Consider the following 71782-nt stretch of genomic DNA (forward strand, 5'->3'; position numbering starts at 1 on the left):
CAGATTCTGAAGAACCCAATGATTCCGTACCCCCTTTAGCCACACCAACGGTTTTTTCTGATATAGGAACGATCACTATTGACAATACTCTTGATAATAATTCCTGTGTTCCTTTTTTGCCCCTGGCAAGGAATATTGTCACGCTCCCCGGGTCCTCTGCTCCGCTCCCCGGGTCCTCACCCCCGCTCCCCGGCTCACCTGCCACGCTCCCCGCTCTCCAGCCTCCGGTGCCCGTCCTTCCCAGGCCCCCTGGTCTCCGATCCCGGCGCCCGACGGCTTCCCAGGCCCTGGCCGGCTCCCCTGCGTCCTCCTCTCAGCTTCCTTCCCTGGCTTCTGGCACCCGGGCGGCGCGCATGCGCATTAGGGCGCGCGCGCGGTCACTGACCCTTTCTTAAAGGGCCAGCGTCCATTAACAGGAAATGAGGCTAAACAGGTACAGGGTATAAAGGGGGTTATTGTCCAAGGGGGCGGGGCCTGATCTTCGTGTTTCCTAAGCTAGGAGTCAGGTCTCCTGGTGTATATGTGTATATACTCACCTATCTCTCTTGTAGAGCCGTGCCTGCCTCGCCATCCAGTCCTGCCGTATCCTGAACCCCGAACGCTGTCCATCTGCCATCCTGACAGTCCGCACCATCTCGGATCCCTGCGGTGACCCGTCATCTCGCTCCAAAGGTTCCGGACCCCGCCTGACATCATCTCGGCTTCCGAACCTGAGCTGCGTCACCCGGACTACCACCCGTGACTCCGTGGTCCCAGGGACTTCTCCGCTATACTCGTGTGCACGGACTGTTCGGCTGTTTATAGTGTTCCAGCTACCGGACTCTCTACTACCATCTAGGAGTTCGGCCCAGTGGATCCACCTCCTGGGTCTGCCCGTCCACCTGGCCGTGACAGTAAGATCAGGCCATGGATCCCGCTGCAGCACTAGCAGCCGTACAGGAGGAACTCCAACGCCAGCGTGAAGTCCAGACCCGCATGCTGCAATTCATGTCTTCTGTGGACGCCCGCCTGAACACGCTACAAACGGCAGTGACGACTTCAACATCCCGGGCTTCCACTAGTCAATCCACGGATCCAGCTCCTGTGGCGACTTCTTCAGATACCACCAGACTTCGGTTGGCTTCACCACCCCGGTACGCCGGAGACCCCAAGACCTGCAGGGGATTCTTAAACCAATGCTCCCTCCATTTCACGCAGCTGCCGCATTTGTTTGCCTCCGACCAAGCCAAGGTCGCCTTCATCATGTCCCATCTAGAGGGTGAGGCACTGGCGTGGATTAACCCCTTGTGGGAGAAGGGGGATCCTGTGACCATGAACATCCAGGACTTCCTGCAGGCATTCCGTGGTACTTTTGATGAGCCCGGACGCGCCTCCGCGTCTGCTTCGTCTCTTCTCCGGTTACGTCAGGGGACTCTGACGGTGGGTCAATACGCGATCCGGTTTCGCACCCTGGCCTCAGAACTCGGGTGGAACAACGAGGCTCTAACCGCCGCCTTCTGGGAAGGACTCTCAGGGCGAATTAAAGACGAGCTGGCGGGTCGTGACGTACCGACCACCCTGGATGCCCTGATTGCCCTAGCGACTCGAGTGGACATTCGCTTTCAGGAGCGATCCAAGGAAGTGTCCCGTGAGAGACGTCCAGTACGGCATTCCTCTCCTCCGCAGAAACCCTCTGTACTTCAGTCATCGACAGCTGGGGCTCCCGTCCACGAGCCCATGCAGATCGACCGAGTGCGTCAGTCTGAACAACGTCGAGCAGAGCGGCTCGCCAAGGGTCTCTGCTTTTACTGCGGTGAGGGCACACACCTGCTACGCTCCTGTCCAGAGAGGCCGGGAAACTCCAAAGCCTAGGGTTGGTAGGAGAGGCCACCCTAGGCGCTGGGACTCTCTCTGACCCGGTTACATGGACAGTGCAAGTGACAACGGGAGAGACGCGGTTCACGGCTGATGCCTACCTCGATTCCGGGGCAGCAGGCAATTTCATCCAGCAGGCCACGGTGGACAAGTACCGGGTGCCTGTTATTCCACTCGACAAGCCCCTAGTGATTGCCTCGGTGGATGGGAGACCCCTCTCTGACACCATCTCCTGGATCACCAGGCCGGTCGAACTGCGTATCGGTGCCCTTCACACCGAGAACATCGCTTTCTACGTTCTCCCACACATGTCCCACCAGATCCTGCTGGGACTGCCATGGTTGCGGACACACGAACCATCAGTTAGCTGGGGCACTGGCGAAATCACCCGATGGGGCTCTTCGTGTCATGAGAGGTGCCTAAAGTCCATACAACCCATCCGACGACCTCCGGTTCCAGAGATCCTACCGGGGCTGCCCTCGGCCTATTGGTCCTTTGCAGATGTCTTTGATAAAAAGGAATCCGAGGTACTGCCGCCACATCGTCCATACGATTGTGCCATCGACCTGCTCCCAGGAACAACACCACCACGAGGACGCATATATCCTTTATCTCCAGCCGAAACAAGGGCCATGTCTGCTTACATCTCAGAGAGCCTGGCAAGGGGGTTCATTCGGAGATCCTCCTCTCCTGCTGGAGCAGGTTTCTTCTTTGTCAAGAAGAAAGAGGGCGACTTACGCCCATGCATAGACTACCGGGGTCTGAATCAAATCACCGTAAAAAACAAGTACCCTCTGCCGCTCATTCCCGAATTGTTTGACCGGCTTAGAGGAGCTCGTGTGTTCACCAAGCTGGATCTTCGGGGTGCTTACAATCTGGTACGCATCCGCTCTGGTGACGAATGGAAAACCGCGTTCAATACGCGCGATGGACATTATGAATACTGCGTGATGCCCTTCGGCCTGTGTAACGCTCCTGCCGTCTTTCAAGAACTGGTGAACGACGTGTTCCGGGACCTTCTCTACATCTGTGTGGTAGTGTATCTAGATGACATCCTTGTCTTCTCTCCGGACCTCCAAACCCACAGAGAAAACGTACAGCTGGTTCTACAAAGACTGAGAGAGAATCGTCTGTACGCAAAGTATGAGAAGTGTGTCTTTGAGCAGTCTTCTCTCCCCTTTCTGGGGTACATCATCTCTGATACTGGACTGCAGATGGATCCCAAGAAGGTCTCCGCCATTCTCAACTGGCCTCCTCCTTCTGGACTGAAGGCAATCCAACGCTTCCTGGGATTCGCCAACTACTACCGCCAGTTTATCCCTCACTTCTCTGCCTTGACTGCTCCTCTCTCCGCTTTGACTAAGAAGGAGGCTAATCCAAAGGACTGGTCACCTGCGGCTGACGCCGCGTTTGGCTCTCTGAAGCGGGCTTTTGCTTCCTCTCCTGTACTCCACCGTCCGGAGTTAAACCGCCAGTTCACCTTGGAGGTGGATGCCTCCTCCTCAGGAGCCGGAGCAGTGCTCATGCAAAAGTCCTCCTCCGGGAAGATGGTGACTTGCGGATTCTTCTCCAAGGGCTTCTCAGCGCCTGAACGCAACTACACCATCGGTGACCGAGAGCTCTTGGCAGTCAAACTGGCTTTGGAGGAATGGCGCTACCTCCTGGAAGGTGCAGTGTACTCCGTGATTATTTACACGGACCACAAGAACTTGGAATACCTACGGTCCGCTCAGCGTCTGAACCCACGGCAAGCCAGGTGGTCCCTATTCTTTGCCAGGTTTGATTTCCAGCTTCACTTACGACCCGCGGACAAGAATGTACGCGCTGATGCCTTGTCCAGGTCTTTCATGCCCATGGAGCAGGAGGAAGAGACTACCCAACCCATCATTTGTCCTAGTAAAATCATTCCGGTGGCCCCTGTCACCCTGGCCCAGATACCGCCCGGGAAGACCTATGTCTCCGAGGTAGACAGGGAAAAAGTGTTACACTGGGGTCATGCCTCGAAAACAGCCGGTCATGCTGGTCAGAAAAAGACATGGGGTGCGATTGTACGTCATTATTGGTGGCCATCCCTTCGCACGGACGTCGCTGCTTTTGTATCCGCCTGTTCCTCTTGTGCCAGGAACAAGACGCCCAAACACCTCCCATATGGCCGTCTTCTGCCTCTGCCGATACCCTCAGTTCCGTGGCAACACATAGCAATGGACTTTATTACGGACTTGCCATTGTCCTCCGGACACACAGTCATATGGGTCGTGGTGGACCGGTTCTCTAAAATGGCCCATTTCGTCCCTATGGCTGGACTGCCCTCTGCTCAGGAACTCGCGGACGCCTATATACAACACATTTTCCGCTTGCATGGCTTTCCATTACACATCGTATCCGACAGAGGAACTCAGTTCACCTCCCGCTTCTGGAGGGCTCTCTGTAAACATCTGGGAGTGACTCTGGACTTTTCATCTGCATACCATCCTCAGTCTAATGGCCAGGTAGAGAGGGTCAATCAAATCTTGACCTCTTTCTTACGTCACTATGTTAACGCCCATCACGACGACTGGTCCGCTCTTCTTCCTTGGGCTGAATTCTCCCACAACCACCACATCAGTGAGTTGTCCTCCAGCTCTCCCTTCCATGTCGTTTACGGACTTCAGCCTTCCATCCCATTGCCTGTATCCCCTTCTTCGGATGTCCCTGCTGCAGATACAGTAGCCCGTGACTTTGCAACCATTTGGGACTCTGTCAAAGCGTCCCTTGGGCGTGCTTCCCTGCGGATGAAAAGACACGCAGACAAGAAACGTCTGGACCCTCCGTGTTTCTCTCCTGGAGATCTCGTCTGGCTTGCTTCCCAGTACGTCCGCCTGAAGATACCATCATACAAGCTGGGTCCTCGCTACATTGGGCCGTTTAAAGTCCTCAACAAGATCAATGAGGTCTCCTACAAGCTACAGCTCCCGGCCACGATGAGGATACCCAACTCATTCCACGTCTCCCTGCTCAAGCCGGTTGTCCTTGGTCCCTTCTCCGCTGCTGCCAGTCCGGCTCCTCCACCTATTGCCGATGACGACATCTATGCGGTAAGGGATATCGTGGCCATGAAGACCGTACGAGGTCGACAGTTCTTCCTGGTGGACTGGGAAGGGTATGGTCCTGAGGATAGGTCCTGGGAGCCCGGGGAGAACGTGGGCACTCCTCTGATCCGTGCCTTCATGTCCCGGTTGCGGGGAGGGGGGCGTGGGGGGGGGGGGGTACTGTCACGCTCCCCGGGTCCTCGGTTCCGCTCCCCGGGTCCTCACCCCCGCTCCCCGGCTCACCTGCCACGCTCCCCGCTCTCCAGCCTCCGGTGCCCGTCCTTCCCAGGCCCCCTGGTCTCCGATCCCGGCGCCCGACGGCTTCCCAGGCCCTGGCCGGCTCCCCTGCGTCCTCCTCTCAGCTTCCTTCCCTGGCTTCTGGCACCCGGGCGGCGCGCATGCGCATTAGGGCGCGCGCGCGGTCACTGACCCTTTCTTAAAGGGCCAGCGTCCATTAATAGGAAATGAGGCTAAACAGGTACAGGGTATAAAGGGGGTTATTGTCCAAGGGGGCGGGGCCTGATCTTCGTGTTTCCTAAGCTAGGAGTCAGGTCTCCTGGTGTATATGTGTATATACTCACCTATCTCTCTTGTAGAGCCGTGCCTGCCTCGCCATCCAGTCCTGCCGTATCCTGAACCCCGAACGCTGTCCATCTGCCATCCTGACAGTCCGCACCATCTCGGATCCCTGCGGTGACCCGTCATCTCGCTCCAAAGGTTCCGGACCCCGCCTGACATCATCTCGGCTTCCGAACCTGAGCTGCGTCACCCGGACTACCACCCGTGACTCCGTGGTCCCAGGGACTTCTCCGCTATACTCGTGTGCACGGACTGTTCGGCTGTTTATAGTGTTCCAGCTACCGGACTCTCTACTACCATCTAGGAGTTCGGCCCAGTGGATCCACCTCCTGGGTCTGCCCGTCCACCTGGCCGTGACAAATATCCAGGTCCCTATAACGAATTTCCTCACCCCCAGGGGGGGGGAAAGAAAAAGCGTTATAGGGGTAATAGAGCTGGACGCAAGCTCAAACAAAAAAGGGAAAAAAAGCATTTAGACACTGAGGATACTAGTGGCATTTTTAATTTGTCCAGCTACACCCTCTCTAAGAATGAGATCAGGTTATTAAAGAAAGGGCTCTCGTTTTGCCCAGCAAGATCCTCTAATGATTTTGAGTTATTTCTTGATTTTCAGAAATTTGTTAGAAAACTTACCCTTACCAGGCATTTCCAAATAAACAAATTCATCCCTGCCAATAAAGATGTGACATCGGATGATTTCTTTCATACAGAGTATAAGTTAAAATCTAACTTCTACTCCACACATAGCGCCGGACACCATGTGCGGACTTTCAGTGACTTAGTCCTGGAGGACTTCAAGTCACTTATTAAAAATAAAAACACAAACCCACCAAGGAACAATATGACTAGGGAAGAGAAAGAGGCCCTCCTTTCCCTAAAGAATAATTGTAACCTCATCATTCGTAGTGCTGATAAAGGCGGGGGGATTGTAATACAAGATAGAGACAGCTATATTAAGGAAGCAATGAGAATGCTTTCCAACACTGTACATTATAAAATTGTTGATATTAATGAATACCATAACTCCATCATAGAATACCATACACTTATTAAAAAGGCATCAGATAATGGGATTCTTAACAAAAATGAGTATAAATTTCTTGAAAGAAAGAATCCTACAATGGCATTTTATTATCACCTTCCTAAGATTCATAAATGCTTATCCAACCCCCCAGGTAGACCCATTATTTCGGGAATAGGGTCCCTTACGGAGAATTTATCAGCATATGTCGATCACACGATGAGGATACATGTTACTAATCTGAGGAGCTACCTCAGGGACTCCCCTCACCTCATAGAGATCCTGAAAGATGTTGTTTGGAAGGATTCTTTCCTTTTTATCACTTTGGATATCGCATCACTGTGCACGAATATCTCACATCATTTAGGATTGAACAAAGAATTATCCAGTTTTTCATTATTAAGCAATAATTTTATGCTAACTCCATGAGATACTTAATTTTAAAGAAATTAGGAGTATTTACACATAATACAGTACAAAAATAGCTTTATTAGTACAAAAAATCAAAAACAAATGACACACAATAAAAACACTTAAAACAGAGTGTTACAGCGTACATTGCTCACAAGTATTGAAGGAACAACAACAATACCCTTTATTGCCGCCTGAAATAGGGTGGTGATACTGGTTGGGACTCATAAATGTATATAAAAAATCCCAGTCAGGTGTCTTTTCCACATGCATGTAACTTAATAATTCATATAATGAATACTCAACCTATTCTAACTTAAGTATTAAACATCCATAAATCCCAGTCAGATGAATACACATTTATACATACATGTGAATTGTCAATTCATATATTGAATACTGCGGCTATGCCTAATCAAACATGTATACACAAATGACTTATATATCACCCATCGGGCGTGGTGAAAAAAACAATTTAAAGTGGCCAGATGGTATAACTTCAATGTAAGGCTGACAATCACCAGTCTCATACACATTAGACATAAAACATATGAAGTCAAAAACTGGGTGAAATAAAGTCCCACAGTTTATCAATATGCACTACGTCAGAGACATGATCATATGCAGCCTTTAAACATATGGCAATATAAATGTAAATTTACCATCAAACCACTATACAGATTGATACCCTCAGACTCCTTAAACATGTAACTACTCCCTGTCCATTAAATGTGGCAAAGGCATAATAGCCAGGTTTTCAGGGTCCATGGATCTATTGCTGTAGTAAAAAATCAAGCTAAGCAAGGCATACCCATGTTAGTATATGGTGGTTGTTTCCTCCTATGCCCCGATGCGCATTTCACATCGAGCTTCCTCAGGGGGCTCCAGGCGGCAATAAAGGGTATTGTTGTTGTTCCTTCAATACTTGTGAGCAATGTACGCTGTAACACTCTGTTTTAAGTGTTTTTATTGTGTGTCATTTGTTTTTGATTTTTTGTACTAATAAAGCTATTTTTGTACTGTATTATGTGTAAATACTCCTAATTTCTTTAAAATTAATCATTTAGGATTGGAATGCTTTAAGCAATTTTTAGAGATTGATGAACGTCTGCCAACAATGCAGAATGATTTTCTACTCAACAGCATGTCATTTATTTTAGAAAATAACTTCTTCACTTTCCAAGATCTTATATACCGCCAGTGTTGTGGAGTAGCGATGGGCTCAAAAGCTGCACCCACCTTTGCAAATCTGGTGATGGGGCTGTTTGAGTTGCATTATATATATTCTTCAAAATTTTACAAACATGTGATCGTCTACAAAAGATACATAGATGATTTATTCATCATTTGGGATGACGTGGATAATAATTGTTCACTGTTTCTGGAGGATATAGGAAATAATTCCTGGGGCTTGAATTTCTCACCCACACTAGATCGTTCTATTGATTTTCTTGACTTGTCCATTACGCATAATAATGATGCCATCTTCACTAAGACATTTTTTAAAAAAGTGGATAGTAATGGTTATATTAATTTTACTAGTAATCACTTTGATAAATGGCTACGGAATATACCCTATAATCAATATCAAAGGATTAGAAGAAATTGCACTTTGGATAGGGATTTTAAGTATCAAGCTTCCATTTTGAGAGAGAGGTTTCTGGAAAAGAAGTATCCTTTGGCCACAATTAAGAGAGCTTATCGGACCAATAAGGATCTTAGACAGACTGATCTGATCAGTAAAATAGGTTCCCTGCAAAAAAGGGATGACCAGTATAATGACACATTTACTGCAAATTTTCTCACTACTTTTAGTTGTGATGGTGAGTTGATTAGGAGGATCCTAAAGAAACATTGGTCCGTATTACTTAATGATCCCTATCTAAAAGAAGTATTGCCTTTACACCCAGGGATTACGTTCCGCAGAGCTTCTAATCTGAGGAATCAATTGGCCCCCAGTAGATTAAAAAAATCAGCTCTGTCCAGCCACTAATAACAAGAATATAGGGGCCTATAGATGTTGTACTAAGAATTGTATGTGTTGCAGCAATATTCAGCATGGAAGGGTTTTCTTTGGCCCGACCCCGGGCGACACAGACTGTATGATAAAAGGGCGCCTTACCTGCCAGTCTGACTTTGTTATTTATTTAATCGAATGTGACTGTGGAAAACGTTATATAGGGAGGACGATACAATCACTACACAACCGTATAAACTCCCACAGACACAATATTAAGGTGGGTTTCATGCTCCATGGTCTGTCACGACACACCACTCTAGTACATGAGAAGAAAATAAGACTTAAAGTGACCCCCATTGAACAAATACCTCCACACGTTCCTGACAGATTAGGGGTACTAAATAAAAAAGAGACATTTTGGATATATAGACTTAACACTCTCAAACCTCGGGGGCTTAATGAGATTACAGATTTGTTTCATTGATTGGGGTATATTTTATGGTTTTATATTTATATGTATGGTTTAGGAAATATTTAATACCCCCCCCTTTTTTATTGTACATTTATACTATATATATAAAATATTTTCTTATATATTCCCTATCTGGTTTTAGGTATTTATGATTGACATTACATAGGCTATTTTTAACTTTTAATATATTTTTATATTTTTATTTCTATATATTCTACGTCCTCGTACTGATATATTCATGACCTGTGTTATTGGATAAAAATTTTTTGTATGGTTTTAGTCCTCGGGGACGATATGTGTATGTTTATCCTAAGTTCTGGCTTCCTGGACTAGCGGTTCCGTCCGTGATCTGGCTCAGCAGGGTAGCCGATAACACACTATGTTTCCGAGCCTATTGGTTCTTTCCCACCAATACAGGCTTGTTGTAGGACATCATGGTTTGTTAATATATTTTTTGTTTTTATATTTTTTGCTTTTCACTTGATTCCGCACTCTTCTTAGCTGTATATGAGCTTCTGTATAATAGCACCAACACTGGGTTCTTGATTTGGAAGGGACGCATGCGCTCTGGGTTATTTTCCCACGGTCCTGAACTTCTTTAACCTGCCGGCTTCTTGGCGCAGGCGCGATGGCTTTTTTTCCCACGCTACTGAACTTTTGTGAACTGCAGTTGATGGGGGAATGTCGGTAGCGATTTCACTTACCGCTCCCTCTGCTGCCACCATAGTATACACGCACCGGTTTTTCTCACAATCCTTTATGGGTTATCTTAGCCCCATCCACATATTCTTACCCGCTGATAGCAGCTTCTCACTTTGTCTGTAATAAACTTCTCACATATGCCGCGGTGGCTACAAAGGATCTCTCTGGTGTCTCTAATGTTTTGCTTTTTTTGCAAAGATGAGGGGGTTCTAGCCCCTAGATTGATGAGTTGGTGGGGATCATCAATAAACATAACACATATTAATTCTATATCACATTTCTGCTTTATTTGACTCATACCTGTGGATTTTTGGCTTAATTTTTTTAATATATATATACATTTTTTCACATACATTCTGGATCTGCAAATGCTTGTAAGATGTTTCATTTTTAAAAAAAAATTTTCACATGTTTTTTGTCAGTATATGTAGTTTATTTTTATTTATTTATTTTTTCATGTGATTTTGTACACAGTGTTCATTATTTTGTATATGCAAATGCTTGTAAGACGTCATGGTTTAATGCAACGTGTTCTTCCCGCTCGTTTTTTTCATGAGGGATGGTCCCTATGACGTCAATGGGGCTATTTAATGTATGTTAGTAGACACCATTTTAGATTTGATGTCTCTTGGTTCTTCACGGTCCTGAGGAAGGGAGCGGAGCTCCTGAAACGCGTAGACCTATGCCAATAAAGATACGTTAATCTTACGGTTCCAGGAGTGATCTTTGGCGCGGCATTATCACCTATTTCTATTACTCTCTGTTAAGATCCTTGATGGAGGAGCAGAGGTTCTTGGCAAAAATCTCCAGGTAGGCCGTGCTATCCATCTTGAGAAACAGCCCCACAGCATGATGCTGCCACCGCCATGCTTGACTGTAGGGATGGTATTCTTGGGGTCGTATGCAGTGCCATCCAGTCTCCAAATGTCACGTGTGTGGTTGGCACCAAAGATCTCGATCTTGGTCTCATCAGACCAGAGAATCTTGAACCAGTCTGTCTCAGAGTCTTCTAAGTGATCATGAGCAAACTGTAGACGAGCCTTGACATGACGCTTTGAAAGTAAAGGTACCTTACGGGCTCGTCTGGAACGGAGACCATTGCGGTGGAGTACGTTACTTATGGTATTGACTGAAACCAATGTCCCCACTGCCATGAGATCTTCCCGGAGCTCCTTCCTTGTTGTCCTTGGGTTAGCCTTGACTCTTCGGACAAGCCTGGCCTCGGCACGGGTGGAAACTTTCAAAGGCTGTCCAGGCCGTGGAAGGCTAACAGTAGTTACATAAGCCTTCCACTTCCGGATGATGCTCCCAACAGTGGAGACAGGTAGGCCCAACTCCTTGGAAAGGGTTTTGTACCCCTTGCCAGCCTTGTGACCCTCCACGATCTTGTCTCTGATGGCCTTGGAATGCTCCTTTGTCTTTCCCATGTTGACCAAGTATGAGTGCTGTTCACAAGTTTGGGGAGGGTCTTAATTAGTCAGAAAAGGCTGGAAAAAGAGATAATTAATCCAAACATGTGAAGCTCATTGTTCTTTGTGCCTGAAATACTTCTTAATACTTTAGGGGAACCAAACAGAATTCTGGTGGTTTGAGGGGTTGAATAATAAATGACCCTCTGAATAAACTTTTCACAATTTAAAAAAAAAGAAATAACATTCTTTTTTGCTGCATTTCACACTTCCAGGCCGATCTACCGTCCAAATGTCACAATGACAAGTTAATTCCGAATGTGTAAACCTGCTAAATCTGCAGGGGGTTGAATACTACTTGTAGGCACTGTATATCAAAGCACGACTGGCTAAAAAGAGAGGGGAGACATCAATCAAAGTAACCCTGAAGACAGGGAGAGCTCTGCTTCATCTAACCTCCTCAAACAGCTGCTCTGTGAAAGAAGCCCAGGCTCCTGTGTTTCTGAACAGGTATTGGTGCAATGATGCCATCTTGTCAGGTCAGAGAACTGACCTGCACTGCATGCTGGGGTCCCGAGAGTCTGAGAGGAAGATCCAGGAGGCTAAGGTTGTAAACCTCAGCTCAAGAGAAGTGAGACTACACTGTGTGAGGAGGAAGAGAAACGAGGAGGACACTTGACATACTACAGCTGCTGGAACCTAGTGTCCGGACAGAATACCTGCAAACTGATGCTGAGCTCTCTACAGCATAGCTAATGTGACGCCCCAGGACTATCAGGTCGCCACAGGGTACTGCACGCTCTGTTACCTTAGTGCAGTATTCAAATCCCTCATGGTTCTGGGTCCCCATCTTGTGGTGCTGCCTCCAACAGCAAATCAAATCCTATGAACACCCTGCACTACACCCACCAGACACACCAGTGGGCGGCTTAAGCGGAATAGGGTCGCCCACCTAGGGGTCAGGAAGGGAGGGTCAGGAGAGTGTCAGTGAAGTGAAGGAAGTGAGAGGAGAAGGTGAAGTGAAGGAGTTGGGAGGTGGAGGATGCAGGGAGCCGGGTCTCCCGAAAGTAGCTGCCTAGGTTGCAGGCGGTGTCTGGGCCTAGAGGAGTCGGACCCCCGGTCGTAGGGGATTGAGGTGAGGTACCTAGGACCTGTCAAGAGGACGGTCATCAGCCTGGTCCTATCTCCAGTCAGGGACTGAAGGTACGGCGGGGTACACGGACCCTAGGTCGGGGAGAAGCTTCAGGCAACCCAGCAATTAACCTGCGGAGAGCGGCACCTTTATGGACTGTTCCCACTAGCTCCAGAATCGGGGCACTAACGCAACGAGGGGGATAGGGCCTCTCACATACGCAGCCCACAAGATCCCAAGCGTGAGCCCTGAGAGCAGGCTCCCATACTTAGACACAGTGGGGAGCGGGGCCCGGCAAGTTCCAAACTACCGGGCCACTTCAGTAAAATCTCAACTTTGTGCAAGGAGGAAGGTCTCAGTACACCAGGCAGCACTGCAGGGGATGGGACCCGGGCGAGCTCCCCAAGAGGGGCAGTGGCACCTAGAGACTTGGTTTACCCGGTTGTCAGCGTCTGCTTACTGGCTGAGTGAGTACCTGAGTGACCCCCCCTACACTGTGTCCCCGCATCACCATCCAGAGCCCCAGGACATACCCCTACCCGTAGAGATTAATAACACTATGCTGCCCCAATCCATCACCCTGGGTACTCCCAACAACGGCAGCAGCGGTACTCCTAATTGCCGCACACCACGGGTGGCGTCACAAACTACAACTCCCCTGTAAATATCCCCTTTTACTTTAAAGTGTGGCCCCTAAGCCCCCAGGTCCACAGACCCTCGAACCATGAACTGACACCATCCCGGATCCAAGCGGTTCGATCCGCTGCTGGGGCGGCACACCCTCTAAAAACTTGGCGTCTCGGACAGGACCCACTAACCTGGGTGATGTCCGCCATGAAAATCTGAAAACTGCGTGTCAAAAGTCCCATTCCTGCCATTTCCCGCTATTTTCCGCCATCTTTGGTGCCAAAACGCCATCTTCTCGACCAAAAGCATGCGAAGCCAGAGCCCCGCCCCTCGTCCTGATAGTCTGCCCAGAACCGGAAGTTCCCAGAGGGCCCCAGCGCAGAAGTGAGTGGCTGGCGAAAACCGAGAGGGCGTCACGGCATGTAACAGCGGAAGTGGAGCAGGGATGCCAGCAGAGTAAAGATGGCGGCTGCATGAGACTGGTCACCAGAGCCTGCTGCTCTCGGGACCGCGACCTGGATCGATCAGGAGACGTAACATCTCCGGTATGTGCGGTGATGATGGGTGTGGTAGTGCCGGTGTGTGCGGTGATGATGGTGGCGGTAGTGCCGGTGTGTGCGGTGATGATGGGTGCAGTAGTGCATGCATGTGTGCGGTGATGATGGGTGCGGTAGTGCTTGCATGTGTGCGGTGATGATGGGTGTGATAGTGTATGCATGTGTGCGGTGATGATGGGTGCCGTAGTGCATGCATGTGTGCGGTGATGATGGGTGTGGTAGTGCCAGCATGTGTGCGGTGATGATGGGGGTGCGGTAGTGCCTGCGTGTGTGTGGTGATGATGGATGCGGTAGTGCCAGCATGTGTGCGGTGATGATGGGGAGGCGGTAGTGCCGGTGTGTGCGGTGATGATGGGTGCGGTAGTGCTGGTGTGTGTGCGGTGATGATGGGGGCGGTAGTGCCTGGGTGTGTGCGGTGATGATGGGGGCGGTAGTGCCAGGTGTGTGCGGTGATGATGGGGGGCTGTAGTGGCGGTGTGTGTGCGGTGATGATGGGTGCAGTAGTGCATGCATGTGTGCGGTGATGATGGGTGCGATAGTGCTTGCATGTGTGCGGTGATGATGGGTGTGATAGTGTATGCATGTGTGCGGTGATGATGGGTGCGGTAGTGCATGCATGTGTGCGGTGATGATGGGGGTGCTGTAGTGCCTGCGTGTGTGTGGTGATGATGGATGCGGTAGTGCCAGCATGTGTGTGGTGATGATGGGGGAGCTGTAGTGCCGGTGTGTGTGCAGTGATGATGGGGGCTGTAGTGGCGGTGTGTGTGCGGTGATGATGCGGGCGGTAGTGCCGGTGTGTGCGGTGATGATGGGTGCAGTAGTGCCGGCGTGTGTGCGGTGATGATGCGGGCGGTAGTTCCTGCATGTGTGCAGTGATGATGGGTGTAGTAGTGCCAGCATGTGTGCGGTGATGATGGGGGTGCGGTAGTGCCTGCGTGTGTGTGGTGATGATGGATGCGGTAGTGCCAGCATGTGTGTGGTGATGATGGGGGGGCTGTAGTGCCGGTGTGTGTGCAGTGATGATGGGGGCTGTAGTGGCGGTGTGTGTGCGGTGATGATGCGGGCGATAGTGCCGGTGTGTGCAGTGATGATGGGTGCAGTAGTGCCGGGGTGTGCGCGGTGATGATGGGTGCGGTAGTTCCTGCATGTGTGCAGTGATGATGGGTGTGGTAGTGCCAGCATGTGTGCGGTGATGATGGGGGTGCGGTAGTGCCTGCGTGTGTGTGGTGATGATGGATGCGGTAGTGCCAGCATGTGTGCGGTGATGATGGGGAGGCGGTAGTGCCGGTGTGTGTGGTGATGATGGGTGCGGTAGTGCTGGTGTGTGTGCGGTGATGATGGGGGCGGTAGTGCCTGGGTGTGTGCGGTGATGATGGGGGCGGTAGTGCCGGTGTGTGCGGTGATGATGGGGACGGTAGTGCCGGGGTGTGTGTGCGGGGATGATGATGAGTGCGGTAGTGCCGGTGTGTGCGGTGGTGATGGGGGCGGTAGTGCCGGTGCGTGTGGGTGATGAGGGGTGCTCGCTCTCTCTCAGCTAAAGAAAACTAAAAGAACGCAACACGTTATTTCACAGGAATCCGTTGCCTTTATTATTACACTATTTACAACGCATCAGTCACATGCGTCACACAACGCAAGTGTGAAAGTAGCCTTACACCACCAAAATCACACAGGCAGTTATCCTTTAGTGGTTGCACACGGAGAGATCAGGGGACATGATCAGACCCCCCTTATGTAGACTTGGGAGCTACGATATCGTTCTCAGCACTGGCTTCACTTCGTGATACTGAGGAGGCTTCACAGGACCCTCTCTCAGATGCTGATTTAGGAGATGCAGAACTTTAGGCAACAAATCCCTAGAGAGATATCTCAAGACACCTACCAACTAAGGAGGACTTCAAATCCCTGGTGTCCGAAGTAAAAGATGCTTGCAGGGCAGAAATTCAGTCCATACGTCAGGATGTTAAACTTCTCGTGGTCAGAGTGGATACTGTGGAAACTGAAATCTTACCTATTGTGGGCCCTCGTGGAGACTTAAAGGGTATTCAGTCCTCTATCATACACTTTATCTGGGCTCATAGGAGGCACAGGATCAAAAAAAACACATTATGCTGGCTTGTAGAGATAGAGGGGGATTGGGTGTCTCGGACATCATTAAATATTATTGGGCAACTCATTCAGGATGCATCCCAGCCTAATCTGCACCTAGAGCATTCTCTAGGTGGATGGAGATAGAAATGTTGTGGGTAGCACCGGTGCGTCCAAACTCTTACTTATAGGCAACTATCTCAATAAACCCAACTCTCATATATTGGGACCAATAGCTTTAAAAAAAATAATTTGGGATAGGTATGTGGAAAAATTCCCATTGAAGTCGAAAAACTCCCCACTAACGTCTTTCTTATTAAATCCTAAACTACCAGATAGCTCAAGATTGAGTCTAACTAAGCTATGGTTCGATAAACAACTTTTCTGTTTTGCTGATATAGTTGGTGATCACTCTAGGTCCTTGCTACCTCGTTGGTTCTCTCACCTGCCCGACTGTCCGGAGGTGTCCTCACAGCATGCTGCTGTCTCCTGGGGTCTGCACACACCTCACAGGCCTCCTGGGAATGCTCATAGGGTGTACACGTGGCCACGCCCATTTTCTTAAAGGACCAGCATGTTCTGACCCAGAAGTTCCTCTCAGGTCAGTTGAAAGGTTTCAAGTATTTAAGGCACCTTCCGCTTAAGGGAGGTGCCTGGACAACAAGTTAGTTACATTGCTATTTCTTAGATTCTTAGTGCTGTTGTCACTGCTGCTGTTATTGTGCTACATTCTGCTGTTGACTCGTGTTTATGTGTCAGTGCTGCACGATCATCCATGCCGACCAACTACCACGATACCCGCTGCTACAAGTATCCACGTCGTTCGCTGCTGCTGCATCCATCTATCTATTTATCCATCTCAGACAGATCCACTACTCTGACTGCTGCTGTTGTCGCATCCACCAGAGACTGCACTGTGTCCGTGGCACCAGCTGCCGAGGTACCGCAGATCCCCTGGGGTTGCCCTCTGCCGGCTGCTTACCAGTGTGTGTACCTGCTGCCACCCCCAGTGGCAGTAGTGAAGACTTGGCGATCGATCCAGTTCGCTCCCCCAGGCAAGTGGACCCACTAATATCGTGCTCACCCTATGAGCATAACACTCAATTTTGACCCTGCGTTTGAATAAGTAATTCTAGGACAGCTGGGATTTGTAGGTGTGTACACTGCAATACCAGACACAGACAGGGGACAAGGAGGGCGCTGTTTTGGAAAAAAAATTTCTTGGCAATCCACCAATCCCCTGAAATGATCATTATAATATATTACTTAATTTTATAATAATTCAGAATTGTAAGCAGAGAAATCAGCAAACTTTATTTTGTATAACAAGTTTTAACTGATATATTGTAGCTACAACATAAACTATGTCTTAACAATCTACATACTAACTAACGTGAAAAAGGTGACAGGTCCCTAGGGTATGAGATCACTGGCTACATTTTGGGATTTACACCATAAAATGTCAAGAAAAGATGAAAACCGGGAAGAAGAATGAATGTTTCTTTCCGAAAACAGACACATTTTGTTTCGACCCTGTACTGGGGTCTTCATCAGACCCCAGGTCTCGATCCCAAGGTAGAACCAGCCGGGCACATAATATAGGAGGAAAAAGGATAAACTTGGTTCCTAGACGGAGTTGACAACATATTTAGGGAATGTGCTCACGTCTTTAAAAACCTATACGAGTTGTCGAAGCAGCAGACACTTCAGGAAACAGTGGCGTTTTTTTTTCTTGAGGCGTCTTGGGGGTCATTTTGTTTGGTCTTTTCCTCAGCAATTTTGGACCTTACAAATAAAAATAGATAATGACTTTAAATATTTTGCTTAGAGAATACCGGTTCTTTTTAATAAGCTCCCGACTGCGCCAGGTAAAATCCCTTTTATTAAGTTTCCAAAAAAAGATCTTTGCGGTTTCTTGGTTTCTTCTTTTAGCCTTTTAATGTCGTCCTCCATCATTTCAGCTTTCCTTTTAAAGCCTTGTTCCATCATTTCCTTTTGTTCCTGCAAAGACCATATTGGATTTATTGGCATTTGATTAATTACGTGATTACAACCCCTCAGCCCTGTCCTGGGTATCATGCTGAGAAAACCTTGAAGCCTTGGGCTGGTGGTATCTATATCCTTTATCACCAAGACCCTATTTTTGGCCCTTCATGTCCAATAGTTCCCAATATTTTGGACGTGAGATAGGCCTCCTCAGCCGTCTTCTGGCAATGGGAGGTTTGGGCTTTGCCCGGGAGATTTGCCAACTCTTTCAGAAGTCTGGGGTCTCTCCGTTTTCCGGAACCCTACAGGACATTCCAGGAGAGTGGGCAAGTATGTGATAACTAATGGGAACTTTTTTGGTAACCTATAATGTGATGGGTTACTGTCACGAGGTGACAGGATAGAAGCTCCTATGCTGTCCCTCACGCTAGGATATCCCTAAACTCAGGGTTACTCCTGAAGGTGGAGTTGCCCGAGTCCCGTTCTTGGCTATGTTTCTGACCAGTACTACTCTGATACCCTCCTCCCATGAGGCAGGTGTGTGATGGAAAACAGATAAAGACAGACAAGGGAAAACCAAAACTCTGATACACTGCACACACACAGGAATAGACAATGACTGACTCAGGAGAAAAGCAAGAGCAAGAAGGCAATAACAAAAAGGCAACAAGGGTTAACTCCATAACTGCACTCAGCAACAAGTATAATAACCTGTCTGAAACACCACATCTCACCAGACCAGCTAAGATAAACTATAGCTGGCAAAGGTGGAAGGATCCAGCCAGCATATATAGGAGAGGAGCAAATGTGATTGGCTCCCCAACAACATGTGATCAAAGGAGACTAACAAGCAGACTATCAGAGATTAACTCTTGCTAGCCTGCCTATGAATCTACACTCAGCAGGTCGACGCCCGAGTCTGCCTGAACTGATCACAGACACTAGAGAAGTTATTGTACGGAGAATCTGTTGTCTGAACAGAACCGTCCGCTGCCATGACAGTCGGCAAAGTTTGTAAAAATCTTCATTTGACCGTTACCTTGAGTTTCTCTTGTATCATCCATTCATTTTCTCTCTTCATATTCTCCTGTTCTTCAGTCATTTTCTTTTCCAGCATTTCCACATGCATCTTATACGTTTGCTGGTCATTCTCCTGTTTCTTCTGCAGCTCCAGGTTGTTTTTTTCCATGATCTCCTTCTCCCGTTCTGCAGCTTCTGCCTGCTTTCTCTGCTCTGTTGAAATAAATGTACTTATTTATATAATTATACGGTAGTCCTGCAGGTTATGACGTAGGTGATTCACTTTCTTAAAGGCATAACATAAAGGTCCCCTTAAAGGGGTTGTCTCAATTAGTAAAACACTTGTGGGGTCCAGTGCTTCGTCTCCGCCTCTGCCTTCGTCTCCACCTCTGCCTTCGTCTCCGCCTCTGCCCTCGTCTCCACCTCTGCCCTCGTCTCCACCTCTGCCCTCGTCTCCACCTCTGCCCTCGTCTCTACCTCTGCCCTCATCTCTACCTCTGCCCTCGTCTCCGCCCTCCTCTCTGCCTCTGCCCTCCTCTCTGCCTCTGCCCTCGTCTCTACCTCTGCCCTCGTCTCTGCCTCTGCCTTTGACTTCGCCTCTGCCCTCATCTCCACCTCTACCCTCGTCTCTACCTCTGCCCTCGCCTCAGCCCTCGCCTCTGCCCTCGTCTCCGCCTCTGCCCTCGTCTCTATTGTTTGGCTGCAATGTAGACATCACATTAACACACACCGCTGCAGCCATTCAAGGGCAGAGCCACTGAGATCAGTGATTGGCTGCAGTGCTGTCAGCATTGAAGATTATAAACGACTTGGACCAGCGGCGGAGATTCAGCGATGATTCAGGAGGGGTAAATAAAGCACAGTTTGTGTTTTTTTACAACAAACTGTAGATATCAGATAAAGTTTTCTTAAAGGGGACAAACCCTTAAACAAACTTCTTTCCTCAGTTATTTAGCTAGGTTCAGATGAGGAGATGTTAGACACAGAGTGCAATATATCCAGGACGCCAGGTGTGACGCCCTGGACCCCCAGGTGTCACAGTACACTGACACCACACACACACCCCCCTCCCCTGGTTAGGTCACACCAGTCAAACAAAACCCTTGTTGCCTCCCTCCAGGCTTGATGTCCACACCAGGTGGGGCGGAGCCAGGCGGTTGACCCCGCCCACTGAAGAGTTCACAGGCCTGGAGGCAGGAAAAGTCAGTGAGTTGAGTTCAGGAGTTGAGGAATTAAGTGGAGGAGTTGAAGTGAGAGGTTGGAGTGAGGAGAGAAACTGTTGGTGTCTGGGTCGGAGCCCAGGCACGATCAGCAAGGTCGGCAGACGGTGGTGGCCATCTGCAGGAGTTGGCGTAGGTCAGCGGAACCGTAGGACCGGGGTCGGGCGATGGCCTGCCGGTACCGAGCCGGGGAGCAGATTGAACCAAGCACCAAGGCAGGGTACTCAGACCCCGACCAGGCTGGGAGCCCCCGAAAAGGTCAAATTCTCTGATTGCGGTCTGGACCTCAAGGGTCCTTTCCCACCCAAGTCCCATCAGAAGGCAACCACCCAAACCGTCCGGATCAGTGCCACCGCCAAGGGCCAGAGATCCAAGGGCCAGCGCCTGCAGGCAACAGGGCTCTCCCGACACGTACACGCCGGGGAGCGGACTACTCGTGGGAAGCCATAGGAGTCAAACACATTCACCAAGGTGCAGGGAACGACAGCCACCATCAACCCGTCCGGGGAGAGTGAAACGCAGCAGCCGGGTGTGGGCCCCGTCCATCCAGCCGTTTGGTTTACCAGAGACTCTGTCCTTCTGTGTCTGAGTGAGTACAACAGTGCCATCCGGCACCGCGCTGCACCCGCGCCCACGCCGCCTCCCTGCCCCGGCACCGATACCTCCACCCCGCACCCGAACCGGGGCCCCGGGACCAACAGCCCCTACCCACGGAGGGGGCCAACACCTCAGTTGCTCCCTGCCATTGCTCCCGGGATCCCCCGTCACTAGCAGCGGTGGTGCCCACTATCACCACAACCCGTGGGTGGCGTCACAACCGACATCCCCAAACAACCTCCCCTTTTCACTCGTGGGTGAGGAGGCACTGCTGGAGCCCCGGGTCCGGCCCCGTGCTCGAGCCACCGAGGAGCAGAAGCAGCGGACCCGAGCGTCAGCGGGCCCAGGCAAGCGGCGTTCCCACCCCTCCCCCGCGACACCAGGCATGGGTCTGATCCTCTTACATGTGCCACGGGTATTGGTGGCCGTGTCCTGACAGTGAAAAACCACATGGCAGTGGGCGTGCGGGGGTTTACGTCGGCATTACAATTATTCCTGTCAGCTAGGTGGTTAATGGCGTGCCCCTTGATGTTGGTGCAGAAAAGACAAGAGAGCCAGGAGGCTGAAACAGTAAAACAGGTGGATTTCTTTTACTTATTCAGCATTAAAAAATTTACACAGCCATGATAGTATAACATGCTCAGATGACAAGACTGTATAGACAGGCAGATGGCAAAATGGATGCTGAGAAACAGTCACATATGAGGCGTGATATTCAGCAAGTGTGAAAAGAGCCTATCTTGTTCTCCAAGCTTCCTCTACCCCACTGGGTTGATGTTCCCCAGCAGACCCCATGTTTCTGCTCCTTCGGACCTTCATGTACAGTAGCCTCTCCTGTGTACCCAACTTCTTTATGGGGGACCCACCTCCAAGCCCGTACTCCTCCTGTATCCTCAGCTTTGAGTTTTGGGTTAGGTTAAGGCACTGTGCACACCAGGGGTGCATGTCCTAACAGGTCCTTCTTGTGGTTTTGGGTCAGTCCGTTGCCATACAGCCTCCTGGAGCGGGGGTTGGTGTTCCCCCTACATGTTTCCGGCGTGTGCACTCGCTGAGCTCCAACGGTACTCTGACTAAAACCTGAGGTAACAGCAGTTATGTGCACTGACTCCGCCCACCAGGCTATTCTGCCCAGCAACAAGGCCTCCTGAGGTAACAGCAGTTATGTACTAAGACTCCGCCCACCAGGCTATTCTGCCCAGCAACAAGGCCTCTTGAGGTAACGGCAGTTATGTGCACTGACTCCGCCCACCAGGCTATTCTGCCCAGTAACAAGGCCTCCTGAGGTAACAGCAGTTATGTACTAAGACTCCGCCCACCAGGCTATTCTGCCCAGTAACAAGGCCTCCTGAGGTAACGGCAGTTATGTACTAAGACTCCACCCACCAGGCTATTCTGCCCAGCAACAAGGCCTCCTGAGGTAACAGCAGTTATGTACTAAGACTCCACCCACCAGGCTATTCTGCCCAGCAACAAGGCCTCCTGAGGTAACAGCAGTTATGTACTAAGACTCCGCCCACCAGGCTATTCTGCCCAGCAACAAGGCCTCCTGAGGTAACAGCAGTTATGTACTAAGACTCCGCCCACCAGGCTATTCTGCCCAGCAACAAGCTCTCCTGAGGTAACAGCAGTTATGTACTAAAGCTGCTTTCACACCTCCGGTTTTTCTTCTGCGGCACAATCCGGCACTTTGCAGGAAAATCGCAACCGTTTTTTTTTGCTGCCGGTTGCGATTTTCCTGCATAGACTTTAATTAGTGCCGCATTGTGCCGCATGGCCTTGCGTTCCATCCGGTTTTTGCCGCATGCGGCAGATTTAGCCGATGCTGCGGCCGGATGGAACGTTGCCTGGCACGTTTTTTCGTGCGGCAAAAAAAACCGCATCGCGCCGCATTCGGCCGATGCGGCGCATCTCTCAATGCATGCCTATGGCGGCCGGATGCGGCGCGATGCGGCAAATACCGCATCCGGCCGCCGCATGCGGTTTTTGCCACTGCGCATTCTCAGTAGCATGCCGCAAGCGGCAAAAACCGGGTGGGCCGCAAGGGAAAAACTTATGCAAAGGATGCGGTGTTTTCACCGCATCCGTTGCATAGCTTGCACAGCCGGATTGAGCCGCAGGGCTCAAGCCGGATGTGTGAAAGTAGCCTAAGACTCCGTCCACCAGGCTATTCTGCCCAGCAACAAGGCCTCCTGAGGTAACGGCAGTTATGTACTAAGACTCCGCCCACCAGGCTATTCTGCCCAGCAACAAGCTCTCCTGAGGTAACAGTAGTTATGTACTAAGACTCCACCCACCAGGCTATTCTGCCCAGGAACAAGGCCTCCTGAGGTAACAGCAGTTATGTACTAAGACTCCGCCCACCAGGCTATTCTGCCCAGCAACAAGGCCTCCTGAGGTAACGGCAGTTATGTGCACTGACTCCGCCCACCAGGCTATTCTGCCCAGTAACAAGGCCTCCTGAGGTAACAGCAGTTATGTACTAAGACTCCACCCAGCAGGCTATTCTGCCCAGTAACAAGGCCTCCTGAGGTAACGGCAGTTATGTACTAAGACTCCACCCACCAGGCTATTCTGCCCAGCAACAAGACCTCCTGAGGTAACAGCAGTTATGTACTAAGACTCCGCCCACCAGGCTATTCTGCCCAGCAACAAGGCCTCCTGAGGTAACAGCAGTTATGTACTAAGACTCCGCCCACCAGGCTATTCTGCCCAGCAACAAGGCCTCCTGAGGTAATGGCAGTTATGTACTAAGACTCCGCCCACCAGACTATTCTGCCCAGCAACAAGGTCTCCTGAGGTAACAGCAGTTATGTACTAAGACTCCGCCCACCAGACTATTCTGCCCAGTAACAAGGCCTCCTGAGGTAACAGCAGTTATGTACTAAGACTCCGCCCACCAGGCTATTCTGCCCAGCAACAAGGCCTCCTGAGGTAACGGCAGTTATGTGCACTGACTCCGCCCACCAGGCTATTCTGCCCAGTAACAAGGCCTCCTGAGGTAACAGCAGTTATGTACTAAGACTCCACCCAGCAGGCTATTCTGCCCAGTAACAAGGCCTCCTGAGGTAACGGCAGTTATGTACTAAGACTCCACCCACCAGGCTATTCTGCCCAGCAACAAGACCTCCTGAGGTAACAGCAGTTATGTACTAAGACTCCGCCCACCAGGCTATTCTGCCCAGCAACAAGGCCTCCTGAGGTAACAGCAGTTATGTACTAAGACTCCGCCCACCAGGCTATTCTGCCCAGCAACAAGGCCTCCTGAGGTAATGGCAGTTATGTACTAAGACTCCGCCCACCAGACTATTCTGCCCAGCAACAAGGTCTCCTGAGGTAACAGCAGTTATGTACTAAGACTCCGCCCACCAGGCTATTCTGCCCAGCAACAAGGTCTCCTGAGGTAACAGCAGTTATGTACTAAGACTCCGCCCACCAGACTATTCTGCCCAGCAACAAGGTCTCCTGAGGTAACAGCATTTATGTACTAAGACTCCGCCCACCAGGCTATTCTGCCGAGCAACAAGACCTCCTGAGGTAACGGCAGTTATGCACTAAGACTCCGCCCACCAGGCTATTCTGCCCAGCAACAAGGTCTCCTGAGGTAACAGCATTTATGTACTAAGACTCCGCCCACCAGGCTATTCTGCCCAGCAACAAGACCTCCTGAGGTAACGGCAGTTATGCACTAAGACTCCGCCCACCAGGCTATTCTGCCCAGCAACAAGGCCTCCTGAGATAACAGCATTTATGTACTAAGGCTACTTTCACACATCCGGCTTAAGCCCTGCGGCTCAATCCGGCTGTGGAAGCTATGCAACGGATGCGGTGAAAACACCGCATCCTTTGCATAAGTTTTTCCCATGCGGCCCGCCCGGTTTTTGCCGCTTGCGGCATGCTACTGAGCATGCGCAGTGGCAAAAACCGCATGCGGCGGCCGGATGCGGTATTTGCCGCATCCGGCCGCCATAGGCATGCATTGAGAGATGCGCCGCATCGGCCGAATGCGGCGCGATGCGGTTTTTTTTGCCGCACGAAAAAACGTGCCAGGCAACGTTCCATCCGGCCGCCGCATCGGCTAAATCTGCCGCATGCGGCAAAAAACGGATGGAACGCAAGGCCATGCGGCACAATGCGGCACTAATTAAAGTCTATGCAGGAAAATCGCAACCGGCAGCAAAAAAAAACGGTTGCGATTTTCCTGCAAAGTGCCGGATTGTGCCGCAGAAGAAAAACCGGAGGTGTGAAAGTACCCTAAGACTCCGCCCACCAGGCTATTCTGCCCAGCAACAAGACCTCCTGAGGTAACGGCAGTTATGCACTAAAGGCCCCGTCACACACAGAGATAAATCTTTGGCAGATCTGTGGTTGCAGTGAAATCATGGACATATTGTTCCATTTGTACACAGCCACAAACCTCTCACTAATTGTCCACAATTTCACTGCAACCACAGATCTGCCGCAGATTTATCTCTGTGTGTGACAGGGCCTTAAGACTCCGCCCACCAGGCTATTCTGCCCAGCAACAAGAACTCCTGAGGTAACAGCAGATATGTACTAAGACTCCGCCCACCAGACTATTCTGCCCAGCAACAAGACCTGTGGGGAGTTTAGCTCTGGATGTACACCGCATACCTCATGTAAAGTATGTAAAAGTGTACTCCGCAAACCTCAATTAAACTATGTAAACTACTGTTAATGACTATAAATTACTTTGATAGTACCCAAGTCTGGAATACTACAGATACGCCACCAGAGAATTCAGGTAATTCATGCCGACTACAACTCAAAAATATCTCTCGGATCCGTGCCTTCCTTAACTAATAATCAGCAAAAACATTAGTGCATGCCCTCATCATATCCCGCCTCGACTACTGCAACCTCCTGCTCTGTAGCCTTCCTTCTAACACTCTTGCACCCCTCCAATCTATCCTGAACTCTGTGGGCCGCTTAAACCACCTCTCCCCTCGCTATTCCCCAGCCTCACCACTCTGCCAATCCCTTCACTGGTTTCCCATTGCCCAAAGACTCCAGTTCAAAACATTAACCATGTACTACAAAGCCATCCACAACCTGTCTCCCCCCTACATCTGTGACCTAGTCTCCCGGTACTTACCTGGACGCAACCTCAGATCCTCACAAGATGTCCTTCTCTACTCCTCTCTTATCTCCTCTTCCCACAACCACATACAAGATTTCTCCCGTGCCTCCCCCATACTCTGGAACGCTCTACCTCAGCATATCAGACTCTCTCCTACCGTTAAAAGCTTCAAGAGGAACCTGAAGACCCATTTCTTCCGACAAGCCTACAACCTACAATAACCCTCAGTCCAGTACACCACTGCGCAACCAGCTCTGTCCTCACCTATTTTACCCTCACCCATTCCCTGTAGACTGTAAGCCCTCACGGGCAGGGTCCTCTCTCCTCCTGTATCCTCACCCATCCCTTCTAGACTGTGAGCCCCAGCGGGCAGGGTCCTCTCTCCTCCTGTATCCTCACCCATCCCTTCTAGACTGTGAGCCCTCATGGGCAGGGTCCTCTCTCCTCCTGTATCCTCACCCATCCCTTCTAGACTGTGAGCCCTCATGGGCAGGGTCCTCTCTCCTCCTGTATCCTCACCCATCCCTTCTAGACTGTGAGCCCCAGCGGGCAGGGTCCTCTCTCCTCCTGTATCCTCACCCATCCCTTCTAGACTGTGAGCCCTCATGGGCAGGGTCCTCTCTCCTCCTGTATCCTCACCCATCCCTTCTAGACTGTGAGCCCTCATGGGCAGGGTCCTCTCTCCTCCTGTATCCTCACCCATCCCTTCTAGACTGTGAGCCCTCGCGGGCAGGGTCCTCTCTCCTCCTGTACCAGTCTGTTTTGTACTGTTAATGATTGTTGTACTAGTTTTTATGTATACCCTTTTTCATTTGTAAAGCGCCATGGAATTAATGGCGCTATAATAATAATAAATAATAATAATAAAAAAATAATTAGAGTTCGCTGCTACCACAATATGTTTCCCAAAGTTCAGCCTCATGCCAATCTTCCCCATGCTATTGGCCATGCTATTGCTCAGTCAAGTCTGTTACACTACTAACAGCTCTACATTGCACTCTGTGACAAACCTAGCTCTGTTATTGCTGAGTCAACATTTTTACAACTTCCATTGTTCTGCTGCACCAACATCATTTGTCCGTGCTGCGTCACAACAGCTCATCTGGACCAAGGGATTTGAGGATTAGGGGTGCTTCACACACAGCGAAATCGCTGCTGAGTCACGGTTTTTGTGACGCAGCAGTGACCTCATTAGCGATCTCGCTGTGTGTGACACTGAGCAGCGATCTGGCCCCTGCTGTGAGATCGCTGCTCGTTACACACAGCCCAGGTTCGTTTTTTTATTGTTGCTCTCCCGCTGTGACGCACAGATCGCTGTGTGTGACAGCGAGAGAGCGACGAAATGAAGCGAGCAGAGAGCAGGAGCTGGCGTCTGGCAGCTGCGGTAAGCTGTAACCAGGGTAAACATCGGGTAACCAAGGTGGTTACCCGATATTTACCTTCGTTACCAGCCTCCGCCGCTCTCACGCTGCCAGTGCCGGCTCCTGCTCTCTGCACATGTAGCTGCAGTACACATCGGGTAATTAACCCGATGTGTACTGTAGCTAGGAGAGCAGGGAGCCAGCGCTAAGCAGTGTGCGCGGCTCCCTGCTCTCTGCACATGTAGCGACGTTATGATCGCTGCTGCGTCGCTGTGTTTGACAGCTAAGCAGCGATCATAACAGCGACTTACTAGGTCGCTGTTGCGTCACAGAAAATGGTGACGTAACAGCGACGTCGTTATCGCTGTCGCTATGTGTGAACCCAGCCTTAGTTCAATGCAAATACTGTGATGTAAACTGTAGGTTGTAACATATTGTGAGAACTGCAGGATTCTATTAATGTTCTTATAACGTGAAGAGTGTTCCTGAGGCGTCTTCAGTAGCTTATAACTCAGTCCAGCCATATTGGCAACAACCCTGTAAGAGGGAAAAGACGTGAAACTGCTTGAGGAAGAGAATGACTTCCAAGGACTGTGATGTAGTGCTAGGCTTGGGCAGTGTTGGGAAGAAGAGGACATATGGAGATTGGAACAACTGATGTGTGCTTAATGATCCTCTGTGACACTGAAGCGTGCATGAAGATTTGTGTCCGATATCTAATGTACATTGTAAAACTATGTTTTTTATGGACTTGTGGTCTCCCTCAATGAACTGAGTACCATCTGGTCCTGGCTGGCCAAAACCTTCGGCAACATGCGGCCTGAAAAGGCGTATCACCTTCGAAGTGCAACACCACACACCTAGCCAGGACCTCCATCTCCATGTAGCAAGCCAGGGTGCGGTAGATGACTACCTCGCCCATGACTTCAACCCCACGCCACTTTACACAGAACATAGAAAACTTCTACTAAAGTAAAGGAGGAATGCCCCGGTTCCCGAGAGCTCACAGTCTAGTATAAAGTATGCCGTGGATGCAGGAGGAGTACTCAAAGATGGAAGTAAGTCATCCATGACCAATGGTGACGTTAGCTACCCACTCATAATGATGACAGTTAGTGGACACTGGGATACCCATTCGGGGACACGGCTCTAGTGATTTGAAGAAGCTCCATATTGGATTCCAGCTTGGACACCTGGATGGACTTGCTGCCCTACACTCCTCAAACAAACCCAATTTCCATTATTTTCTTCTGATTTTCAATTAATCTAAAATCTTACCAGCTAACTTCTTTTCTTTTTCCTCCAGGGTCTTGTCAGCCAGCAAGATGGTGGATTCGGTATGTTCCATTTCTTTTAAAAAGTCCTGCAAGACCTCTAGATGCTGTGAAGAAATTTAATAGTTATGCAGCTATGTTATCAGCAGGTGATCCTAAGGCTGCTTTCACATTTTGGTTTTACCTACGTTCAGTGGTCCTGTCCAGACACCCCCGCAAAACGGGTTTCAGATGCATGCACCGACGGGGCCATTGACTCCACAAAACGGAGCACACACAGACTCCGTCTGCTCCATTATAGTCAATGGCCCCGTCAGTGCATGCGTACGAAACACGTTTTGCGGGGGTGTTTGGATGGAAGCTCCGACGGGACCACTGAATGTAGGTAAAAACAAAATGTTAAAGCGGCCTAAGAAACAGGTGAATTCAGCTCTGCTACTGGGTATACATTAGTCCATTAGTGAAATTAAAACTCCTGTGTGGACATCTTTGATCCAGCAGTTGTCCCTCAAAAAAATCAACACCAAAGAGGCAACTAATGTGACCACTCATCCGAATTTTGGGGAATCCGATTCACACGAATCAAGCAAAATGGTGACCGGACGCCAATTGGCTTGATTCATGTGGGTCAAGAAATAAATTATTATACTTAACAAGCCCTTCATTTGTTCATGCAACCGCAGATGCCCGCTGCTCTTTCGCAAGGCATCTCACCTTTGGAGACTCTACGTCACTCATCGCTGACTCTTCTGGTGCCGGTTAGCCCTTGATGTACTTCTTCATGTCATGACATGCTCGACCACGTGGGGTGATGCACGCTCTGATGTCATGACATGAACGACCACGTGAAGCGATGCACGCTCTGATGTCAAGACTTCAGAATGTGCAGCAAAGTCCAGCCGGTGCCGGAATTTTACAGTGAAAAGGAGACCAACACCAGAAAGAGCAATTGTTCTGCTTTGGAGTTGGGAGACTTATTCAATTTGCATTGAATATATTTTCAACTTTGCCGACTGAATTGGAGAGAATCTACCAGATTTGAAATTTGTCGGGTTCACTCGTCTCCAATGACCGCCATTTTGAATCACATTCATCAATATGATGGAGAGATGAACTTCCCGGTTGAATAGGGGAGGTTGGTGTCGGATACTTAAAATATATTTCTAGAGGTACACTTTAAATCTTTTCACTTATGTGCTCTGCAATGAGGGAGAAGTTGAAGTACTGGGTAGTGGAGAGCCTTCCCTGTTCCCATTACCGTTCCTATAATTTGCTTCTGCAAAACTAATTGACTCATATTTGCAAATAATTTCTTGTTACTTAAAAGGACATGCACCTTCTATGGGCTGTATGAAATTTTAACCCTACTTACCTTTAACCCCTTGCCTGTTGCCTTCAGATAATTAACCTCCAAAGTTTTCTTCTCTTCAATGAATAACTTATATCCGCCGGCCACCGAGAACTTCCCGTTCTTTATTGCCTCCTTCATTCCAGCACTGAGCTCCTCTAGTAAGGCTTTGCATTTCCTCACAGACGCCTCTTCATTTTGCCTTACATACTCTGCATTTTTAATTAACAGCTCTTCCTACAAAAAAAACATTGAGGGAAAGCTCCAGTCAATAAATGCACAATCCGTAAAAGGTAAAAAAAAGACAAAACGAAGGATTTTCTTCCAGATAAGGTGGCTGGCAGCAGCTGATCATATAGATGTACCCATAAGATGGAGTCCTTTGTGAGATTTCACCCTGGCACCCTCGCGCTGCAAAGCAACAGTGCTAACCACTGAGCCACTGTGCCAACTAGGGCAATGCTACATCTGTGCATATACACTAGCGAGCGTAAATGTCACAACAGTGACTGTTAGGTGGCTGGAATATTGTGCACCCAAGTTAGGGATCCCTAGGTTAAACCCTGCCCTCAGGATTACCCCAAAAGGTGGAGATGCCTGGGTTATGTAGCTTGCTGAGCTCCTGGAAACGACACACCTAGATGTCCCCTTTCACCCACCCAAGGGAACTCAGGCAAGGTAACAGATCTACAAGGGCTCCAATATCTTCTCTAGAAGGTAGCTACTGCTAAAGGAATCATACTTCAGCTCAACAGCAACAAACTCTTCCATCGTGGTCATAATAAAGATTCTATATCCAGCATGGAGTGAAGTTCAGGGAGGGTAAGTATAGCAAAGGTGGAAGTAATCATAAGCTGTAACTGAGCTTAGGGATAGAGAGATAATTCTCAGCCAGCAGTGAATGGGTCCTTAACCCCTTCAGTAAGGAAAGGAAAAACATCATTGAGACAACATTCAAGTGAGCTCTACACAGGGCCTGCGATTGACTATATGCTGAGACTTCCTGACCCCAGATCTCCCAGATGAAGCAGGAGGATGCGGCACTCCCATGACAGTAAGCCCTCAGATATTAGGCAATCTTTAAGTCCTTTAAAAGAAGCTTAAAGACATTGTCAACTACTTTAACATTTATGGCTTATCCTTAGGCTAGATCATCCATGTCTAATCGGTGAGGGTGTGACACTGGGCTTGCCTGCGGATCAGCCGCTGGTGTCGTCGGTGGCCAGAACTGCTCAGTTACAGAACTGCACAGCACAGCTCCATCCATAGAACCGTGGGCGCGACCAAATCCACTCCTTCAGCCCCCTATTGATTTGAATAGGGAGGTTGCGGATGTGTAGTAGTGGGCTGTAGCCAGAATTCAATAGACGGAGTTGTGCGATGGAGTTTCAGCTGTCACCGACACTGAGAATAGCTGATCAGTGGGGTTGCTGGGTGTTGCACCCCCACGGATCAGACATCGATGGCATGTCCTAAGGATAGGCCATCAATGTTAAAGTAGTGAATAACCTCTTTAAATGAAAACTAGAATTGATTCTACACTGAATGCAGAAGACATTGAATCATTATTCGTGGCCCTCGAAAACCGAGCCAGAGTCAGACAAGACAAGTGAATTAAAGCCCAAACTGTATCTCTGATAATGATAGAAAATATGACAGAGGAGCTACCAGGCAAAAAGGGTAAAATATTTGCCCAATAAACCCAGAATTTAATATATTACAGTGCTACAGATTGGAGTAAAACCAAATTGTCCATCCATCAAGACAAGGGCACCTGGTGTACAGAGGGACAGATAAATCTACTGTGTGCAGTAGGTCCCAAAAGCTATACCCTTGTTGATCCGGCTTTATTTATAACTTTACTTACGACAAGCTTGCCCTGGTATTCTTGATTTTCATCTTTGAAGGAAAGACTCATAAAGACGTCCAGCGCTTTTGCATGACATTCCTTGTCCAGGTTTAGGAACTCCTCACAGGTCTCGGTTGGAAATTTGCTCACATTTTGATTCATCATCTCGTTGTACTTAGATAAACCTTCTGCTACGGCTCGAGAGTTCTCAAGTTTGGCCATGGCAACAACTGCATTTTCCATAGAAGGAACGGAGCCGCTACTGATTGCCTCTACGTAGGAGACTGCAATGTCCCCAAGACCTAATATAGACGGGTGAGAATGAGACCATTGCACGTTGGAAGATCATACCGAGAAACGAGAAAAGTCATCCCACAGAGTGAGCACTTACCTCTCCCGGTAATCTTGTACCCGCCCGATATGGACTTCACTTGACTATTGCTATATATGTAGTCACAGAATTTCCTTGTCTGTTCCACAAAGGAAACATCTAGCTGAGATTCTTCCACGTTATCCAGGTTCTGGAGATCCGCCTTGGATGCCGGCCGATCGAACACAAAACATTTGTGTGAATGGAAGTAATGGAGGAGACACTCCCGGGGAAGGTTGTAATTTTGTACTGCTGCACTCAGGCCTAGAAAGAGATTGTCAGAGTTGATTTACTTCTGTACGTTAAAACATAAACCATCGAATTTGGTGGCATCTCGGAGGGTATATGTAATGGTCACAGCTCTAATGGAGAGGATGAAGGCCGGCGCCCCCTCAAGATTTGATGCTGTTGACTTAATGCTAAAAAAAATTATATTACTCTATATAATGTAATAGGTAATGTAGGTAATGTAGATATTTACTAATGTGATATGGATCCCATAGCATGCCTTTAAATTGTATTGTAATTGTAAGTTTTAGTAGGCAGGGCCATAGAAGCAGAATTAGAATTTTCTAGAACGTTCTTGGGAGTTGTGTGATAGTGTCACGCAGTACAAAGGGCTGGTAAGATGTAGTATGGCGTATTCCCCACTAGGTGGCAGCAGAGTAATGAAGGAGAGTCAAAGTAACACTGTAACAGAAAGGAGGCTGAAGTACAGCAGAGTAACCTCAGCAGGCAGTTCAGAGACGAACCACCAGGGGGCAATAGAGTAGTCTAGCAGTAAAGGTCAAGCCGGGAAGTCAAGTTACTACAGAGGGAAGCTCAAGATCAGGTCAAAAAACAGAACCAAGATCAGATGCCGGGAGATCAGGTATGCAGAGGGGACATAAAGGGTACAGGGAACAGAAGACAAGACCGGAGGGTGAGGAGACACAAACATAGGAAGGAGGAGGAACCAGGATGAGTAAACAACTGACAGGAGCAGGAAGTCAGGGACTGGGATAGACGGATGAACGGAGGAGGGTACAGGTCAGGGCACGGTAGCAAACAGTCAGATCAAACAGGAAATCTCACCAGAGCCAGTCACAGGCTGCAGAGCAAAACTATAACCAGCACTGGAATGCTGGTGCAGCGCCAAGATATAGTGTCTCCTAAAACCGGAACGAGGCTGATGTGAGTTCACCCCTGACATGACCAGGCCGGTCTGGGAGACTCTCGAGCGGTGAATACTGGTCGTGGATCATGACAGATAGCGAAGAAGAAAGGATACAATCTGATCTATAATTGAATATGATATGTGGTGTAGATCCAGAATCTGGCCGACAATTTTTGAGGACCAGAATAGTGAGACCGGAGACAAGAGAAAGGAGCTAACTCCAGTTGGACAGAGCTGGAGATCCATGAGGTTGCCTGTAGATTAGAAGAGACCCCAAGACAGCCTGCAATGGGACAGGGTGTATGTGTAAGCCGTGTAATGGAAGTGGGCAGCAAGAATAGAGCGGGAGGAAAATCTTAGAGATGAAGGGACAAAGCCAGCTAAGCTTTACAGCACATTTGATGTTGAGAAAATTTAGGCTCACATCACTCTGTAGCACCCTGCGGTGTCAGAGAGAAGACACTATGGGAGAATGATGGAGGAGGAATCGTTCCCTCTTGTTTCATTGCTTTCAACTATATCTGCAGCCAATAGAGTTGAAAGTGTGATGGCGTGCAGGGGAGGGCCCAATGCCGATGCTGGCACCAGGCCCCCCGACTCATGGGCCCCAGATCAGCCCCATGATCTGCTACCATTGGTAGTACACCACTCACGGTGGGGATGGTATTTTCAGAGTTATGTGTAGTGTTGTGCCACACATAGCACTTTATATTACGCTCAAAAAGTTCTACTTTGGTCCGAGATCACCTTGTACCACATGTCAAGTGGGCTACACAGTGAGCTGACTATTAACAATGGGTAATCTTCAGTTCAGTTCTTAATTTATAAACCTGCACAATACAGAGTTCCAAGATATATATACTGTAAAACCATTTGTACCTTTCTTTAACTTCAAGGCATTTTTCAGATACTCATCCTCGGTGATGTCCTTTCCATCAAGTTTCAGCTCTAGGTTAAAATCTCGAACGCACCACACAAATGATGGGAAAGTTCTCTTGAACTCTGATGAGTCGTCATCCAAATCTGCCTCCTGGTCGGCTGACTTTATTTTTATCTTCTCGGTAAGTTCTGTGACATAACTACGAGAGGTTAAGGAATTATGTATATATCTGTGAAGAAAGGGGGTTAGCTTTCCTTTCAAAAAGTACAAACGAGGAAATGACCACCTCAAAAAAAGCTTCTAAAAATGGGTTTTAAGTTCTGTCAATATGGAAAAAGTTACAAAATGTTGTAAAAAAAAATGGGACCCCTCCCTCACATTACTCATCCTACCCCTACCCCAAGCCATTCCAGTAAATCTTGCTGAATTTGGAATCTTTAATGTAATAGATACTTCTACGACAAGACAATACAACAGGGCTCATGTGAAGGATACTGGAGTTGGTCCATGGCCTGCTGGTCAATTGTCCCGATACTGTTGAATACCAGGGTGCTGCTAAGAAGAACAGCAAGGGCGAAAATCCAGGAATCGTTCTGGCTGTTTCCCTGAAATTCAAGCAAGGTTTTTGTAACAAAAATTTTCATTCAATCCTAAATTCCACCTTTCAAACTCAAGAAACCAAGATTACGGATGGGTTAAGTCTTGTTCTCTGTTATACCCAAACCCAATATTCCCTCACGTTAGTAGACCATTCGCAAGGCAAGGATAAGAAGAAGATAAGTTCTTACATGGTGGCTCCTACAAAATAGTCCCAATTGGACAACCTTTTTCTAAAGTAGACCACTTGTCCATTTTTGGACAAACTCATTAACTGGTATATATGCCAAGTAAAATAGATTGGACATGGGACATTCCCAAATCAAGTGAAAATTTTGACTTAAGTGGATCATGCATCATCAAATATGAATGTCTAATCTCTACGTATGGATGGCCAACTTTTGGTCCACCAGGGTTTAGATTTCCACTGACCTTCTCCACGTCGCCCAGTCCTTCTGTATCCATCAGCACTAGGGTTTGCTCGCTGTTAAAAGGGTGAGGAACACACCACATCCAGATACCTTTAGTCATGGACTGGACTGTGGATCCTAAAGAAAAACCTGTATGGACAGACACATGATGAGAAGAAGATACAGATGGCAAAATGACCAATAATGATGTCCATGAATGGAAAAAAATGATGCCATGGTAAGAGGATGGAGGCCAACAAAGGTAGATACTTCCTACAAAGCCTGACTGTCCTTGTTATGAGTTTGGAGGACATTGTGTATGGTAAACTCTTTTTTTAGGGTTCTCTCAATCCGGTTCATGATTTACAGAATGGGACACAATATTCCTAATAGAATACACCAACACATTATATGTCATGGAGAGAAGCAGGTCCACATCTTGTTCCTCATATTTTCAATAAATGTCAATGCATGACCACTAGTTTATATATATGTGGCCTGGGAATCCAGCTCCACGTAATTATTAATGGTCTCTTTCATTCTCGTTTTTACACCTCTTACCATTCTTACTTCCCGCCAGTCTATTCATCAGATAAGACTTCCCAGTCCGGTATTTCCCAACTATGGCCACAACAACCACCTTCTGATTAATGCTGGATAAGATATTCAGCGCATCTTCATTCACTTGGATTGTTCCATCTTCGAGGTTCTCTATCAAACACACTGGATGCTCCATTTTTGGAAAGTCTAGAAATAAAAATATAAATCTGTATTATGCTCCAGAGCTGCACTCACTATTCTGCTGGTGCAGTCACTGTGTACATACATTACATTAATGATCCTGTACTGATCCTAAGTTACCTCCTGTATTATACTCCAGAGCTGCACTCACTATTCTGCTGGTGCAGTCACTGTGTACATACATTACATTACTGATCCTGAATTACCTCCTGTATTATACTCCAGAGCTGCACTCACTATTCTGCTGGCAGTCACTGTGTACATACATTACATTACTGATCCTGAGTTACCTCCTGTATTATACTCTAGAGCTGCACTCACTATTCTGCTGGTGCAGTCACTGTGTACATACATTACATTACTGATCCTGAGTTACCTCCTGTATTATACTCCAGAGCTGCACTCACTATTCTGCTGGTGCAGTCACTGTGTACATACATTACATTACTGATCCTGAGTTACCTCCTGTATTATACTCCAGAGTGGCACTCACTATTCTGCTGGTGCAGTCACTGTGTACATGCATTACATTACTGATCCTGAGTTACCTCCTGTATATTATTTTACTCCAGTATTTTACAATTATGATGCTGGATCCTTGTAATCAGACACATCCATAATTTTGCGTATGAGAAGTGCATTTAGTGATTCCTCAGCACAGCTGTTGTGAAGCTGAAGAGTCAGCGCCGCACTGTGGCTGCAATGTGTAATAGCAACTTCACAGCTGAGCTCCTATATTGCTGAGGAGCTAGAGAAACAATTCATTTTCCTATATCACAATACAAACCCTTATGTGGATCCTGATCTTCCTCAAGAGCAGGCGATCCCCGATCCATCATTCCAAGTGTCGCTCCGGTGAGGTGAGATCCACATCTGTTACAAGTCTATGCTGCTATCATACATCTGTCTATAGATTTATGCCATGTAAAGCGTTTCCTGATTCACATTTATGTTACAAAAAGTTACATGCAAGAGTTTCACCCTGTGTTACAGAAAAGCGAAAGAAAGAGAGAAAGAAAGAACGAAGGAAAGAAAGAGAAAATAAAAAAGAAAGAAAAAGAAAGAGAAAGAGAGAAAGAGAAAGAAAGAAAGAAAGAGAAAATAAAAAAGAAAGAAAAAGAGAAAGAAAGAAAGAGGGAGAGAGAAAGAAAGAAATAAAGAGTGAGAAAGAAAGGAAAAAGGAGAGAGAGATATTTCATCACGTAATATTTCTGCCATTGTTATTGAGGATAAGAGCAGTATAATATAAAGAATAATAATAGAAGCCTCTTTACCTTCCACAGATCCTCTCTCCGCCTCTGCCCAGAATCGTATGGACGGTCACACGCTGCTCGCCTGTTTATATGCTGAAAAGTGAAAGCAAAAGTATCTAGAAGATTCAGAATCTGAAACTACATTGAATATTAAATACAAGCTTAATTAAATAGACTGAAGAAAAAAAAGAAAGAAAGGAAAGGAAAAAAAGAGAGAAAGAGAAAAGGAAAGAAAATTACAGGCAGGAGGAGAGAAAGAAAAGAGAATTAGAAAAAAGGAAGAGAGATAGAAAGGAGAAAGAAAAGAAAAGAGGGAGGGCAGGAGAGGGATAGATCAGAGGGAGAGAAAGAAAGAGAGAAGTACAGATGGAGGGCAGAAGGGGGAGAGAGAAAGAGGGAAAGAAAGAATGAAAAAAGGAAAGAGAGAGGGTGGGACAAAGATAAGGAGGGAGAGGGATGGACAAGAGGGAGAGATAAAGAGAGAAAGAAAGAATGAAAAAAGAAAAAAAGAAGGTGGGACAGAGGATAAGGAGGGAGAGGGATGGACTAGAGGGAGAGAGAAGGAAAGATGGAGGGCAGAAGGGGGGGAGAGAGAGAGAGAAAGAGAGAGAAAGAAAGAGGGGAAGAAAGAGAGGAAGAACGAAAAAAGGAAAGAAAAATGGCTGACAGGAGGGAGAAGAGGGATGGATCAGAGGGAGAGACAAAGAAAGAGAAAGAGAGAAAGAAAGACAAAGGGCAGGAGGGAGAGAGAGAAAGAGAAAGAAATACAGAAAAAGGGAAAGAAAGAGAAAGAACTAAAAAAGGAAAGAAAAATGGATGACAGGAGGGAGGAGAGGGATGGATCAGAAGGAAAGAGAGAAGGAAACACAGAGGTTAGGAGGGGGAGATAGAGAGAGAAAGAATGAAAAATAAAGAAAGGGAAAGAAAGAACTAAAAAAGGAAAAAAAAGAGGGTTGACAGGAGGGAGGAAAGGGATGGACCAGAGGGAAAGAGAAAGTGAGAAGGAAAGAGGAAGGGTAGGAGGGAGGGAGGGAGAGAGCGCAAGAGAGAAAGGGAAAGAGGGAGAACAAATAAAGGGAAAAAAAGAGGGTTGACAGGAGGGAGGAGAGGGATGGACCAGAGGGAGAGAGAAAAAAAAAGAGAGAAGGAAAAATGAAGGGCAGGAGGGAGAAAGAGAAAGAAAGAAAAAGAAAGAAGGAAAAAGAGAGAGAAAGAACGAAAAAGAGAAAAGAAAGAGGGCTGATCGGAGGGAAGAGAGGTATGGACCAGAGGGAGAGAGAAAGAGAGAAGGAAATACGAAGGGCAGGAGGGAGAGAGAGAGAGAGAGAGAAAAAAAGAAAAAGAAAGAAAGAAAAAGGGAAAAAAAGAGAGAAAGAACGAAAAAAGGAAAGAAAAAGGGCTGACAGGAGGGAGGAGAGGAATTGTGGCGCCCCTGAGGCTTCCGTCACCACAGAGACATTGCACCTCAGCCAGAGGTGTGATGTCCCATCCTGGGTAAGGACAGGGGTAAATGCTGGTTCACAGGCAAATTCACACTACACCCATTGTTAGGCATATTTTGGGACCGGAGATAGTGGCAGCTACCCCCTTGCTGCATGCTGGGGGGCCGTAAGACCCATCTCTTCTCCCATAGGGTGGAGCCTAGCAACGGGGAAGGTGGGAGGAGCCAACAGAAAGTGAGAGCAGATACAGGAAGTTCAAGGTCAGTTGTTGGTGGAGCGAGGGAGAAGGAGAGGGAGGTAGTTACCTCAGCAGAGTGGATCGAAAGTGACTGAAAGAGAAGTTTCCTGGTGGAGATCCTGGGGCCCAGCTAGGCCCAGGTGACACCACAGACAGACAAGAAAGGATTCCAGGGCCATGGAAGGCTTTTAAGCTCGTGGCCTGTTCCACTAAAACATCGGATGGAGGGATCAGGCTGCAATCGGGGACGGTCCCCAGACTGAGGTAAGAAAGACATTTCCAGAAAATGACACCGAGGCGCAGAGTGGTTGCAAGCGTCCCGGGCCACAACCCACCGTAGCTCCCCTGGGAAGAAGGCAAGATTCCAGCCAGGCAAGCCTTCTTGACCAGACCCTATGGTGGAGGCCAAGACAAGTTTATCTATAAAGGTCAAGGCTTTGAAGTCAGTCGAGGGAGGAAACATAACCAAGGGTGCACCGGCATTTACCTCAAGAACTACCCGGGATCGGCGGAGGTCCCTGACAGTGAATTTCAGCAAGCCAAAGGCAACCAGTTTGCTGCAGCCCTGGAACAGTGAGTAAAAACCTTGAAATTGCACCCCCTGGTGTTGCATCCTTTATTTCGCCCTGCACTGCACCATTCTAAACCACCATAGACTCTTACAAGCACCAACGGTTGCCCCGGGGTACCGCTCCACCTGTGGGGAGCAGGACCACCATAGCTGCCATTACATCAGCCCCGGAGGTCCTATCCAGCAGCGGCGGCTCCATAGCCGCAATCCACAGGTGGCGTCACGAATATATTTCCCATAAACTTTATTATTGAGCATCACCCCCACATCAGCCATATTAGTTGACCCCGCCAGGGTCACGGAGTCGGGCCCTGCCATCACTGACTACCCCCGGACTAGTCCGGCCCGGCACCGAGTGTCCCAGAGCCCTGGGGTGGGCGAGTCAACCATGGCGCTGTGAACAGGATTTCGTGCTCGGACCCACCAGGTACTGTGCGCCTTAAAGAACTGTGCTTAAAGACTGTTTTACTGTATGAAACCTGCCACCATTGAGGCTGCTGAGCGCGGGAAGAAGAGGGGCGTGCCTAAAGAAAGAGCGCAAAGTAGGAACCCGCCCCCGCTGTGCAGAGCGGAGGATAAGGAATGGCGTAATAAGAAGCTGAGAGGCTGGCAAAGAGGTCCTAAATGCCAGACCAGAAGACCGCTAGAATGTACTGGATCGTAGGCGGAGTGATGCCAGCCGTGGTGGGCTGGGTGCCAGTCTGGCGCCAGGCGCTGGTACAGCCCTCAGCCCCGCCTCCCGAAGGGAAAAGGGTGCAGCCGAGTGGCGTGGTCGAGCACTCGAGCAGGAACCAGGCCAGAAGCATGGCGGAAAACCTGCAGCCAGTCACCCCAGGGACCAAGCCAGTGGATCCCGAGCTGCATCTCCTCCGGGAAGAAGTGAAGCTCCTAACCCGGAGGCTGAGCAACATTCAGGCGGAGGTGAAGAGGCGGGTGGACGAAGAAACTGGAGGGGCGCGTGCCAAGGAGGACCGGGCGGCACCCGAGGTCGTGGGCCACAGAGAGCAGGCCGCAGTGCTATACCCAGGTAAGCCGTACGCCGCCCCTATCCATCCAAGCCCATGGCACTATGAAGCGCCATCGCCCAGCCCCCCTGCAGGCTTGCAGGGGGTCCCCGCTGACTACGCCGAGGGAAGGGTGATCATCGCAGACCCCGACAGCGAGGATTACTCCCCAGGCAGCGCGGGCCCCGAACATCTAGTGGGCCCCTTGCCGAGCCCTCCCACCGGCTTCCTTGGTGATCTTGCCAGGGGTAAACTGGGACGCCGCACCAGTCCACGATGGGGGGCTGCCTCTACCGATACTCCCTGCATCGACCCCGCTTGCCGCCCACATGGCCTGCACGCAGCAGCTGGAGCAGTTCCAGCGTGAAAGAGAACGCCGGGAGGAAAAACGAAGGGCAGTGGAGGCGTCTAACCTGGCCTCCAAGGCCCGCATCCGGAAAGCCCGCAAAGGGTCCCAGGGCCCAGTTAGGAGGGGCCAAGTCATAGACTTCAGACTGGCAGAGGGCTGGGGCTTCATCCGGGAGCCTGGCCTGGGCAAGCACGTGTTTGTCTCCCGCCGGGACATTGAAGATCACCTGACCAAAGGCCACCCAGGGCGCAATGTTCAGCCCGGCGAGCTGGTCGAGTACACGCGGCTGATGGGAAACCGTGGCTGGTACGCTCTAAATGTTCACATACTACAGGAGGAAGCAGCCCCGGAGGAGCCCGAGTCGCGCCGTCCCAATCCCGCCAGCGGTCCCACTCCAGTCAGCAGTCCCACTCCAGTCAGCAGTCCCACTCCAGTCAGCAGTCCCACTCCGGTCAGCGGTCCCACTCCAGCCCCAGCCCAGGCGCAGCACCCTGCAGCAGACCTGCAACCAACACAAGAGATACCCAGACCATGATCTCCTCCGCTTACTTGCTGCCAGGGGCCATGCCTGAATGGGACCCACGCATTTACTCAAGAGACTAAAAGAAAGAAGAAGATGCCGAACTGTAAATAGCCCCTGTATGTCTGTCCATTGTTCTTTTTGAAGATGACACCCCATTCCTGAATCCTTGGCCCCTGTTCTTTTTGAAGATGACACCCCATTCCTGAATCCTTGGCCCCTGTTCTTTTTGAAGATGACACCCCATTCCTGAATCCTTGGCCCCTGTTCTTTTTGAAGATGACCCCCCCCCACTGTTTATGTGTTACCGGGCCACTGGACATGAAAGTGGTCCACAGTTGAATGTGTATTTATATGTATAATGTTTAACCAGGCCACTGGACTTAGTGGCTGGTTTTCTCTTCCCCCTAAGTTAAAGTTGAAAAGACGCTAGGGCCACAGGACTATGTGTGGTCAGCCATCCCCATGTAAATATATTGCACCAGGTGTGCCCCCTACCAGAATTCTGGTGGGAATATCCATAGCACTTGTGCACTGGACAGTAAAAGTGCACCAAAGACTTTAAAGTTTTATTTTACATGTTTGCAACGTTCAAAAAAATGTGCCTCCCATAAAGGGATGAAATGTTTTAAAGTTTTATAATTCTACTGTTTTAAGCATATAAAATTTTGCAGTTTCTTCCCACTGTATTCTCTTGTTTCAGCCCGCGGACGTGCTGGGATCCCGCCAGGGTCACGGAGTCGGGCCCTGCCACCACTGACTACCCCCGGACTAGTCCGGCCCGGCACCGAGTGTCCAAGAGCCCTGGGGTGGGCGAGTCAGAATAAACCAGAGGGAGAGCGAAAGAAAGAGAAAATAGGAAGGAAAGACGGAGGTAGAGAGCGAAAAAAAGAAAGAAAGAAATAGGGAAAGAAAGAGAGAAAGAATGGAAAAAGGAAAGAAAAATGGCTGACAGGAGGCTGACAGGAGGGGGGAGAGGGATGGACCAGATAGAGAGAGAAAGAAAGAGAAAAAAGGAAGGAAAGACGTAGGGAGAGACTGAGAAAAAGAAAGAAAGAAAGAGAAAAAAGAGAGAAAGAATGAAAAAAGGAAAGAAAGAGGGCTGGTAGGAGGGAAGAGAGGTATGGACCAGAGGGAGAGAGAGAAAGAAAGAGGGAGAGAGAAAGAAAGAGAAAGAGAGAAGGAAAGACGGAGGGCAGGAGAAAGAAAGAGAGAGGGAGAGAAAAAGAAAGAAAGAAAAGAGAGAGAAAGAACAAAAAGGAAATCAAGAGGGTTGGATGGATGAGAGGGAGGGAGAGGAAGGAACAAATAGAGAAAGAAAGAAAAAAGGAAAGAAGAGTGAAGATCTGCGGTTGTGGGTTGTATTAATCACCTAGGCAGGTTAACGATGCAATTATTTTTATTCTTCCGTCTACGGTCTTACAGCAACTCCAGGTAAATGGCTAAAACAAGATGCCCCCAGTCCGCAAGATCCCACACCGGGCCCAGTAGCTAGACTGCCCCTTACCAGGCAATACCCACTGTCTCTCGACTTTTGATTCATCCACAGTTTTTATATCCCCCGTCAGTATAATTTGCAGTCACAGCCTATGTTCCTCCACATGACGGCTACCACAACCGTAGTGCGTGTGTGGCGCCCTGGACTAGCCAGGTCGTCACATGTACTGCAACATACACCCCCACCCCGAGACAGGCACATCAGCCAGACACAAAATCCTTGTTGCCTCCCTCCAGGGGCTGATGTCCACACCAGGTGGGGTGGAGCCAGGCGGTTGGCCCCACCCACTGAGGAGTTCACAGTCCTGGAGGCGGGAAAAGGAAGGAGTTCCGTTAGGGAAGTGAAGGAGTGAGGAGCAAACTGACCGTGTCCGGGTGTGTGGCCCGGGCACTAAGAGCAAGGTTGGCAGACGGTGGTGGCCGTCTGTAGGAGAGGCAGATCAACGCGGAACCGTAGGAAGCTACAGCAGCCGGCTGCGGGACTGGTCCATCCAGCCGTTTGGTTTACCAGAGACTTTGCGTACATTTGTGGCTGAGTGAGTACAACTGTGCCATCCGGCACCGCGCTGCGCAGTCCAGGCGACCCTGCACCTCGCCAACCCTGCCTCTCCGTCACCCCACCGGACCCCGGGACAACCAACCCCTACCCACGGAGGGGAAAACAACATCCCAGCTGCTCCCTGCCATCGCTCCCGGGATCCCCGTCACCAGCAGCGGTGGTGCCCCAACCTCACCACAACCCGTGGGTGGCGTCACGGACTAAATCCCCAAACCAAACCACCCCTTTCACTCACGGGCGAGAAGCGCCGCTCTAGTCCCCAGATCCGGCCCACCGCTTGAGCCACCGAGCGTCAGCAGCGCCGGACCCGAGCGTCAGCGAGCGCAGCGGCGTCCTCCCCCGCCCGCGACACGTGTATGCAGCTTCAGCCACCAACCACCCTCCATCATCTCTCATCTTGTCAGTGTCCTAAGTACATCAAGATGCCCCCCAGGTTTGAACCTGGCCCTCAGGAAGCAGTCCCCAATGCTAACTGTGCATTGGTGGGGGTATTTTCTTGAAGCCAAGCCCCTCATCTGGGACTGCATGTGAGATCCCCTGTGGTGACTGCTCCACTGGGTCTATTATCACTATTCACATAATGGGACTAGTGACTGGGAGAACAATGGCTTAATTGAGGCTTCTGACACTGACACTAACAAGAGTAATGGAATGATTGCTTTACTTTAATTACCAATCTTATGCCTGGCCTTCTGTGTACAAAAGATGCAGCCTACACATTTCTGCCTATGGCTCTGAGGTCTGGAGGTTGGCACCTGGGCAGGGGAACTTGTCAGGTTCATCATAGTGTGCGTTTCTGTAAAGAACAAACGACTGGAGCTGCTCCAAACCCTGTGTTCCCAGCTGGCCACCACCAGAATTGTAATGATGGCAGGGGATTTCATCTGCCTAATCAAGGAAGATGGATACAGTTCTGGAATGTCTGCCCTGCCAGGTTGGACATCATGTCCAAGCTGCTTATCGAGATGGTGGCCGAGGCCTCTCTAGTGATATCAATGTGTTATCTATGGGTTGCATTGGGCAAGGATTCATGAATTGTTTGTGATGCCAATTTGATGGCTCGTTGCATTTCAGGATTGGTTCTCGATCACCTCTTGGGCAGTTGGGCGGAGTGGTCATTTGATGGTCCCCTGATTTTTCTCTGACCACAAAGCCATTCGCTTTCAGGGTATCCTCGGTCATGGTTTCCCGCTGGCCCCGGCTAATGGAAGCTGAATTGTTCTCTGTTGAAATAGGATGAAGTCCTGGAGAAGCTTTTGCCTGCTTTCGTGCGATAGATCGTCGGGGTCACGGTTTTTGTGACGGACATCCGGCATCGCTTGCGACATCGGCCTGTGTGACACCTCCTAGTGAAGCAGTATCGCTCACAAATCGTGAGTCGTGTACTCATCGCTAGGTTTCATAAAATTGTTTATGAAACATGGCGCCGGATGTTCATGGTTCCCGTGGCAGCACATGTCACTCCGTGTGACACCACGGGAACGATGAACACAGCTTAACTGCGTCCCGCGGCTCCCGCCGGCTATGTGGAAGGAAGGAGGTAGGCGGGATGTTTACATCCCGCTCATCTCCGCCCCTCCGCCTCTATTGGCTGGCGGCTGTGTGACGTCGCTATGACGCCGAACATCCCTCCCACTCCAGGAAGTGGATGTTCGCCGGCCTCATCGACGTCGCACGGGAGGTAAGTACGTGTGACGGGGGGTTTACGACTTTGTGCGCCACGGGCAATCAATTGCCCATGACACACAAACGACGGGGGCGAGTACGATCGATCGTGAAATCGCACGATCGATCGTACCGTGTAAAACCCGCATTAGAGTCGCCTATTCCACGTGGCAGGCTTCCAAATAATTTCAGACTGGTGGGAGTGCATCACACTAAAATGTTGTTGTTTCTTTCCGGCCAAGTTGACAACCGGTTTGTGAAAAGAAGATGGACTTTAGCGCTAGCTGCGTTCACTGCAGGACCTTCTTCACTGCGGCTGGGACATGAGGGAGCACTGGAGGAGACCAAGAAGAGCCTGAAAAGGCATTTGAGGCGGAGTTTAAGCGAATCATTTTCCGTTCCAAAGTAGACAACCTAGAGAAGGGGGAGAAATGTAATTCATTCTTTTTCAGGAATCTCTGAAATAACATCTGGAACACCAATTCTGAGTCTGAACTGGGTGCAAAAACCTAAAAAATCTACACTATATGGAGATAAGGTATGCACACCAGTGACTATGTAAGGGGAATATATGAAAAACAGAAACTGCTGTGTGAATACTGACATGACACGGGTGTTATGTCCCGCTCATCTCCGCCCCTCCGCTTCTATTGGCCGGCGGATGTGTGCCGTCGCTGTGACGCCGAACGTCCCTCCCCCTTCAGGAAGAGGATGTTCGCTGCCCACAGTGAGGTCGTCCGGCAGGTAAGTGCGTGTGATGGGGGTTAACGACTTTGTGCGCCACGGGCAACTAATTGCAACTAACACGCCGTGGAGAGCCTGAATGACATTGCCGTCTTCAGTCCAACCTGGGAGGATCACCTCGGGCATCTACGACAGGTGCTCGGGCACATCCATCAAGCAGGCTTGACCATCAAGCCAGGAAAGTGCCAGCTGGGCATGAGCGAGGTCCACTATCTGGGGCACCAGGTAGGCGGGGGCACTCTCAAGCCAGAGCCTGAGAAAGTGGACGCCATCGCGTCCTGGCCCACCCCCAGGACCAAGAAGCAGGTGATGTCCTTCTTGGGTACCGCAGGCTACTATAGGCAGTTTGTACCAAACTATAGTAGCCTTGCAAAGCCCCTGACAGACCTCACCAGAAAGAGGCTACCCCATGCAGTCGACTGGACAAACGACTGCGAGGTGGCCTTTCGAGGGTTAAAGACCACCCTCACCAGCACCCCTGTACTCCAAGCGGTTGACTTCAGGCGGCTGTTTTTGGTGCAGACCGACGCTAGCGAGTTTGGCCTCGATGCTGTGCTCAGCCAGGTCGATCTGGGAGGCCAGTAGCATCCCGTGTTGTACCTAAGCTAGAAGCTCCTGCCAAGGGAAGTGGCCTACTCCACTACAGAGAAGGAATGCGTGGCAATCGTGTGGGCCCTGCAGCGTCTGCAGCCCTACTTGTACGGGCACTCCTTCACTGTTGTGACAAACCACAACCCCCTCAGCTGGCTACACACCGTGTCCGGGAACAGTGGGAGGTGGCTGCGTTAGAGCCTCGTGCTCCAGCAGTACGACTTCGCCATTCGTCACAAGAAACGCAGCGAGCATGGCAACGCTGACGGGTTATCCCGGCGAGGGGAGACTGCGGAGCTGCGCCTGGAGGAGTACCGAGAGGTCCTTCCTCCATAGCGCAGTCAAGAAGGGGGAGGTGTCATGAAAATATTATAAGCAGATATGTTTTCATGGACTCTGGATCAGGGGTGATTCCCCCCTCCCTCCAGAGTCCTGCCAAATTAACAGCCAGGAAAAGATTTCCTTGTCAGGGGATGTAACAGGTACATCTTAATTAACTTACAACACCTCTTCCCAGTTCTTCAAAGACCCCCTGCGTAGCAAGAGACACTCCGACTACAATCTGTATACACAGGGGTGGAGTACAAGTTTCCTGCATGAATATAGCTTTGCTGATCAAAACACTAGGGCAGCCGTATTGTCTCCGTTGGGGAAGTATTAATATTGCGAGATACATATGTACCCCAGACATGGCGGGCATACCACTGATCTCAAAATTCCATAACGCACATCTCACACATTTCAGCTTAATCATAGGACATATGGAAGAGCCACAAATTAATATCTGCCCCCAGAACATACTAGATCCCCCTTGTGTGGTATCCACCTTCTGCTAAAATCATAATATAAAAAATGAGGTTAATATCGTCCGCGGGGGATGCTCCCACACGGAGATATGAGGACCATGAGGATTTCATAATGTTGTAAAAGGGGAAAACCCCCTCCCTTGCATGATATCAGCAGAGGTGGGGGCTGCGGGTGGGACAGAGGTTAATAAAAGCCAGTGTCTTAGTAGCCACTGGGTCAATGCCAGAGGATATGCATGCTGTGCATAGGCTTGTCCAGTTCCAAGGGGCTGCCACTCCCCCTATATCTGAGTCATAATCTGTGACCAGGTGTAGTAATCTTTAATTTTTTTCATTTTATTTTAAGTAATACTAGTTTTGTATTGTTCCCTTTTGTAAATTCTTGTATACTTGTATAAACACTGCCTTCTATTTTGGATTAAATATATAAAATGTAATAGTTTCTTTCCTAATGCTCTATATTTATGAATCCAAAACCCGAAGGGCCTTATGCTATCTGTAACGGGTGTCCGAACTTCCTGTACCAAGTTTCGGTGGTGGCAGCAGAATTATTGTGGTGTAGAATTATTGGGGTGCTATCATTAAGGGTATGGAGGGATATATATATTCCATAAGCGGGAATCAGTGATATATACATTTACCCTTGCTGTGAGACCTCCAATATTTGGCATTATTAGTTCAGCAGCCTCATTTACTTATTGTCCGGCAGTTCCGAAATTGACCTGACACTAAGGGGGCGCTAGAGAGTAGTCGTGTTCCTGACAAATCCGTGAACAGCTGCAGGATATCTGAGTGACTCCCCCAGCTGTTTGTGACAGTGCGTTATTTTAACGACCCAAAAAACGCTACATGCAGCGTTCCCGCCACTCGACGCTGCTTCAAAATAACGACGCAGCGTCGGCCTGCGGATGAAACGCAGACACTTGCGTTACAGTGCGTCGTCAATACAAGTCTATGGAGAATAGCGCAGTGCGTTAACGGATTGCGCTATTCTCCATAGCGGCGGATTGCGCTGAACGCAAGTGTGAAAGCGGCCTAATGGTGAGCTGGCCGTCTGGTCATTCATGCATGGCCGGAACCTGTGCAACAACCGATGGAGGAAACATCGCTGCGTGACTTTTGGGATTGACGCTTTACATAGCACCTGTTGGTTGCTCTGGAAGACGATTTAAGATACTCTGTCCCCAGAGTAAGCCTGTGATACCATTCTGTACTTTACAGACTCTTCCCTGGGGTTCACACTGTCACACAAGTCATCCAGGATGCCCAGCGCCTTATGAACTGGATGCTATTTGGGTTGCCATCAACTGGCTTATCTTGAGGAGGGAGAAGATGCATAGGACTGCAGGTGACATCTACTACACCACCAGTACTCAGAGAGTTAGCACTGTGTTATCTGAGGTGTTACATAGGACTGCAGGTGACATCTACTACACCACCAGTACTCAGAGAGTTAGCACTGTGTTATCTGAGGTGTTACATAGGACTGCAGGTGACATCTACTACACCACCAGTACTCAGAGAGTTAGCACTGTGTTATCTGAGGTGTTACATAGGACTGCAGGTGACATCTACTACACCACCAGTACTCAGAGAGTTAGCACTGTGTTATCTGAGGTGTTACATAGGACTGCAGGTGACATCTACTACACCACCAGTACTCAGAGAGTTAGCACTGTGTTATCTGAGGTGTTACATAGGACTGCAGGTGACATCTACTACACCACCAGTACTCAGAGAGTTAGCACTGTGCTATCTGTGGTGTTACATAGGACTGCAGGTGACATCTACTACACCACCAGTACTCAGAGAGTTAGCACTGTGTTATCTGAGGTGTTACATAGGACTGCAGGTGACATCTACTACACCACCAGTACTCAGAGAGTTAGCACTGTGTTATCTGAGGTGTTACATAGGACTGCAGGTGACATCTACTACACCACCTGTACTCAGAGATTTAGCACTGTGTTATCTGAGGTGTTACATAGGACTGCAGGTGACATCTACTACACCACCTGTACTCAGAGAGATAGCACTGTGTTATCTGAGGTGTTACATAGGACTGCAGGTGACATCTACTACACCACCAGTACTCAGAGAGTTAGCACTGTGCTATCTGTGGTGTTACATAGGACTGCAGATGACATCTACTATACCAACTGTACTCAGACAGTTAGCATTGTGTTATCTGTGGTGTTACATAGGACTGCAGGTGACATCTACTACACCACCAGTACTCAGAGAGTTAGCACTGTGTTATCTGAGGTGTTACATAGGACTGCAGGTGACATCTACTACACCACCAGTACTCAGAGAGTTAGCACTGTGTTATCTGAGGTGCTACATAGGACTGCAGGTGACATCTACTACACCACCAGTACTCAGAGAGTTAGCACTGTGTTATCTGAGGTGTTACATAGGACTGCAGGTGACATCTACTACACCACCAGTACTCAGAGAGTTAGCACTGTGTTATCTGAGGTGTTACATAGGACTGCAGGTGACATCTACTACACCACCAGTACTCAGAGAGTTAGCACTGTGCTATCTGTGGTGTTACATAGGACTGCAGGTGACATCTACTACACCACCAGTACTCAGAGAGTTAGCACTGTGCTATCTGTGGTGTTACATAGGACTGCAGATGACATCTACTATACCAACTGTACTCAGACAGTTAGCATTGTGTTATCTGTGGTGTTACATAGGACTGCAGGTGACATCTACTACACCACCAGTACTCAGAGAGTTAGCACTGTGTTATCTGAGGTGTTACATAGGACTGCAGGTGACATCTACTACACCACCAGTACTCAGAGAGTTAACACTGTGTTATCTGAGGTGTTACATAGGACTGCAGGTGACATCTACTACACCACCAGTACTCAGAGAGTTAGCACTGTGCTATCTGTGGTGTTACATAGGACTGCAGGTGACATCTACTACACCACCAGTACTCAGAGAGTTAGCACTGTGCTATCTGTGGTGTTACATAGGACTGCAGGTGACATCTACTACACCACCAGTACTCAGAGAGTTAGCACTGTGCTATCTGTGGTGTTACATAGGACTGCAGATGACATCTATTACACCACCAGTACTCAGAGAGTTAGCATTGTGTTATCTGTGGTGTTACATAGGACTGCAGGTGACATCTACTACACCACCAGTACTCAGAGAGTTAGCACTGTGTTATCTGAGGTGTTACATAGGACTGCAGGTGACATCTACTACACCACCAGTACTCAGAGAGTTAGCACTGTGTTATCTGAGGTGTTACATAGGACTGCAGGTGACATCTACTACACCACCAGTACTCAGAGAGTTAGCACTGTGCTATCTGTGGTGTTACATAGGACTGCAGATGACATCTACTACACCACCAGTACTCAGAGAGTTAGCACTGTGCTATCTGTGGTGTTACATAGGACTGCAGGTGACATCTACTATACCAACTGTACTCAGACAGTTAGCATTGTGTTATCTGTGGTGTTACATAGGACTGCAGGTGACATCTACTACACCAACTGTACTCAGACAGTTAGCATTGTGTTTTTGAAAGGAATCTGACTTTAGTCAAGAATATATAGATATTTAATAAAGGCTGAAATGCACACAATTTTTGAAAAAATACAAAAGGTATTTATTTATATGCGTGACACATAAAGGACATACACAGACAATGAAATTGTCTGTGTATGTCCTTTATGTGTCACGCATATAAATAAATACCTTTTGTATTTTTTCAAAAATTGTGTGCATTTCAGCCTTTATTAAATATCTATATATTCTTGACTAAAGTCAGATTCCTTTCAAAAATGTACTATATGGTGATTTTGGTCACTCTGTAACTTTCATAATGTACATTATGAATTCCTGTGTTCTACTATATTTAAAGTTAGCATTGTGTTATCTGTAATGTTACATAGGACTGCAGGTGACATCTGCTACATTATCTGTACTCAGAGAGATATCACTGTGTTATCCGTAGTTTTACATAGGACTGCATGTACTACATTTGCAGAATAGTGATGGACCTGACATTTTGGTTGTTGGTTTGGTGAGGTCGTTCAGACGGACACTAAAGCCTGCTTTACACATTGCAATTTCGCATACGATATCGCATTGTATATGTGGTATGTTCAATTTGTGGAATGTGCCGCACAAACGATTAACCCCCGTCACACGTACTTACCCGTCCATACGACCTCGATGTGGGCGGCGAACGTCCACTTCCTGGAGTGGGAGGGACGTTCGGCGTCACATCGACGTCACGCGGCAGCCGGCCAATAGAAGCGGAGGGGCGGAGCTGAGCGGGACGTAAACATCCCGCCCACCTCCTTCCTTCCGCATTGTCAGCGGGAGCCGCGGACAGAGGTAAGCTGTCGTTCAATGTTCCCGGGGTGTCACACACTGCGATGTGCGCTACCTCGGGAACATTGCACAACCGCACGTTCAATTCATGAGGAATGAACGACGTGCATGCGATGAACGGATTTTTGTTCAATCGCAATCGCACGTACCTGTCACACACTGCAATGTACCTTACAATGCCGGATGTGCGTCACTTACGACGTGACCCCGCCGACACATTGTAAGATATATTGCAGCGTGTAAAGCCCGTTTTAAACCTGTTACATCATGTCTAATAAATTGTGGTTCTGTTCTATCTTTATCTCCGGTAATGGGTTGCTCGGTCATACTTCTATTATCCGGCACATACCAAATCAGCCGTTTGTTTGCTTCTCCATTTATCTGTTATGTGAGGATTAACTGTCTCATTCCTGTTACTCATAATGAAAGTGAAAGCAGAAGAGGACATTTCTTGGAAACTCCGGTGCAGACACGTCAAGCCTTATTCAGCAACGGAGGGGATTCATCTTTCAAAGGCTTCATTCAGAAACCCGTGGATGACATTCTTGTTCTATGTTTTCCACAGATGGAGCATGTATCCATTACCGTCCATGTTCACACATCCATTGCACATGGATGACATCAGGGTGCAGTCTATTTTTAACATTTCAGTGGGTAGGAAAAGTTTTGACATTTTTGTTTGTATACGAAATGTTGAAGGCACATGGTGGGGTTCTATTCTGGATTTTGAATTGGATCCTAGGATCTTGACGTTAGACCTTTGTAAAATACACAACGAATAAATTCCATGGACTGTCTATGTCCCTCTTCCCAAGAACTTGTTAATTTCATCCTAATTAGTCTTTATCTCAATACGTCTTCTTCTCCTCATTTTACTTATTTTTTCACTCATTGTTCTACAAGGAATACCTGTGTCATTGATCAGAAGATCCATGCCATTTACTGACTTCATAACCTCGTGAAACCAAGATAGCTAATTTTCTCAGATCATTTTGATAAGACTTTATTCCTGCCTTACCATTTGCAAGTTTGTCAATGCTCCTGAATAGTTTAGGAGGCTCCAATGTAAAGAGAAAACACCTCCTGGACTCTAGGAAGAGTCCCAAAATCTCTCAGTTAAAGGTGATGTGAAATGGTTTGCAGACCCTGGTCCACTGGCCACGTTGGTAATCTGTGGCCACTGAACGGGAGCCCTTAGAAGAGCCTCTTACTTGACCGCATTCGCAGCTCTTGTCTTTCTTAGCAAGCTTAGTGCCACATCACAGGTCCATCAGGTCACAATGGCGTAGTTTAGATGCAGTAGTATATTGTCCACTGGATGGGAACATTGAGAACACTTCCTATCTCCGGGCATTTGAACCTCCTTTTTTGATTAGTCAGCATGGAGTGACAACATCATTGTGATCGGACAAACATGTGATGTAGTGCCAGTCCGGCTAATTAAAAAAGGAGGTACAAATGTCGAGAGATAAGAAGTACTTCTAAGGGATCCCATCCAGTGGGAATGGGAGCCCTGAGAAGAACTTCTTACCTGCCCACATCCGCAGCTCTTCTCTTTGTTAGCAGGATTGGTGCCACATCATAGGTCCATCAAGCCACAATGGTGTAGTTTAGATGCAGTAGTATGTGTGTGCCGCCCGGTGACGACTGGGGTGTTCGGATCCGGGGTGGTCATGGTCATGGCTCGGCGAGCACTCAAAACTTGAGAAGGGGTTATTTACAAGGGAGAAGTTGGTGACGCCACCTGCGGGTTGCGGCAATGTGAGTACCGCCGCTGCTGTAAGGAGTACCAGGGCAGATGGTGTGGAGCAGCAAGGTGTCAATCCCTCCGCAGGTAGGGAAGGCCCCAGACTCTGGGAGTTAGTGGATTTGGGAGGACAGGATGCAGGGATCAGGGTACTCACTGCGGGTAGTCGTGGTGTTGGATGAGGTTTATAAAGTAGACACACACACTGTGGTAAACCAAAGTATCTGAGTGCTGCTGCCACTGCGGGAAGCCCGTCCAAGCACCCAGTTCAACTGGTGCTACTTAGTAATCCGGAGCCTGCCTCCGTGCACAATTTGTAGTCTGTTGGTGGTCCCCGTGGCTTGAAGCTGTAGGCGGCCTCGCTCACTATGTGTAGTGTAGCTGTGCTCTTGAGGGCTGGCACTTGGGACGTCAGTGGGTTGCTTTGTTTGGAAAACCCTGTCCCCCGCATTGTGCTGATGTCCTCAATCTCTGAGCTCTCAGGGAAGGTCTGAAGATCCTCTCCCTCTGCAGGTTAATTGCCAGGACGTTGAATCGGCTCCTGAACTAGGGCCCTGTACCCTGTCGTGCTCGTTATCGGTCAGCTCTGTCAACCCCTCTTTGTTGACTGCAGTCCCTTCGAGATCGCGTCTGTTGCACCCCAGACCGACGTCCCTGCACCCGGTCACCAACTCCTCTGGTCCCGGACCACTATCTGCGACCCAACCTCGGTCTAGGTCCCCGGGAGCTAACACTCCAGCTCCTCACATTTTGAGGGCTCTCACTGACCTGCTCACTTTCTCCCTCCCACCAGTCTGCCTGACCCCTAGGTGGGTGGTCCTGTTCCAGCTTGACCAACCCACTGGTGTGTCTGACAGGTCATGATGCGAGGTGTGGTTGGGATTTGTGGTGCTGATGGAGGTGACACCGATTGTTGTGAACCTGGAACCATGGGGGTAGGCCCCGCACCCTAGGGAAAGGATGCAGTTCCCTGTAGCACCCTGATATATTCAGTGGCGCTACCTTTGACCACTGGATGAGAACGCCGCGAAGCACTTCCTATCTCCCGGCATTTGTACCTACTTTTTTTGATTAGCCGGCTTGGCGCGACAACATCTTTGTGACCAGACAAACATGTGATGTAGCGCCAGCTGGCTAATTATAAAGGTGGTACAGATGTCGAGGGATCAGAAGTGCTTCTGAGGGATGCCATCCACTGGGAACGGGAGCCCTGAGTAGAACTTCTTACCTGCTTGCATTCGAAGCTCTTCTCTTTGTTAGCAGGATTGGTGCCACGTTAAAGAGGTCCATCAGGCTATAATGGCATAGTTCAGATGCAGTAGTATGTGGCCGCTGGATGGGAATGCATAGAAGCACTTGCTATCTCCTGGAATTTGTACCTCCTTTTTTGATTAGCCAGCTTGGCGCAACAACATTCTTGTGACTGGACAAACATGTGATGCCAGGCCGGCTAATTAAAAAGAAGGTAGAGATGTCGGGAGATAAGAAGTGCTTCTCAGGGGTCCCATCCAGTGGCCACAGATTACTCACGCGTCCTGTGAATTGACTCATCTCTTTGACCCATTGAATATTCCTGACGCCTACTGGAAACAATGTTGTCTGGGAGGTGGAGAGGCCATCATGGCAAACTCCGTACGCTGTGCAATGATTATTTTTGGGTATTGCAGCTCAACTTCCATTTGATTCACAATGAGCTGAGCTACAGTACCCGAGATCTGAGTACATTTGGCCACAGTTGTTGATTGGTGGTGGTACCAGGTATCAGACCCACTTGTGCCCAACTGCCATTTAACGAGCACCTGTTCTACTTATTCCAGTAGGGTGTGTGCATGATACTTGCCGATACCTGTCAAGCAGCTGACAGATGTCATGTCTACAGCGCCTCCGAATGCAAAAATGCCAATGGCAAAATCCCCTTACCCCTAAATAAAGGATCCATTTCCTTAAAATATGTCAGGCATTGTATTTAGTAGAAACTGCAAAAGCAGCTAAAAATAAGCCCACCAAGCCGGGCGTAAAGGAATGTTCTGAATGTGAAAGATATACATTGCTGAAATAGTAAAGTTGTTTGTAATCAGACTTTGAGAAATGTCTTAGTTCAGATGTGGACGCTCCGAGCTTCTGTTCATGTGAAGAACTTTTTCACCAATTTGTAGTGGAGCACCGGGGACAGCTAAAGGGGTCACCCACTGATGACCTATCAATATCAGATCAGTGGGAGTCCGACACCCAGAACTGCCATCAATCATGTGTTATGATGCGGGATGGAAATTGTACGCCATGGGACAGCACAACTCCGCATAATGTGCATTCCTCTTTGCCAAGAATTGCAGCTTAGCTCCTGTTGAAGTGTTGCTATATGGTCACAATTAGAGATGATCGGATCTTTCGAGATTCCAATTTGGCGACTTTGCTCAATTTTCACCTAAAATTCAATTAACAGCAAATAAATGTGTGGGAATTGCATAAAGAAAAATTGTAATATTCATATAAGATATGTTGGGGAGAGGGAAGAGAGAAAACCTCACTGACCATAAGAGCCTACACTCTACAGCAGAGAAAGATAGAGAGGGAGTGTACCACACTGACCATAAGAGCTTATACTCTACAGGAGAAAGAGAGAGGAACCCACTGAAAATAAGAGCTTACACTCTACAGCAGAGAAAGATAGAGAGGGAGTGTACCACACTGACCATAAGAGCTTACACTCTACAGGAGAAAGAGAGAGGAACCCACTGAAAATAAGAGCTTACACTCTACAGGAGAAAGAGAGAGAGAGAGAGAGAGAGGACTCCACTGACCATAAGAGCTTACATTCTACAGGAGAGAGAGAGAACTCCACTGACCATAAGAGCTTACATTCTACAGGAGAGAGAGAGGACTCCACTGACCATAAGAGCTTACACTCTACAGGAGAGAGAGAGAAAGAGAGAGAGAGGACTCCACTGACCATAAGAGCTTACACTCTACAGGAGAGAGAGAGAGAGAACGCCACTGACCATAAGAGCTTACACTCTTTAGAAGAGAGAGAGAGGACCTCGCTGACCATAGGAGCTTACACTCTTTAGGGGAGAGAGAGAGAGGACCCCACTCACCAAAAGAGCTTACACTCTACAAGAGAGCGAGGACCCCACTGACTATAAGAGCTTGCACTCTAAAAGAGAGAAAAAGGGAGAGAGAACCGCATTGACCATAAGAGTTACACTCCACAGGACAGAGAGAAGACCCCGCTGACCATAGGAGCTTACACTCTTTAGGAGAGAGAGAGAGGACCCCACTGAACATAAGAGCTTACACTCTAACAGAGAGAAAAAGGGAGAGAGGATTGCATTGACCATAAGAGTTACACTCCACAGGAGAGAGAGAGAGGATCCTGCTGACAATAAGAGCTTACACTGTACAGGAAAGAGAGGACCTTGCTGACCATAAGAGCTTACACTCTACTGGAGAAAGAGAGAGAGGACCCTCACTGACCATAAGAGCTTACACTCTACAGGAGAGAGAGAGAGGACCCGACTGACAATGAGAACTTACACTCTACAGGAAAGAGAGGACCTTGCTGACCATACGAGCTTACACTCTACAGGAGAAAGCGAGAGAGAGGACCCTGCTGACAATAAGAACTCATACTCTACAGCAGAAAGAGAGAGAGGACCCCTCTGACCATAAGAGCTTATACTCTACAGGAGAGAGAGATGACCCCATTGACCATAAGAGCTTACATGTCATGTCCAGGCGACGCCGTGTTCTGGTGCTGGTGAGGGGAGAGGAGTCGGTGCCCGTGGCTCTGCTGAGCACAGGCTTTGCTCATCCACTAGGCTGGGTTTCCCTGGAACCTGCAGTACCACTGGCTGACTGTAGGTGGTGTGTGCCTTCCAGCTGAAGTTCATCATCATAGTATCATAGTTTTAAGGTTGAAGGGAGACTCTAAGTCCATCTAGTTCAACCCGTAGCCTAACATGTTGATCCAGAGGAAGGCAAAAAACCCCAATGTGGCAAACAAGTTCCAATGGGGAAAAAATTTCCTTCCTGACTCCACATCCGGCAATCAGACAAGTTGTCATCATTCACCTGCAGCCAATGGGAAGACACCACACCCTTCTTGTCATCTGACCACTCCCAGAGATAGTCTGTATTCCTGGTTCCTATGCTGTTTGTATTTTGATTCCTCTACGCTGACCTTGCTTGTTTCCTGACTACCTCTCTTACCTGCTGTTTATGTACCCCGCTGCCCGATCCGGATTTGACCACTGCTGGTTTTCTGATTACGTCCTTGCCTGCCGATTCTGTCCCTGTTCTGCAATTCTTGGTTTGACCCTGCCTGATGACTACTCTCTCGGACTGCAGCCTTCCACAGGTAGTGATCACCTTGGCCCGTGTGTAATACCAAATCCCTGTATAGGGGTTAAACGGTTTAAGGGTTCTAGGGGTTCTGCTTGGTGAGTGGCTTCTCTCTAGTCTGTCCATTACAGCCCATCTGAGTCTGTGGATCCAGGCAGGCGTCACATTACACTCTACACAAGATAAAAAGGGAGAGAGGACCACATTGACCATAATAGTTACACTCTACAGGAGCGAGAGGACCCCGCTGACTATAAGAGCATAAACTCTACAGGACAGAGAGAGAGGACCCCGCTAACCATAAGAACTTTCACTCTACCAGAGAGAGAAGACCCCACCGACCGTAAGAGCTTACACTCTACAGGAGAGAGTGAGAGAACCTCGCTGACCATAAGAGCTTATACTCTACAGGAGAGACTTGCTGACTTTAGAAATCTGCATGCAACTGCGAATTCCAAGAAATATGACTCAAACTCAGTTCTCCATGGATCGCTCCGCTCATTTTGAGTTACAAGTGGCAGAAACTGTATTGTGAAGAAAGTTGAGCTAGTTGCACTATACTTGCTGTTCCAGCTTCCATTAATGTCACAGTGTCCGTACACCTGGAGATGAACTGTGTTGTATGCAAGTATTCACAGTATGAAAGTCGTATGTTAGAAAGTTGGTGCTAAGGAAGAAAGTGGCCTAGTAGTTGTGAGGATTCTTGGAAGCACTAGGACCATTGTATAAAGGAGAGAGGTGCAATCCTGTGAAAATGTCTTGTGAGAAAATCTGTGGTAGGGGGTAGCCTTCCAGATATACATAGCAGCATAGTTGGCTTAGGCAAGACACAGCCACCTTTTGACTTGAGGTTTGGTGGGACCATGGAGCACCATGTAGTTAAACACTTGCTGGTGCACAAAGTTTGAACCATGAAGAGGTGAAAAAACAGATTGGGGGAGGTTCCTGATATCATGAGATGTAAAAACACAAATACATGCAACTTTATTACCTACAGAAACTTTAGATGCCCTTTGGCTAAATCAACGGGATCAGCTGCCAGTCCAATATGTTGGTATTCCAATGACCGATCCTTTGGTTTTCCATGGTGGTGGCTCTCTCTTAGGCCCCCTTCATACGTCCGTGAAAATCATGCACGTGTTTCACGGACGTGTCAAAGGTGCGTTTTCCCCTCCGTGTGCCGTGTTTATGGCACTACGTGTGTTCTCCGTGTGTTAGGCTAGGTTCACACTTCCGTTGTTTTAAATCCGTCAGGTCCGTCAGCAACGGATCAGTTGTTTTTTAGTTGTCAAGTGACGCAACGGATGTGTTTTTCACAGGATTCCTTTCCCAGAAATCCTGTGAAAAAACTGATCTGTCGCGTCCGTTACATCCGCTGTGCGTCCATTTTTTGACGGATGAGTCATGATCCGATTGTGTTTGGGACAGCCCAGTGGGTGTGCCAAACATGCTGGGCATTTTCAGTAGAGCATGACGGAATCCACTCCAGCGCTGGATTGCGTCGTAAGACGGACTACGACGGAATCCAGCACCATAGACAAACATTACAAGCTTGATGGACTGCAACGGATTCCTGCGCGGTGTGTCAATTTTGACGGCTAGATAAACATTACATTCTGCGTTGTTTCCGCCTGGCGGTCAGTCCAAAAACGACTGACCGTGGCGCAGCGGATGCAACGCAAGGTAATCAGTCGCAATCCGATACTAATACAAGTCTATGGGACACAACGGAATCCACTAAACGGATTGCGTTGTTTACCATAGCCGCGGATTGTGACTGATACATTTTAAACGGAAGTGTGAACCTAGCCTTATCTGTGATAACACACGGAGAACGGGAACTTTCAACTCACCTGTCCCTGGCTTCGCTGTCCATGGTGCTGATCTTCGGTCTCCAGCCCTGTCGACTCCCCGCTGCTGCAGCTTCTGCCGCAGAGAAGTGAATATTAAATGAGCATAATGAGCGGCGGTCGGCAGCAAGTGACAGCAGCGGCAGAGACAGGAGGGCTGGAGAAGGGGAGTAAAGATTTTTTTTTTCTCTTACACGGGAGTTTTCTCCGGCGCGTGTCACACGGGACCGCATCCACACTACATCCGTGTGGTGCGGGTGCAGGCCGTGTGACACCCGTGCTGCCGTAGAAAAACGGACATGCATCTGTGTGGAGCACACGGACACACGTATGCTCCACACGGAGGCACGGGCCAATGGCTGCACACGTGCGTGCACATAAACCAATTGATTTTAATGGGTTTACGTGTGCCCGTGTCTCCAGTACATGCGGACACGGACCTAGCACGTATCGGAGACACGTGCGTGTGAAGGTGGCCTTAGAGGCACAGGATGGCTTAGACGAGCCAAAAGTCCCCGTGAACGGAGAAGACAGCTATGTAATGTGTATGGAGGTAGAGATGATCAAGATTTTAGGGTTTTCTCCTCTCGTCTTATTTCAATCTGCATTATGTAAATAGGCAGCAGGAATTTTTTGGTGATTCAAACAAACCGTTCGAGTTATCCGGAATCGGTATATCTTCTAAAAGTTGCATCGAATTGATTTGATTATGTCAGATACGAGAGTCTAAAGGGGGCTTTACACGCAACGATATCGCTAATGATATGTTGTCGGGGTCATGGAATTCGTGACGCACATCCGGCATCGTTAGCGACGTCGTTGCGTGTGACAGCTACGAACGACCGCTAATGATCACAAATACTCACCTAATCGTTGGTCGTTGACATGTCGTTCATTTCCCAAATATCGTTGCTCTACTTGGACGCAGGTTGTTCGTCGTTCCTGAGGCAGCACACATCGCTACGTGTGACACCCCGTGCGTCCGCCGGCAACAAGGTGGGCGTGTCCTTCATGCGGCTGCTCTCCACCCCTGCGCTTCTATTGGTGAGCCGCTGTGTGACGTCGCTGTGATGGTACACAAACCTCCCCCTTAAAAAAGAGGTTGTTCGCCGCCCACAGCGACGTCGCTAGGAAGGTAAGTATGTGTAACGGATACTGGTGATTTTGTGTGCCACGGGCAGCGATTTGCCCTTGACGCACAAACGACGGGGGCAGGTGCGATCGGCAGCGACATCGTTAGCGATATCGTAGCGTGTAAAGCGGCCTTTAGTCCCAGATGTCTTTATTGATTTTACGTGCACAATGGCGTCTGTGGCCGTTACGGCACATGCTAATCTAAAGTGCCGGAGAGGGTCAGTGGTGGGCGAGGGTTGTTGCAGTCCTCAACCCACCAAAGCACAGTACAGACATGGGGGGAAGAGTGGAGGATGTAGTAGGTGTAAGTGTGGAGGTGGTTTTGCTGATGCTGTGCTTTTGAGTTCCGTTAACTTCCATGGGCCTTGTGCCCTGTACGATCAGTAAGGAGATGACCACCAGGTAAAACTTCCATAACTTCACTGAACAAGCGTTTTACAGTTGATCTCACTTTTCTCAAGGCAGACTCATCATCATCATCATTTACAAGCATTGGTTCCTGTAGTCGGCTCGGCTCTACAGTGACGGCCACCATGTGGTGACTTATCCTCCTGCTTCTGACCCAGTCCCTCAATCTGATGGCGGATCGTTCAGCTCGGCTCACAAACGGATGGACTCCTCTGATGCCCTTCCGCTGCGACTGCGTGTCCTCAAGTACTGACAGGTACCGGCCTAAGGTAGGGGTGCCCGACTTCTCCTTTCTCTGTTCCCTGGTCTTAGGGGTACTTTGTACGCTGCAACATCGCTAGCCGATGCTAGCGATGCCGAGCGCGATAGTCCCTGCCCCCGTCGCAGCTGCGATCTCTGGTGATAGCTGCCGTAGCGAACATTATCGCTACGGCAGCTTCACATGGACTTACCTGCCCTGCAACGTCGCTCTGGCCGGCGACCCGCCTCCTTAGTAAGGGGGCGGGTCATGCGGCGTCATAGCGACGTCACACGGCAGGCGGCCAATAGAAGCGGAGGGGCGGAGATGAGCGGGACGTAAACATCCCGCCCACCTCCTTCCTTCCGCATAGCCGGTGGAGGCAGGTAAGGAGATGTTCCTCGCTCCTGCGGCTTCACACACAGCGATGTGTGCTGCCACAGGAACGAGGAACAACATCGTACAGATAAAATGACCAATGCTACACAGATCACCGATTTACGATGCTTTTGCGATCGTTTATTGGCGCATCTAGACTTTACACGTTGCGATGTCGTTACCGGAGCCGGATGTGCGTCACTTTCGATTTGACCCCGACGATATCGCAGGTGCGATGTCGCAACGTGCAAAGTACCCCTTATCCTTCACTGTAGATGAGCTCCCTTCCCTGTATTCCGTTCTCTTCTCGCTTCTCCTCTCTCCTCCACACTAGCCTCTTCACCCCGCTTCGTCCGACCCTGTAGGTCCTCTCTCTTGTTCTGCTCACTCTCTCATCCTTTCCCTATCTACCTCTGCCCGAGAAACCTCTGCCCTATATGTCTTCCTGTGATGGTGAACCACCCCCTCCCTTAACCCCTGCTGCCCTACCACTCTCTATCCATCCCTACTCACTAAGGGACCCGGGAACTAGTGACACCCATGGCAGCCGGCCGTATCACAGGAGAATACCTTACATTAATACAACAATACCATACAATAGTACAATACAGTAATCCCTAGTCACCACATCGGTCTGGGGCGGTAGGGCACTGGACACCCTATTTCACTAGAGAATGTCTTTCGACAGGACCGGACGACTATCTGTTTTTAAAAGGGGACCTCGCTCTTCTCTCTCAATTTGATAAAATCGGGGAATAGAAGGATCATGTGGTTAGAAATCCTTCTGTTCTCCAAAGGAGCCTGTCAGCGGCTTTATCCTCTCTCCCCATTGAAAACGCATGAAGATTTTTGTGGAGCTGAGCATTCGAGGGTATGGGGGAGTTTGAGAGACAGTTGTCTGACTGACAATGATCTCATGTTTATGGTCTACTTTAGTGGTGCAGCCTCAGGCTCTGGGCCTACAGCTTTAAAGGATTATATCCGATCCCCGTGACTAATATTGAAATATTACAGTTAATAAATCTAAAGAACAATAATGTATTTGAACAAAACAATCTTTATTTATTATTGTACATAGAAATCCAGGAACAAAAGGAAAGCAGAACACATTACATAAAGGAATGTCAGGGCAGTGGGTAAATAGTCCGCTTTGTCCTTTCTATGTTTTGGTGATCTATGTACTATCCATTCTTCTACATGTTGTGAACTATTCAGTTTTTTAAAGCCATGAAGGCCTCTTCCAGAGCTAAAGGTTTCACTCAGAGTTTGCATAGCAACCGTCCATGTAGGCCTTCCATAGCAACAGTCCATGTAGGCCTTCCATAGCAACCGTCCATGTAGGCCTTCCATAGCAACCGTCCATGTAGGCATTCCATAGCAACAGTCCATGTAGGCCTTCCATAGCAACTGTCCATGTAGACCTTCCATGGCAACGGTGGATCGTCACCATCATATGAGATTCATGGCCCCTGTACATGGCTATTACCACATGATCATCTGTCTCTGTTTCCTTTAAGGTGTGACTAGACCCAAATAAAGACTGTTCCTGCAAACAATATGGCAGCACTAATCTGGCATTAGAAGAGTTAAAACAATTAGTAAAGGCAAAAAGGGCAGAAATATGGGTTTATATAAAGCCAACCCAAAAGTGGGTGGTCTGGATTGGTTTTAACCAGTCCTTGAGGTAGGACTTAAAGGGGTTGTTCACCTTTGGAGCCATGCATGTTGGGTTTCATTATATATTTTTAAGCCTTTGTCTCCTGTAGCCTCTGTGTTGCAGTGTCAAATGCTGACTACAGAATGAGTTAACTGCGAAAGTTTGTCCTCTGGGACATTTTTTGCCTGCAGACCACATCAAAGTTGATTGTGAAGGGACAAAAAAGCCTGTAAAAGCCAAGCTGTGCAGAATATTTAATGAAACCCAACTGCGGAAATTATTTTTAACCCAAAATACACACATTTATGTAAAAAAAATGCCCCTCAACACCTTATATGTCCCCATTTAACATATACTAATGTTGGCAGGCATGCACACTAAGGCGAGCTGATGCTTTGGGTGTGATCACTATTGTATACTGTTTCTATACGCTAATGCTGATCCATAATTGTGTAACTCATGATAATACTGCTAAACAATGTGGTTTCGATATCGCTCCTATAGAAGCACTTTTTTTACAATTCTTCCTAAAGTTCCAGGCAGGAATGTCGTAATGATTTCTTCCATTAATGATGAGGGTTCCCTCTTGTTCTCCTGTTGTTGTTGTCGTAATCCTCTAATCTCATCCTCCAACATTTGACATTGTGTTTTGAACCCTCCTTTCATCATTTCTTCTTGTTCCTGCAAAGAAAAAAAATCAGATAGACCATCAATTGTAGTTAGGACTCATATTTTGGGTCATATCGTGGTCTGGTTTTTGGCCTACAAACATTGCCCAGGTTCGTGGTTGGTGTGCCCTTGTTTTTGGTCCTCTACTTATGGTCAACTTGGATTTTCAGGTTCAGCGGCTGAATTGATTGCAAACAATGAGAAGTGACTCGCAACTCCCAGCTCCGACACGTTGTAAATGCTCTTCCATCTACTCCAAAGATCATACGTCTCGGAAGTACAAAGAAGTCACCTACTTGATTCCCTCAATTAAACATAGTGTGGTGGTAAGATCAAATGTGATCACTAGAATTTGTGCAAATTGATCTGCATGACCTGATCCGGTGGCCACCTCTGAAATCCGTGACCTCTGGCCAGAGCCATGAGAACCACTTCTCACGTCTCACCTTCTTCTATACATGTCACCTCTTTTGATTAGCCGGTCTGGTGTTACGTCCATGTGATGTCGCACCAGGTCAACTAATCAAAAAAAGAGCCGCAGATGGCGATAGGTAGGAGGCGGTTCTTAAAGCTCCATGACCTGGTCCTCCATATCACTTTGCACTATCTTGAGTCTTCACCACGTCTAGGGATTTGGTCAACCCTACAAAAACAGGAACATTGATAGAAAAACAAAAATTCCCCACCGCTCATCTGGACAACGTGACCCATTACCTTAAGTTTCTCTTTTATCAGCCAATTGTTTTCTTCCTTTATCTTCTCCCTTTCTTCACTCATTTTCTTTTCCAGCATTTTTACATGCATGTCATAACTTTCCTGTTGATTCGCAATGTTCTTCTGCAGTTCCATGTTCTTCTTTTCCACAATCTCCCTCGCTCTTGCTTCAGCTTCTCTCTTTGCGTTTTGCTCTATAGTAATGAATAGATATTTCAGTTTTTAGAATATTTATGCCATCATATATACTAAAATATTCAGATATGTAGAAGTGCGGCTTGTGTAACTTGTGCGGCTACAAGTAGTATCACATTGATGTAAAAACGGATCAAGATACAGATGGAGAGTTATGTGAACTCTGCAGTTGTTGTTTATGTGAACTCTGTAGTTGTTGTTTATATACTTTATGATCAACTAAATTGACATCATCGTCAGAAATTTTTCAAAAGCTAAATGGCTCCACCAACCAGACAAATGATGATTTAAGGCCACTTTACACACAGCGACATCGCTAGCGATGTTGCTAGTGAAAGCACCTGCCCCCGTCGGTTGTGCGGCACGGGTAAATTGCTGCCCGTAGAGCACAACATCGCTAGGACCCGTCACACGGACTTACCTGCCTAGCGACTTCGCTGTGGCCGGCGAACCGCCTCCTTTCTAAGGGGGCGGTTCGTGCGGCGTCACAGCGACGTCATATAGCAGCCGTCCAATTGAAGCGGAGGGGCGGAGAGCAGCCGAAAGAAAGTGATTCCTACCTTGTTGCTGGCTGGAGGCAGGTACGGTGCTGCTCATCGTTCCTGGGGTGTCACACGTAGCGATGTGTGCTGCCTCAGGAACGACGAACAACCTGCGTCCTGCAACGATATTTGGGATTTGAACGACGTGTCAACGATCAACGATTAGGTGAGTAATTTTGATCATTAGAGGTCATTCGTACCTTTCACACGCAACGACATCGCTAATGAGGCCGGATGTGCGTCACGAATTCCGTGACCCCAACGACATCTCGTTAGCGATGTCATTGCGTGTAAAGCTCCCTTTAGTTGTTACAATTGGATGTCTTCAATAGTTGACAGTATCATATTGTACCATTGATTGAATAGGTGTCACTTGGTGTCTGGTTCAAAACTCACTGAGTGTCAGGACTACTTCTGATGCTGTTCACACAGCAGTCAGACACTCCACATGATGCTGCTTTTGAGTTGCACATACAGGCTTGGGAGACAACCAGCTGTGCTCTTGTTAGTAATCGGTCTTATAGTAGTTAATTTCTGCTAGCCTGTGGATTACTACTTGAGTCACATGTTGCAGGAGACCTATCACATTTGCCTCCACCCTTTTTAAGATGGTGGAGCCTGGTCTCCTATGCCGATGATAGCTTTATGTGCTCTTATATCCAGTTGTGTACTGATTGGTGTGTTGTGGAAATACTCTTGTTGTCTGATTATTTCCTCCCTTTCTTTAGTTTCCTTCTGATCACATATTGTCTATACCTCTGTGAGTGATTGCTGTGAATTTTGTTTTTTCCCTTGCCTGTTTACTTGTGTGGGATTAATCACTCCTGTCTCTGCCTCCTCCTGGTTAGAGAGATGGGAGCACTAGGCCAGGGTTATTCAGGAGCTAGGGTAAGGAAGGTGGCCCAAACATCACCACCATCAGATGTATCTTTGGGATCAGGGTCAGAAAGGGTTCCCCTAGCTTGAGGTCCAGTTTAGGCTCCCCTGCTAACCCCATGACAATAGGTTTAGATCTAACCAGAGTAATATGGAGGTTGCATTTGCATTCAAAGTCTTACCAGCCATCTTCTTTTCTGTTTCTTGCAGTGTTTTATCTGCCATTAGAATGGTGGATTCCACGCTCTCCTTTTCTTTGAGGAACTGTTGCAAAACTTCTAAAGACTATGGTAAAATCAGATACGGATATGTTATTCTCTGATCTATGGCTCCGACTATTCACCTGCCTGAAATGCGTCAGCAAGGTTATATTTGCTTTTAAAAATGTATTGAACAGTTTATCTATTTGCTTACCTTCACGCCCTTGCCTTTGACCCTTAGATAATCAGCTTCCAATGATTTCTTCTCCTCGATGAATTGCTTATATCCACCGGGCACAGAATACTTCCCTTCCCTTATTCTTTTCTCCATTTCAGCGCTTAGCTCCTGCAGTAAGCCTCTGCACTTTATCTCCGATGCTTGCTCATTTTGCTGCTGATATTTCGCCTTTTTGATAACCAACTCATCCTACAAGAGAAGACCATTCAAAATATACAGTTCAAGTTTTATAAGCAGGCTCCCTATATTTTGGCAAAACCTCATCCATTAGTACCATTTTACTGACTAGAGAAGGAACTAAGAAATTTCCTACACCGGATCCTGAGAAAGGGGCACCTTTTTTGGACTCTGCAAAGAAGCCTTTATATTATAGTATGATCCCACTTAGCCCCAGTGAGACCCACGTAAGAGAGAAGAAATAAGTTGGTCTGTTGGGACTCATTACATGTTGAGTACGGTGCCAAAATGTTGCAAAGTGCTATGCCAACAATAAGGGACTGGTTTGGGGCCTAAAAAGAAGGTTAAATCGCATGTGGCGCTTAGAAAACCTCTGGTTGACCTATGTAACAGTTCGTTCTGGGCTAAGTCTTTCTTTAACTCATACTTTGTCCAGAGTAATTCAGTTCCTATATAAATCCAGAACAGAAAAGTTCTATATCATGTCATGATAGTCTCCTGAGAGTAACAAAAAGGAGACAGTTGCAATCTGTAGCACTACAACATGTGGAACAATGAATATGGGAATATAGGCATGCATTACTGCTATGAAAAACATGCAAAAATTGAGATACTTACACAAAAATGGCCAGTTTTATGTGAGCCCAACAGTCAACAGCAAGGGGACTGTAACAATACGCCACTAGTAGCTACTAGAGATAGGGAAGTCAAACACGCCAGTGAACAGAAGCCAGGAAGTCAGATAAGATACACAGGGAGCGAGCAGAGCCAGGGTCAGGGTACAAGTGTTACGTCACCGCCGGAGTCTGCTCCAGCGACTTCTGCTCCGATCGCCAGGCAACGCCGTGTTCCTGCCGTGGATGGTGCTGGTGATGGGAGAGGAGTCGATGCCAGCGGTGGGCGCAGGCTACGATCATCCACTGGGCTGGGTTAGCTTGGGATCTGCAGTACCGCTGGCTGACTGTGGGTGGCATGTGTCTTCCAGCTGAAGTTTTCAGCGTTCAGCTACAGCCAATGGGAAGACACCACACCCTTCTTATTCACCCTCCTGTCACATGACCACTGCCAGAGATAGTTCTGATTTTCCTGGCTCCTGTTACGTCCTATTCTGTTTGGTGATTCCTGTGTGTTGACTTCTAAGTGTTTTCTGACTACCCTCCTGCCTACTGTTTCTGTACCTTGCTGCCCGATCCGGATTTGACCTCTGCTATGTTTGCTGACTACGTCATTGCCTGCGGATTCTGTCCCTGTTCTGCAATTCCTGGTTTGACCCTGCCTGACTATTACTCTCATCGGACTGCAGCCTTCCACAGGTAGTGATCTCCAGTTCCCTGTGTAATTCCAAATCCCTGTAGAGGGGTTAAAGGGTTTCAGGGTTCTGGGGGTCCTGCTTGGTGAGTGGCTTCCCTCTAGCCTCCCCTTTTCAGCCCATCTGAGTCTGTGGATCCAGGCAGGTGTTACAACAAGCCAGAGGTCAGAAGCCAGGTACACTAGGAGTTCGCGGAGCCGAGGTGCCGAGGTCAATGTATAAGCTGGAGGCCAGAAGCCAGAGGGATAACGTCAGAGTCAGGGGCACGGGCAGAGAAGGATAACAAAGGTCTGGAGTAGGGAGGCAAGATCAGAACAACAAAACTCACAGGAGCCAGATAACTCACTGTAGAGCAGGAACTATGACTGGCAGCATTCCGGGTGAAGTTGCTCTCTAATGTAGCCGAGCACTCACACGGAACGAGGTGCCTGAACACAGGCCATTCCCCGAACCAGCGCAGGACTCAAAGGCTGAGAAGAAACCCGTCACCTGGAGCATAGTACAGAACATTGGCTCTACTGGAGAGCAGAGCACAGCGGATCATTACAGCAAACTCTTTTTTGCTGGATCTCTACCCAACTAATGCCACTCTTTGGGTTAAAAAACCTACAACTTATAGGAGGATAGGAACAAAAATGGCCAGCTTTATGTGAGCCCAACAGCCAATGGCAAGGCAACCTCTTTGTGTGCTGTGTATCTAAATTTTTTCATGTTTTTCATAGCAGTAATGCATGTCTGTATTCCCATATTCATTGTTCCACATGTTTTAGTGCTACAGAGTGCAGCTGTCTACTTTTTTTTTACTATGTTTCATGTTCAATTTGCACCTGTTCACATTAGAAAGGTAGGATGTGCCATCAGTCTTTTTCTTAGTCCACCGAGAGTGTCTCAGTGTCCAAACAGGACCCCTCGTCATTCAAGTTACCTAAAAATGATGTTATGATTTTATTGTCTCACTTTACTTACTATTAGCTTGTACTGATATTCATGATTTTCATCTTTGAAGGAATTATTCATAAAGACGTTCAGTGCTTCTGTGTGACATTCCTTGTCAAGATTTAGAAATTCATCTTGTGTCTCGGTTGGGAATTTGCTTACATGTTGACTCATCAGCTCGTCATACTTGGAAGAAGCTTCGTTTACGGCTCGGGAGTTCTCGATTTTTGCCAAAGCAACAACTGCATTTTCCATAGATGGAATGGAACCGCTTCGAATTGACTCTACATAGGAGGCTGCGATATCTCCAAAACCTAAAATTGGTAGAATAAAACCTTTTATTGACGGAAAATAATGTAGAGAAGGGCTAAGTCATATCATAAAGTGAGGACTTACTTCTCCCGGTCATCGTGAAGCCGCCTGATAGGGATTTAACTGGACTTTTCTCATAAATGTATTGACAGAATCGCTTTGTCTGTTGTACAAAAGCATGATCCAGCTGAGACTCCGCCACGTTATCCAGATTCTGGAGATCCGCCTTGGATGCCGGCCGATCAAACACAAAACATTTGTGTGAATGGAAGTAATGGAGGAGACACTCCCGGGGAAAGTTGTAATTTCGTACTGCTGGACTCATACCTAGAAATAGATTGTCTCATAAATAACATATGTTACTAATCATCAGGATACATAATATATGTATGATCACTGTGAATCCCTTATTAATCCCAAGAACAGTATGTTCAAAAGTGCTATTTGTCAATGAAGCATTACTGAGCATGTGCAACCGCTGCACCACAATCTCTCCAAGTGTTTGCACATGCTCAGTACCACTTCATTCATGCAAGTTACTTTGGGACTCCATTATTGAGATCAGTGGGCATTTAAGAAATCCTACTATCGTGATTCTGATGAGTGGTGCTATGCTCTCCTGCAGAGCCTGTACTGGGCCTCATATTTTTCTCCAGTTAATTTGTTGTTCCTGGTCTACGTCCTCTGTCATATGGGAGGGGTCTGTTCTTCGAAGCCTTGTTCCGGGGTGTGGCTTGCTTTATACGGGAGCTAGTCCACCCGGAACGCTGCCAGTGATAGTTTTTGTTTTGCAGTGCACACCTCTGGTTCCCGTAAGTGACTGACCTCATCTTGTCCCACTTCCTAGTTATTTGTACCCCGTCCCGTCTCTTCCCCTACTCTGTCTTGACTCCCTGCCTCACTGACCTTCGACTTGTTCCTGACCCCCGACTCCGCTCTCCCATGTACCTGACTTGTACTCTTGGCTTCCGATCTCGTTTTGTATTCTGACCCTAACTCCGCTCTCTTCCATGTACCTGACTTGTACTCTTGGCTCCTGACCTTGGCTTGTATTCTGACCCTGGCTCCGCTCTCTTCCATGTACCTGACTTGTCCTTTTGGCTACCGACCTCGGCTTGTATTCTGACCCCGTCTCCGCTCTCTCCCATGTACCCAACTTGTCCTCTTGACTACCGACCTCGGTTTGTATTCTGACCGCGGCTCCACTCTCTTCCTGGTAGTTAACGTGACTTCCTGGTTTACTGACTGTCTGCTCACACACTGACTTTGGCTTCTCTTTCCCCCTCTATTACTGATGTGATCTCCCAGCTCCTGACCCCTGGCTTGTTCGACTTCCCCGCAGATCTCCTCCACTAGGGTATCTAGTGACCCCTGGTGGTCCAGCATCTTGTTACACCTGGTGCTCGGCAAACACCTACACTATTTTTAATATAGTTTAAGCAAATATTTTAGGCAAATGTCAACACATTGTTGTCCGGTGCCGATAACATTAATTATTTAACATTTACAGATTAATGGTTGTACCTGTCTTTAGCTTCAAGGCATTTTTCAGGTACTCATCCTCAGTGATGTCCTTTCCATTGAGTTCAAGTTTTAGGTTAAAATCTCGGACGCACCATACAAACGACGGGAAAAATCTCTTGAACTCTCCCGAATCATCATGAAATTCTGATTGCTGCTCGCTCGCTTTCACTTTTATTTTCTCAGTAAGTTCTGTGACATAACTATGAGAAGTTAAGGCGTAACGTATATATATTAGTACAATGAATATCTGTCACAGGTCTTCTAGGACCGGCTTTGGCGACATCTACTTCTGTCACCAGGCACCACCACATTCATTCCCTGGACTGTGCTGGTGATGGAGAAGATGTCAGAACCAGAAGCTCTGGGCGGTGAAGGCAATGTTAATCCACTGAGATTATGGTGGCTGGGACCTGTAGTGCTGTCCAGTCATTCTGTGCTGTTCAGCTGAAGTTATCAGCCACATAAACATTAGATGGTAAGCCAAATTTGGAGGGTTCAACCAATAAACATCTAAATGCACCCCTAAACATTAGTCCCTGCACTGTCTTACCTCTCTCCAGCTGGGAAATTGACTCACTTATGCTGGGCTGGACTGTATCCTCCCCCGCACTTCCACGTCCATGTGCTCTTCTGCTGCCTCCTCCCGGGGTCTGTGAATGGTGCACAGGCTCCCCGGGAATGAGCTTAGGGCATATGCGTGTGCACCCTTAAAGGGTCGGTGTGCCATTGACCTGAAGTCCCTCTCTTAGTGCTGAAAGGCACTAGGTACTTAAGGCATTCTCCCACTAGGGAAGGTGCCTGCTCAGTTCCTTTAGTTAGTCAGTTTATCCATTTGCTAGCTAGTTTTCAGGTCCCATGCTCCTGTCCTGTTACCTATTCCTGTATCCGTCTTCCCATACCTGTCTGACCCAGTTATGCCCACCATATCTGTCTGCTC

General features: G+C 48.3%; 2 protein-coding genes across 3 annotated transcripts in view; both read right to left on the reverse strand.

Moving 5' to 3' along the window:
* Positions 1 to 17175: 17175 nt before the first annotated feature.
* On the reverse strand, positions 17176 to 37882 carry LOC142256697 (guanylate-binding protein 7-like). 2 transcript variants are annotated; one of them, XM_075328547.1, is made up of 11 exons: positions 37062 to 37882; positions 35608 to 35793; positions 35069 to 35196; positions 34535 to 34644; positions 34039 to 34238; positions 32025 to 32267; positions 31652 to 31935; positions 29809 to 30021; positions 28441 to 28543; positions 18906 to 19099; positions 17176 to 17881 (listed from the first exon to the last, which is right to left on the reverse strand). In XM_075328547.1, the coding sequence occupies exons 2-11, from the start codon at positions 35780 to 35782 to the stop codon at positions 17705 to 17707; spliced, it is 1827 nt and encodes a 608-aa protein (XP_075184662.1). In that variant the 5' UTR covers positions 35783 to 35793; positions 37062 to 37882; the 3' UTR covers positions 17176 to 17704. The 2 variants fall into 2 exon arrangements, with proteins under 2 accessions (XP_075184662.1, XP_075184661.1); XM_075328546.1 differs by lacking the exon at positions 37062 to 37882 and adding an exon at positions 36575 to 36654.
* Positions 37883 to 62558: 24676 nt separating this feature from the next.
* LOC142256957 (guanylate-binding protein 7-like) overlaps positions 62559 to 71782 on the reverse strand; it is a 15782-nt gene continuing 6558 nt past the window's right edge. The window contains exons 5-11 of the mRNA XM_075328979.1: positions 70846 to 71045; positions 69406 to 69648; positions 69040 to 69323; positions 66564 to 66776; positions 66332 to 66434; positions 64537 to 64730; positions 62559 to 63834 (exon numbers count right to left, since the gene is read on the reverse strand). Coding sequence (XP_075185094.1) covers positions 63652 to 63834; positions 64537 to 64730; positions 66332 to 66434; positions 66564 to 66776; positions 69040 to 69323; positions 69406 to 69648; positions 70846 to 71045 — 1420 coding nt within the window. The 3' untranslated portion in view covers positions 62559 to 63651. The remainder of the gene's footprint in view (positions 63835 to 64536; positions 64731 to 66331; positions 66435 to 66563; positions 66777 to 69039; positions 69324 to 69405; positions 69649 to 70845; positions 71046 to 71782) is intronic.

Source organism: Anomaloglossus baeobatrachus, chromosome 11, assembly GCF_048569485.1.
Source record: "Anomaloglossus baeobatrachus isolate aAnoBae1 chromosome 11, aAnoBae1.hap1, whole genome shotgun sequence".
Lineage (NCBI taxonomy): Eukaryota > Metazoa > Chordata > Amphibia > Anura > Aromobatidae > Anomaloglossus > Anomaloglossus baeobatrachus.

Excerpts from the sequence above, each read along its gene's own strand:
- LOC142256697 (XM_075328546.1), bottom strand. The coding sequence starts at position 36,626 with ATGATGGATCGGGGATCGCCTGCTCTTGAGGAAGATCAGGATCCACAT. Across the intron at positions 35,794-36,574 it reads AGATCAGGATCCACATAAGG|ACTTTCCAAAAATGGAGCAT; the intron begins GTTTGTATTGTG and ends TTTTATTTCTAG. Across the intron at positions 35,197-35,607 it reads ACTGGCGGGAAGTAAGAATG|GTTTTTCTTTAGGATCCACA; the intron begins GTAAGAGGTGTA and ends CTGTCCATACAG.